The sequence below is a fragment of the Taudactylus pleione genome, unplaced genomic scaffold (assembly GCF_031769625.1).
Source record: "Taudactylus pleione unplaced genomic scaffold, aTauple2 ptg000481l, whole genome shotgun sequence".
Lineage (NCBI taxonomy): Eukaryota > Metazoa > Chordata > Amphibia > Anura > Myobatrachidae > Taudactylus > Taudactylus pleione.
The window spans coordinates 2357178-2418125 of NW_028284883.1; the positions used below are offsets into that span (position 1 = coordinate 2357178).

The 60948-nt window shown below is 41.4% G+C and overlaps 1 protein-coding gene across 1 annotated transcript; it reads left to right on the forward strand.

Annotated features, from left to right (window-relative positions):
* Positions 1-15007: 15007 nt before the first annotated feature.
* LOC148502845 (cytochrome P450 2G1-like) lies at positions 15008-58986 on the forward strand. Its single transcript, XM_088449288.1, has 9 exons — positions 15008-15187; positions 19873-20035; positions 22263-22412; positions 27520-27680; positions 34750-34926; positions 48302-48443; positions 50450-50637; positions 50949-51090; positions 58141-58986. The coding sequence occupies exons 1-9, from the start codon at positions 15008-15010 to the stop codon at positions 58320-58322; spliced, it is 1485 nt and encodes a 494-aa protein (XP_088305414.1). The 3' UTR covers positions 58323-58986.
* The last annotated feature ends 1962 nt before the right edge of the window (positions 58987-60948 follow it).

Sequence of the window (60948 nt, forward strand, 5' to 3'; positions counted from 1 at the left end):
AAATTTCACGATCTTCGCCTGAAAACTGTGGATTTGTATAGAAAGACAGAAGGACAAATTTTCGCTTTTATATAGTAGAGAAGATAGAAAAGAAAAAATAGTAGATAAGCTAAATCTTTTACAAATTCCAGACCTGACCTGTAGAGGGCAAATGCTTTGCAAAAATTGTGGTTTATAAATAATTAAAAATTAACAGTAATTCATTTTGAATTCAAATTTTTGTAGTTGCTTCGGCCATGTTTTAATACGCTCGTATATTAATTACACGATCTTGGCTTGTAAATTGTGGATTTGTATAGAAGGACAAATTTGCACTTTTATATAGTGGATGGTAACCTAAACAGTGTAATTCATATGTAGTGATGTGTGCAGGAAATTGTTATTACATGGGCCAGATGTCTTCATACATTATTTTATTATTGCCTATTTCTGGTTTTATACAGTTGCAGCTTTCAATGTAGTCACTTTCAACTAATTTGAAATATTTTTATATTTCTTAACAACATTTTTCTCTTTGAGATTCACACTATGCACCCTCAAATAGGCCTCAATAATTGTAGGCATTACTGTTCTCGCCTTTTTATATCTGTTCTTGTAAGTGGCAAAGAGCCAGCTAGTGAGCAGGATACAAAGAACTCCAATTATGGCCATTTGGCTCAAGTCCATGTAAACACATAGGCTGCAGTTTGATCAAATACAACCTAGAGTCCCGACACTAATTAACATGTAGCCACTCGGATGTGGGCCAGTTTTTCTCACCACTCTCCTTTCCCTTATAATATTTTATTTTATGATCACCGGCTTCCCAACTGTATAATCCCGGCAAGGTACAAATGACAGGCGTCAAATTCCTGACGCCTGTCATTAGACCTACCCCAGGAGCCCGGCACCTGACAGACCGATCGAAGGTAAGCCGTTTGCCAGGCGCAGACAGCTGAAAAGGGGGGAGGGTTAGGTTACGAGCTCCTGGGGGGGATTTATGGTTAGGAACCCCCCCGGGAAGGTTAGGGTTAGGCTAGGGGAATGGGGGGGTTAGGGTTAGGCACTCCCCAGGGAGAGGATAGGATTAGGCACCCCCCAGGGAGATTTAGGGTTAGGCTGCGAGGAAGGGGTGGATAGGTTTAGGCACTTGGGGGAGAGGTTAGGGTTAGGCACCCCTAAGGGAGGGTTAGGCAGTAAATCATACCGATTCCATGTACAAGACCACAAAAGCATGTCTTAAGAAATAAGGCAAAACTGAGAAACACCTGTGACACAACACTTTCAAAGCTCTTCATACTTTCTCTTAATGTTCCATTCCTGGAAAAGAGTGAAGTAGTGACCAGCTACACATACTTATGTAATAGGTTATGAACTGCAGTTGCAGAGGGAACTCCTGCAAGTCTTCCCGTATATTTAAAGTGGCAATCATTTTAAAGGGAATGTCAAGCTGGTTTTGCCTTTAAAATGATTGCTGCTTTAAAAATATGGGAAGACTGACAGGAGTTCCCCCAGACGCTGCAGTTCACAACCTATTACATAAGTTACACAGACTTGTGAATAAAGGTTTTCAGAAAGAAAGTGTCTGATTGCACAGGCCATGTGGATTTCCTTGTAACTTTAAGGTTTGTATCATGTATTATAGGGAAAAATGGTATACATGAAATTTTTGTAGATTAAAAAAAAAGGGAGTAATGTTTTGTGAGGCACATGAGCCCTCCAGAGACAGACGGAAGAGCATTTACATGAAATACAAAACTTAATTTTTATTGGTATTCATTTAAACACAGGACTAATAGGTTGCAAAATATTTTTAACAATAAAGATTGTAAAAAGAAAGAAGTGATTTAAATTATTTTTTTTCCAGAGGGAAACATTTTTGTTTCTGTATTTAATGAATTATAATAGTGTCATTAAATCATTTTTCTATTCTTATTTAGGGGAAACAAATTATATAAATGACTATACACTAATGAGAGACTGGCAGTTATTATTCTTCCTGCACAAAAAGTGTATATTTATTTGTGTGTAGCTTGTCTGTATTTGCTACAACATTAAACTTTACAGATACTTTTAATCACTTGCTCAGTATGTTGCAAAGTAGTCATTATCCAATATCTGCAGATCTTTATTGTGTTAGGAATTAGAACCTCATGTATTCCCTTCACTTTAAATTCTGTGAATCGAGATCTCATGAATTGGTAAAGGGTTTTCTTTTCGATAGGACTGGCCAGGGGGTATATTTACTATGGTTCGATTTTTGTTTGTTTGTTTAATTTTGGTTAGATTTTTTTTTTATGAAGGGATTTACTAAAGGCCAAATTGAATGTCAAATCAAACAGAAAAAGGAATTTCAAATGAAATCGAATTTCTGAAAAACATCAATGTTTTCCCATAGAAGACTATAGGATCCATTCATTTACTAAAATTCGATTTGCAATTTGAATGAAAAACAAACTCTAATTCGAACTGGAAATCCCCAAATGAATAGAAGAACTTCATGCTTTAATTTTCAGCATGAGCAGTTCGATTTCACACAGATACATGCATACATCAGTGAGATACATACATGTATCTTACTGAAAAAAGCTTGTAAAGAGTTAATGTTTAAAAAAAATGATGTAGGGTCCCCCTTAAACACAGAACTAGCCCCGGACTTTTCATAGCCAGTCCTGGTTGTGTAAGTACAGGGGAAAAATTGTGTAGGGTTCCCCTGTACTTAGCGCAACCAGCACCAGGTTCTGATCCGGTCCTGGTTCTAGGATTACATGGGAAAAAATGCATAGGGTTCCCCTGTAATTTCCACAACCAGCATCGGACTCTTTCTAGCAGGGGGGGGGGGTAATGTCACAATCAGAGAAATCCTATCACTGGGTTCCCCAGCAGAAATATTACTCCTGACAGCTAGTCAGCCCATGGGTGGGGATCCCTGTGCAGTTGGGGACACCCCCAAAGAAAGGGTCCCGCTCTCCTGGGCACCCCAAAGCCTAGGCTGATAGCTCTGGGCTATTCACGGCACCCTTGGAGCGGTGGGTGCCGGGTTGATAGTGTAAAAAAGTGTAGAGTGAAAATATCAGTGGAAACATTGTCTTTACGAGTAGAACTGCAGGTCCCAGAAAGCCTCACCTTTATGCTGGCACTTGGAGATCCACAGGTACCAGCATGCGGGGCATTAAGGTCCCTCTGGTACCTGTAGTTCACCTGTAAAGAAAATAAAGACAATAAACAAACACCGTGACAGTATATGTTTAATACATACATATACACTCACTCACACATACTCACCTATATAAGCTGGACCGGTCCTCTTCTGCCTTTAGGCATCCATTGTCTACGTAAAATAAAAAAATGAAAAAACCAGCCCATGAACTAGGTACCAAACATGATGGCTGGTACCTCCTTATTGAAGAGCTCAGATGCTGCTTTTCCCTTTGTAGTGCTGTGTCTGAGCATTCATTGGCAGAGAGAGGTCAGCCCCCACCTCTCTCAGCTAATGAACGGCTCCCACCATTGACGTCAATGGTGAGAGCTGCAAGGTTACTGAAGGTGATTTGTAGTGGATGTGTTTGGCTGGCCGGATCACTGCTCATCTTGAATGTCTGTCCTGGCGTTGTCAAAGGTAGTGCACCATAAACAAACCTGTTTATGTGGCATCATCACCGTACACCTCAACAAGTTGGCAATAAGTTTCAGCTGCTGATGTGCCCTTTAAATGCAGAAATATGATCACACTATGCACTTTTATGTTTGACCATTTTTCCCCATGTCCCACCATCTTACATCTGATGTTGGGACAGTATGACTGACATGAAGTGCAATCTAATAGCCATGAGGGGAAGAAGTGGTCTAGCTGCTCTGGCCTGGTGGGAACTTAGAATGAAATAGAGAACATTACACATGTGAGAGGTCTTGATACCTTACTTATTCAAACATTCTCATATAATGAACAGAATCCTGTTAATTAAACCATGTAAGATTTTCATTAACACAAGCTGCTGTACAGTAGAACCCAGTAAAATACCCAATTACTCTTGTAGAGTCAGGTTAGCTGAGGAATTACATTGTAGAATCTTAGGTCCATCCTGGGTCTCTGTGGGGTTGGGTGGTGACATTCGGATCTACCCAGTATAATTTGCTTTCTGATAGTTGCTGGTGATAATTCATATGTGAGCTTCATGCTCACACCTCTCCATTGGAGACAACTTGATGCTTTGGCTGCTTGCTGCCTGGTTACAGTGCCTGGCACTTATTGTAGGGACCTGATTGGTTGCTGGAAACCCAAGAACTTGTTCAGGGTTTTTTCACCTCCAGTCATGTTGGCTCATTCTTTTCCCTTCCCTGTCTGGCTTAATTGATGTGGTCCTCAGTTAACCTAGTTGTAGTTCTCGGGGCATTTTGTTATTACAGTGGGTCAGATTCAGAGGTGTATGCAAACCACATGCAATGCCGATGTTCACATAGTTGAGTGATTATTTGGTTCTTCCTATGCACAAAATATTATGAAATCCACCATGATGCATACATTACATAGAGTGTACCCAGAAAAAAGCTGGTTTCAGAAATTGAGAGGTAAATTGATGGGCATTCCTGGACGGTGACTGGGAAGAAACCTCAAGTGAACGTAAAAATATGTTTTATAGGATGGTTATGAGAGTATTGCAAGCATGTCCATGATAGCAGCTGCTTTTTCTGATGCACAGCCACAGCCATAGGAGGCCATGTTCTGATAGAGAAATTGCACCTGCCATAGGACTGGTGCATGTGTCAATGGTACTGGTGAATATGAGCCGATAGTGCCATGTCCCTGATCATTGGCAGTATTACAAAGAGCAGAGACACTGAAAGTGGGCATCTCAGTGCTAGCTCATTCGGTCGATGGCTACTACACCTGGGGAGGCTGAAACTAGCATTTGCACGTTATTGCAGCTGCAATTTGCAGTTGTGACTGTGTGCACCTCTGAATCAGGTCCAGGATGTAATTACTATAATTAGCCAATTGGCTTGAACATCCACATTAGTTAATCATCCCTTGCCATAAGCTGTAACAAGAACTGGGTGCTGTGTTGTTTCTGAGTATTTTGATGGTCTTTATGATATTCTGGGCTAAAATTGTCCCTAGACACCTTTGGCGCTGCTGTCATATGGAGGCCAGCTATTGCATAAGATGAAAAGGTTCTCTGCTGCTGTTTCCAGATTTGTTCTTGGCCGAGGGGCTCTGGCATTGATACATCCCCACTTCATGGTGCCTGCCTTTATTGGCCTGATGGGTGTACACCGTAATGAGTTTGGACTATATCTTAGACATGTTCCATATTCTGTTTTAGCACTTCTTATTTTATATTCTTGTATGTTTATTTATACATGATGTTAAACACATGTGGGTTCTAAAATATATCACCAGTCATAGTTCAAACAATGAAGAGTTTAGAATACAAGCATTGCTCTCTCCAGTCTTACCACATTCCAATATACAATGACACTGTCTGCTATCAGATTGGCAGCATGACTGGCTGTGTTTTAATACCATATACCATATATAATGGACCTGAGAGTGGGAAGGAAATTAAGCATCATGTATATTGCTCCCAAACTGCATGCATAGAAAACAATGTATGTATTTGTCCAGATGCAGTGTCATATGTAGTTTGCGATGCATCTGCCCCTTATACTGTATGTTCACTTGACTTACTACTAGTCACCATTATCAGTGCCAGTTGTACCTGCCCTATACTAAAGTAGGTGCAAAACATACGCCTGGTGTGTTTCTATTGCCTTTAGTACTGTAATAACATAATTGAACAGCAATGAACTTCGCCTACATAAGAATGCCACATTACAATGCAGTTACCGCTCTTCAGTCATACCTGTAGTTGCAATAAAAATTGGCAGTGCTCTATATCATCCGTTCTTACATGCAGGTCTGTTGAAAGGTTTCTTGGCACCCTAAACAAAATTCAGCCTACTGCCCCATCACCTCCAATTCCCACTTCCCAACTCCTTTGGTAGGTGGAGTCTTAAAGGTTCTACAGCTGCCAACTGCATTAAGTACAACTGTGACTCAGTGGCGCCCCCAGATCCTGGCACCCTAGGCCGCTGCCTAATTGTAGAGCTGGCCCTGCTTATGTGCGTAGACCTACAGCACAGTGAAAAACTGATACACTCTGCAATCAGGGCAACACAGCATCAGCCCCAATGTGTCTAAACTCATAAATGTGTATGTAAATTAAGGTATTTGTGAAGAAGTAGAATAATGGATTGTGCTGAGTTGCACACATACAATCATTTGGCAGACTGGCAGTGAACAGGATTGAACTTGTGCTTGAATACACATATAATTGTACCAGTTACATAAATGTTATGCAATAGCTTGTCCTCAGATCCCATCCACAAGCATATTACAAACTGAATATACTGTTATTCGTTATATTAAACACAAAACTATATTAATTACCTATTTACGGCAGTGCCCATGGCAGAGGTGAGGATGGGGAGGGAGTGTGGAGCAGATGTAGATTGACAACAAAGTAATTAACTGCACCTAATGCAGAGACAGGAGTTAGTGAGATGTTTTTCATTATTCAGCAACTGTCCAGATAATCACTGCCCTTACCAGGGGGCTGCTAATTATTCAAGTCACAAGTTGCCACGCTTGTGCCCATAATACGCCACACAAAACTTCCCTTGTGACTCTCACTGCTCACATTTTCTTATTACCACTTGGCACTTGATATGTAAACAGCAACAAATTGTATGGTAGTCCTTTATATATGTGACCACACACAAATAACCTAGCGCTAATAGGTTTGAGAAATCAAATAGCAATGCAGCAGTGAAAATAGGTTATTGTCAACCTCACTAGCAGAAACAGAAAAAATATAAACAATGCGCTCTGATATTTATGTTAGGACATAAGCAATGATATATAAGGTTAAAAATTGGAAATTTATTTAACCATAAACAATGACACATATTAATCTCATAAACAGGTCTAAATTAAGACATATTTTTTAAAGCACACATATATAATATGGCAAACTGGCTGCAGAAATAGGAGTTAATCAGGCTCCTGATCTGCAGAATGGTAACAGTGTGGCGAAATATGTTTTGCAACAAATAGTTTGGCAATTATAAATATAATCCTAAAGTCAAGGCTATTAGATGATAATAAAAGAATACTCTGTATAGTATTGCATATGTAGAAACCAATGCCTAAACTTATTTATATTATCCCAGTGGATGTAACATGTTCCTGAGAGGTATTAAAGTTTGTTGTGGAGTGTTATTAAGTGTGTTATAGACCCATAATCCACCATCAAAAGTAGCCAGTCAAAAGTTCCGGTATGAACACCTGTAGGTGTATAGATGTAGTCCCGTATATATAACACTTTAATAAGTGAGATGTCAATATACCCGTGGACACGTTCAACATAGCACTGGAGGATATCTGGAACACAACAGTGGGTTACCACGAGAGAGACTCCTGTCTCTACTCCAACCGGGGAGGTGAACAAGTGCAATGAACAATCAGGTGGTCAGACTGCATGTAGCGGCGGCTCCACGAGTGGGCTAATCTCCGTCCTTGTGGTAAGTCTGATGGAGCAGCTGGAGGGTGATGAACGGCAGGTGGCTCCCATCTCTGACTGGTTGGTGGGGCAAAGCACAATCAGGTGGTGACCAGCAGTCATTACAACCACGTGTGCTTGATCTGTAGTCGGGCCTGCCTCTGTCTCAGCAATAGCCTTACAAGCGAAATCTCACGCCAGTGGAACACAGCGGTCAATGGCTTCTCACAGGGGAAGTTACTCACTTGCAGCATGCTGAGTTGGTTCTAGCAGTAAACTTGAGGAGTGTTATGACACATTGGATTTAGACACACCCGACCAGTGGATCTAAAAGTTAAGTGTACTTATTCATCACATGCTCTACTAGCCGAGTATTGCATTTTGGATTTTCTGGTTAACATTAGGACTGTAGACTCAGTCACATGATGATATACCCTTGATGAAGTCCCATCAAAGGGACGAAACACGTTGGGTTTCATCTGTTTCTGTGATTTTACAAATTGATGTAAGCTACTCCATATGGAATTCTTCATTTTTATAGAATAAATATTTTTATGTTTAATACTGTTGTGGCAGATTTTATCTATTGCTGATAGTGGCCTATTGGCCCTTTTGTTGGGTGTATTTTTGGTGTGAGGGTATCTTACAGCACCATCTGAAGGAAAGAACGTATATCCTGGATAACTGAGTTTTTCATCATATCTAAAGATCAACAGAATTTTATACTCCAAAACATCTTTAAAAAGGAGAGGATATCCACAGTCTTTGTTTGTATCTAATAACTGATCATTGGAGCAAAACGATTGCTATTTCCTGTTTACATTAATTTTTTGTTATTATGTGATTTTGTGTATATATATATATATATATATATATATATATATATATATATAAATAAAAGAACACAGCGCCAAAAGATAATATGCACCCTTACTCAATTAAATAGAGAGAATTCCTTCTCTTTAAAACCTGTACCGTCAAACAGTCATATTTAATTTGTATATACCTTTTTAAGTGTAGAAAGCATTTATATATAGCACTCCCCTATAGTGTGGGTGTCAGCTCCAACAGAAGAGATACAACAGTGATGATCTGCTGTTATTAAACTTGTGGAAAAATGTAATCTGTTTAAAAGCGCCTACGTGCTAAACAAAGTGCTATGCATATATAAATATTATTGATAAACTGATAAAAGTTTGTATGATTATTTGTGGTACTCAAACCAAAAAGTGCATAGTGCAATTGTGGAAGAAATCCCTTAATATCAGATAAAAATCAATATTACCACCTAATAAAGTGCAAGTGAGAATAAAATTGTACTCTGACTAAAATATATACATAAAATACACAGAGTTTATTTTAAAGCAATGAAAATAAAATATAAATAAATAAATGATACTGTGCAAGAATGGACGTGCTATGCACAACAGTCACATATCTGTTATAGACCAGTATATTTGAGCATGCACAAATGAATAAACACTATAAAAAAGACATAACAAACAGTATAATTTAAAAAAGGATTCTGCGGCTTATCTGATAAAATAGTAGTGAGTTCATGAAAGGTAAGAGGAGCATCCAACGCGTTTCATCTGTCAATCAGACTTCTTCAAGGAATGAAAGCTCCTGTGGGGTGTCTGGTTTATAAACCCCCTTAATAGGGACAAACTAGCCTCAATTTAGAATCGATTAGGTCACTTCCGGTTTCTGGATAATAATTAATTCAGTAACCAAAATTCAAAGAACCAAATAAATAGATTAATATTGATGTGGCAAAAATAAAGAGTGATATCCAGCTATTAGTTCAACAAAAAATTGACTTTTTAGTCCTGTGAGGTCTACAATGAGCCCAGCGCGTTATAGCACTTCCGCCAATCTTGAGACCTCTCAGAGCGACACTTCCGCCCTTCTCCTCGGATCAGTTTAGGAAACGTCATTACTGGCTGGTTCCGACATCCGCCCTTAAGGTACGTCACTTCCGCTCATGCATTAATCCTGGTGGCGGCCATCTTGGTCCTCACTTAGGAACATCGCGGCCATCTTTATCCACCCGATTACGCGAGAGAGAAAAAAAGCCCATAAAGGAAAAGGTATAACAGATAATGGAGAGTTCGTGAGGATCGTGCGTGGATAGAATAGGGTAAGGGATGAGGGATGGGTCATGGCCGATCCATTGACCAGATGGTACATATGGAGCGACGACGGCCCATCGCGCATCCCAAACCATAAATCTATTCATAAAAATCCAATGCCTCATTTAACCCATCTGGAGACAGTGATTGGTGTCGAAAAATCCACTTGGATTCAGCCTCACATAACTTTTTAAACCTTTCGCCACCCCGTGACATTTTCTTAATGGTCTCTAGCCCCACAATTTTAAGGCAATCTGGATTACTTTGATGAATCTCAGAAAAGTGTCTGGAGACACTATGGGGGTCATTCAGACCCGGTCGTTAGCGGTGATGCGCTCGGACCGGGTCGATGGCCCCCCACAGAGCATGCGCATGACAGTGCTGTCGGTCGTAGCGGGTCTCGATCCAAAGGGGGCGAGCTGTCGATGTTGATTGGCAGCTCGCCCCATTTGGAAGGCGGGCCGGGGGGGTGGCAGCCCAAACGGAGGCGTGGGAATGCCTACCATTTGAGGGAGGCCCCACTGACATCACTAGTGATGTCAGTGGAGAGCTTCCGGCTCAGACAGAGCCAGAAGCTCTCCGTGGCTTACAACAAGGGAGACCCTACCCTTGGGTCTCGTCGTAAGTCACGATGGTCTCTGACCATCGCGACCATCACCGGAGCGGTCGTTAGAGCTGTGGGTGTTAACCCACAGCCTAACGACCGCAACAGAGGTGGGCGGTCAGGATGCAAGCGGCCACCCAGTTTCTAAGCGACCGCTTGCATCCTCCGACCGCCTCTGAATGAGGCCCTATGTCTCTCCAAGCCTTTTAGAACATTTAACCTATGTTCACGAAAACATTCCTTCAGAGTGCGTGTTGTATGGCCTACATATTGTAAGGGACAGCCGCAACTAAATACATATATAACATAGGAGGATTCACAATTGATAAAAGTATTAACATCAAAAGTGTTACCTGATATAACTGATGTTATCTGTTTGCTTTTATTAACAATATGTCTACATGTATAGCATCTTGTATGATTACAGTTGTAGCAACCTAATTGTAGTCTCTAATATATTTGAATTGGTGCTAAAAGTACTGGGGGCTAGAAAGCTTTTCAGGTTCCTATTCTTTTTGAAAACTTTTGGTGCAATAATATTAGAAAATTTGGGATCACATTGCAGGATTTTATAATTCTTGTTAATAGCGCTAACCCATCTAGATTCATTATTAAATTGAGAAACAAACAACAAGGATATATCCTTATTGCCTGTTTTCAATTCTTCAGAATCGTTTGTGGGGTTAGTTATTTTTCTCGTCTCCCCAGAAAAGTTTGATTCTTTATCTGGTTTACTAATACTTACATTAGTACACGGGTCCTTACTCTGTCCAAGTTTAGATTTGTGTGTTGTTTCAGCATGAATTTTTGCATCCTCCAACAATCCTAAAGGATAGCCTCTATCCAAGAAGTTATCTCTCAATTTATTGGCATGTATATCAAAGTCAGCATCTCGGGTATTGTTACGCCTGATCCTACCCATTTGACTTCTTTGAATATTTTGGACCCAAGGGTGGTGGTGTCCACTGGTATAATGCAAAAAGGAACTACAATCTACCCTTTTAGTATAGAGGGTAGAGATAATTTTATCATCAGCAATGGATAGTGTAACATCTAAAAAATTAATTGAATCATGACTAAATTGTGAAGTCAATTTTAAATTCATAGTATTAGTGTTCAAAAATGCATTGAAGTGAGTAGCTGACAAAATATCCCCATCCCAAACGAAAAGTAAATCATTTTTGACTGGCTACTTTTGATTGTGGATTATGTGTCTATAACACACTTGATATCACTCCACGACAAACTTTAATACCTATCAGGAACATGTTACATCCACAATAAGCACAGATGGTGTAATGGTTAGCATTACTGCCTCACAGCACTGAGGTCATGGGTTCGATTCACACCATTCCCATCTGTGCGGAGTTTGTATATTCTCCCTGTGCTTGCGTGGCTTTCCTCCGTGTACTCTGGTTTCCTCCCACACTCCAAAAATATACTGGTAGGTTAATTGGCTCCCAACAAAAATTAACCCTAGTGTGTATGTGTGTGAGCATGTGATTGGGAAAATAGGGCCTGATTCTGACCAGCTCACGAGCGCTGTACGCACGCAAGCGGGTCGATGGTGCCAAAGTGCGCATGCGCACGACGGAGGGAGCTCTGTCGTGCGCATGCGTTAGACCCGGAGAGCAACGAGGAAGCTGTCGCTCCGGGTCTTGCACCAAAGGGGGCATGCTGTCTGCGCCCAGCCCCACTGACATCAGTAGTGATGTCAGTGAGAGTGATTTTGGCTCTGATAGTGCCAAAATCACTCCAGGGCTTGCGGTAGCGAGACCCTACCGCAGGGTCTTGTCGCAAGCTCGATGGTCGCGGTGGTCTTGACCATCGCGACCATCATCATGGACGCTCGCTATAGCTGTGGGTGGTAACCCACAGCTATGCGAGCGTCCATGAGGCCGCTCCATTTTTAGGGAGGAGGGCTCTGATTCAGAGCGAGCGCTCTGGTCAGAGCGTTCGGCTCTGAATCAGGCCCATAGAGTGTAAGCTCCACTGGGGCAGGGACTGATGTGAGTGGCCAAATATTCTTTGCAAAGCGCTGCAGAATATATGTGCGCTATATAAATAACTGATAATAATAATATAAATCTTTATAGGCATTGGTTTCTACATATGCAATGCTATACAGAGTATCCTTTTATTATCATCTAATAGCCTTGACCTTAGGATTATATTTATAATTGCCAAACTATTTGTTGTAAAACATATTTCGCCACAGTGTTACCATGCCGCAGATCAGGATCCTGATCAATTCCTATTTCTGCAGCTAGTTTGCCATATTATATATGTGTTTTAAAATATATGTCTTAATTATTTTAGACCTGTTTATGAGAGTAATATGTGTCATTGTTTATGGTGAAATAAATTACCAATTTTTAACCTTATATATCATTGCTTATGTCCCAACATAAATATCAGAGCGCAGTGTTTATATTTTTTCCCGGCATTGCCCGGTTTGAAGACTGGACCCTGAACTACACCTGTAGCCTTTATTTGTTTACATTGTTCCCACCTATAGCCCCATTCCATTGATCCTGAAAAGGACCTTACTGTTTGCTAACATGCATGCAAACACTGGCATAACTAGTGTCGGTGTAAGGACAGCTGCTATAGTGCCTGAGCGGCCTCTAAGGCCCACCACTCCCCTTGCACCCAGTTATGCACGTAAGGTGGGCTGGTTCCGTCAGGACCATTGAGGGATCCAGGTTTTCAGCAGTGTGAATTTGGTGCTGGCCCACCAGCTGATTACAAATGTGAGACAGACATGGAGAGAAAGTGCCACCAGTCGCAAGGCAATCAGAGCTGGCGGACTGGCAGCCAATCAGCAATGGTGGCTCCTGATTGAAATTGCGCCGGCGCTGTCTGTCCATGTCTGCCACTGCCTGCTGATGCATCAGCTTTAATTAGTTGGCAGCTTGGCACCAAATCTATACTTCCTGGCTGCTGATGACACACAGGGGGAGGTGAGAGGCTCCTGGAGGGACACAGGGAGGTGAGTAGCTGGGGAGGCATAATGTGTAATGGGCATTACTGTGTGGCATAATGTTATATGGTGCATTACTGTGTGGCATAAAGTTTAAGGAGTACTACTATTGTGTAGAATAATGTGAGACACTACTACTATGTGGCATAATCTGTAAAGGGCATTACTGTGTAGTTTAAGGGGCATTACTGTGTGGCATAATGTATTATGGGCACTACTACTGCATGGTATAATGTGTATAAGTGGTACTACTGTGTGGTGTAACCAGAATGGGCTCTGTGTGCAATAACATGAATGGGCTTTGTGCAGGGGCACATATATTAATGGATTTAATATGAAGTTCAAATCTAGGCAAAAACCAATTCCTGGTCAAACTACACCACCATGCTAAATTTGGTGGAGCTAGATCCAAAACTCTGGCCATGCATAAAGGACAGACAGACACACTTTCTCACATATTATATAGACAACTAGCTGGAGTACACAACATTGCCCAGGATTTTAAGAATGTTTGTTAGCACATCATCCTCCAACAAACCTCTCCTTAGGCAGGCCTCACGAATAGTGTGACAAACTTCCCCATCAACAGTCCTAAGGTCTTCAAAGGAAGTAGGATCTGTAATGGTGAACAGCAAACTTCGGAGATAAAAGCATTAAAAATATGTCAGATGTACAGTGTAAACACGGCCAAGAGCTTCTGTTGCTCTGATACCAGGATGACCATCTACAGCGACTCCCTGTTTTCTGTGCATAAAAACTTTTCGAGAAGCATTCCATGTGTAATATTTTGGCAGCTCAAAGTACAGCAGGGTCCTTGCAAAGTCATCATTTTGACACATTAAGATCATAACAAAACATGACAACACAAAACGCTTGCTCCGAGGCCCTACCCATATGCCGTGAGGCCCCACAATGAGCGTACAGCAAAAATTTTGTTTTCTAATTAATTAAAAATTAACAGTAATTAATTTCAATTTTTATTTTTTTTAGTTGCCTCTGCCATGTTTTAATACGCTCGTATGTAAAATGTTACGATCTTCGCTTGTAAACTGTGGAGTTGTTTAGAAATACAGAAGGACAAATTTTTGCTTTTATATAGTAGAGAAGATAGAAAAGAAAAAATAGTAGATAAGCTAAATCCTTTTCTAATTCTGGACTTGACCTGTAGAGGGCAAAATGCTATGCAAAAATTGTGTTTTTTTAATTAACTAAAAATTAACATTAATTAATTTCGATTTAAAATTTGTTTAGTTGCCTCTGCCGTGTTTTAATATGCCTGTATGTAAAATGTCATGATCTTCACTTGTAAACTGTGGATTTATATAGTAGACGGTAACTAAAATAGTGTAATTCATATGTAGTGATGTGTGCAGGAAATTGTTATTACATGGGCCAGGTGTCTCCATACATTATTTGATTATTGCCTATTTCTGGATTTATACAGTTGCAGCTTTCAATGTAGTCGCTTTCAACTACTTTTAAATATTTTTTATATTTCTTAACAACATTTTTCTCAATGTGAAATATCAATACTTTGTGATTCACACTGTGCACCCTCAAATAGGCTTCAACAATTGTAGGCATTACACTGTTCTCGCCTTTTTATATCTGTTCTTGTAAGTGGCAAAGAGCCAGCTAGTGAGCAGGATACAAAGAATTCCATATTATGGCCATTTGGCTCAAGTCCATGTAAACACAGAGGCTGCAGTGTGATCAAATGCAACCTAGAATCCTGACACTAATAAACATGGAGCCACTCGGATGTGGGACAGTTTTTCTCACCGCTCTCCTTTCCCTTATAATATTTTATTTTATTTGGAATAATCTCTATAGGAGACCAAAGCTTCCCCCTGGTCCAACCCCACTTCCTCTGATTGGGAATCTGATGCAGGTCAGGAATGGAGAGATGGCAAAAACCCTGATGGAGGTCAGTCTGCTTTATTCATTTGTCGGCTTCTCGTCTGTTCACCGTACTGTTCAGTTTAGTTTTTAACTGTTTTCATCCCATGAATGTCAGATTGCAGGAAGTTTACACATATTGGGTATAGTTGGGCACAAGACCATTTTTTTTTTAGAAAATATGCACTTCATTATTCCATGTGCACACAAAAAAATGTGTAAGTAGTAGTCCCTATGTAAAGTCAGCTACATCTTAGACTTAAGCTGGGTACACATGTAAAGATTTTCTGTCCAACCATCCAACTAGTTGATTGGTTGGAATGAAAATCTGGTAACGTATTGGAGTAACTGATGATCAGCAATTTGCTCCTAAATGCCAGAAAACAGATGAAAATGGTCGTCAGACAAGTTTGTTAAATGTGTAATCTAACCAATTTGTTCAAACAACAGTTTTTGTCCATTTTCCGGCGTTTGGGAGCAAATTGCTGATTGTCATTTGCTTTCGTCCCTTACCAGATTTTCATTCCAACCAATCAACTAGTTGGATAGAAAATCTTTACGTGTGTACAGTATGCACCTAAACTTCTCAAAAAAATCTGCTACAGTACCAACACAAGGTTATAACAGACTGGCTTATTGACCTGCAGCTTGGGGTCCCCTTGTCTTAATATGATGCAGCTCTAGGCTGTTCTACAGGAGGAGTTGGGAGTGATATGACAGCAGTAATGATGTCAACATGTATCATGTTGTTATGAGAATGTTGATATGGTCATAATGCTCATGTTTATGGAATGGGTGTTTTGTGCTTACATGCTAGAGACCAGTCAATCCTGTGGCGGAAGCTGCTTTAGATTTGTGAGGTACAGTAACCTTCCTCACTATGGAATTAGTACACTGTAATATAGTAAAATCAAGCACTATACCTTTGTATTGATGTAAATAACACAATTGATGCATATATAAAAAATGAAATGCTTTTATTGCTAAACTTATAGCACTATGGAAACTCACATTAGCAGAAGGTCTGGAATCGTAAGTCTGAAATCCATTGCTTCCAGCGAAATACAGCCACTCAATCAGCTGCAAGGTTATCAGAACCATTTATTAAAAATCACCCCCCCCCACACACCCTTATTCACCATTTTATTGTCCACTAAAATCATGGGGAGACCGTCTTCTTTTTTCCAGCTTTGCAATTTTTGATGAAAATATAAATAAAATCCTATTATCCTATTGGTGATGCTTTGTGCTCCACCAGGAGATTATTGTCAATATCAGGACCTACTGCTTGTCATTAAGTAATCGTAGAATGAAACCCTTAAATAATATTATATACTTATTTAATTTACTTGTCTTCAGAATTTATTTTTCGGATAGACATTTAGGGGTATATTTACTAAAGTGCGGGTTTTTACGTGTGGAGATGTTGCCCATAGCAACAAATCAGATACTATTTATCATTTATCTAGCACCTTCTAGAAGATAGTAACCAGAATCTGATTGGTTTCTATGGGCAACACCTCCACTTCTATAAACTGCACTGTAGTAAATATACCCCTAAAGATACATACACACACAATGGCCCTCATTCAGAGCCGTACGCTCTGAGCAGAGCGCACGCTCTGAATGAGGGCAGCCCTCCATAAAAATGGAGCGTCCTCCTGGACGCGCGTATAGCTGTGGGTCACCACCCACAGCCTATACGAGCGTGCAGTTTGATGGCCGCGATGGTCGTGACCATCGCAACCATCGAAACTGCGAGCCGGAGCCTGCGGTTGAGGTTTTCAACCGCAAGCTCCGGAGTGATTTTGGCTCTATCAGAGCCAAAATCACTCCCAATGACATCACTAGTGATGTCAGTGGGCCGGCTTCTGACGGGAGGCGTTCCCATGGGAACGCCCCCGTCAGGGAGGCACGCCCCCGGCACGCCCACCAAAGGGGGCTTGCTGTCAATCAACATCGACAGCACGCCCCCTTTGATCAGACACAACGAGCGAAGGACTTTCCTTCGCTCGTCGCGTCTGGCGCATGCGCACGACGGAGCTCCCTCCGTCGTGCGCATGCTCAGTGCAGGACATCGACCCACTTGCGAGCGGACAGCCGCTCGCGAGTGGGTCTGAATCAGGGCCAATGATTTTTTTGAACGATTATCGTTGAACAATATCGTTTAACGATAATCGTTTAAAAAAATCGTTCACTTTCGTAGTCAAATGATGAACGCTTATCGTTCATGCGCGTTCACGTTTATAGTTTGTAGTTCAGTCAGACTTGTCAACTGAACGATTTTCATTAAGGGAATATGCAAAAATCGTTTGTAGTTCATAAAATCGTTCATAAAATCGTTGGTAACAAAATCGTTGTGTGTGTATGCAGCTTTATACTTTGGTAGACAATTATAATATGGTACACAACTGTATGTTATAAAAAAAAACACTAAAGCTGCATACACACACAACAATTTTGTTACCAACGATTTTATGAACGATTTCTATGAACGATTTTCTGTCAGATTATCTGTCAGATTTTTTAAAGTGTAATGAACGATTTTTATGAACTACAAACGATTTTTGCATATTCCCTTAATGAAAATCGTTCAGTTGACAAGTCTGACTGAACTACAAACGTGAACGAGCATGAACAATAATCGTTCATCATTTGACTCAGAAAGTGAACGATTTTTTCAAATGATTATCGTTAAATGATATCGTTTAACAATAATCGTTTAAAAAAATCGTTGTGTGTGTATGCAGCTTAAGATTGTAGTGTTTTCCAATGTGATTCTCTTCTATATTTAATAGTACAGGTATATGGGGGAATATGTAATAGGGTGCGAGCTGCAGCCGCTGCGGAAACTCCTGTGAGTCTTTCTGTATTTTTAAAGTGGCAATCATTTAAAGGCAATAGCAAACATTATTATCTGTTTTTAATACAAGTATTTTTATTGTACTGGCCTGATTTGTGCTGATACTGTGATTGTTTCTATTTGGTTATTATTGAAATCACTACTTTTATACTATCATTGGTGCAGTATTTGGAGATGTTGTTCATACAGCTTCGGTAGCCTAGCTCAGTTCTAATTATTCAGGCTGGAGGTGCTCCCAAGAATCAATGAAAATATTCAGTATGTTTTGTATTTTTTGGCCAAAGCCATAAAAATAAATAAATAAGATTATTTTTGTGGGGCACACTTTTTTAAATAATGTAACATAGAATAATGAATATATATTAAAATATAACCTTTATTTGTTTCTTCTCATAAAATAATGGGGTACCCTACCTAGAGTGTATAGAGACAAATGATTCTAGCAAACCCCTGGCGTGTCATCAGGATGTGAGAAAAATTCAATAATAGATTCAAGATATATCTAAATATTGACAATTAAGAATCAGGTAATAGGTGAATCCATACTAACTGGAGATTTGACCTATGTCAAAATATTAACAGTAAAGCATCAAGTAATGGGTCATATTTCTCTTGTGGTGAAAATATGAAACATAATAAAACTTTGAGATCCAACCAAATTTCCACTTATGTTTATCTTGGAATCAGGCCCAAAGGTGTCGATCGCTGGAGAGAGAAAAATCTTCACTAAGTAAATTTGTTCTCATTCTAAAAAAGTGAAAACCAGGGATTAAGTAGTGAAAACACTTAACTTTTGTTTTGTATTCTCTAAAAAACTCCAAAACATTTATAAAATGCTGTATAGACATATGTTTTATAATTGGGTGCATTTAAATTCAGATTGTTTGGGCTAAATGTAATAGCGTACACGTTATAAAAAAGTAAAAGTTTAGCATTAACTAACAATTTTGTACAACTCACACATGTAATTTGCTGCAAAAGCATGTAAACTGGCATATTTTTCAAATTTTCACTACTCGCATGGTGCAAATTTACATCCAGATGTTTTCCCATGGAATTGTAAAAATAAAGAAAAAAAATTACGTGCGGTCCCCCCTCCCAAAAGCAAAAGCAGCACCAGGCTCTGTGAGCCTGTCCTCATTGTGAAAATATGGGAGAAAAAAGTCATTTCTGTACCCTGTATTTTCATCAACCAGCACTAAGCTCTGTTAGCCGGTCCTGGTTGTGGAAATATGGGGAACAAAATAAGTAGGGGTCTCCCATATTATCCACAACCAGCATCAGGCTCTTACTAGAGAGGGTGTAATGCTGCAGCCGGGGGAGATGCTTTGCGGGGTCCCTTAGCAAAAGCATTCATCATCCCACACTAGTCAGCCAAGGCCAATGATTCCTCCGGAAGTGGGGGCCCCCCCAATAAAGGTCCTCCCTCCCAAGTATACAGTAATACATGGACCCCTGTATTTTCATAGCCATTACCGGCTCACAGAGTTCTAGTTATGCTTCTGGGCGGGACCCCATATAATGTTTTATTTTTATTTTAACACTTTCATTGCTTTTTAAACACAAAAGCCTTCACGGATCTCATTGATCTGTGAAGGCTTCGGTGAAACTCGCAACCTATAATGAAACTTGCATGTTTTCTCCAAGAAAAACTTGCACTCACTAGTATTTATTACACACTCACACCCTCCAACTCGCACTCTATTACATTGTGCTAGTTTCAGTACGTTTTGCTTCATACTTGCTGCGAGATGATGTTACTTCGTACTGGTCATTAACTCAGTTTGCTATGTAAAACTTTACCTGCATGTAATATTGCTTAACATTATAATCTCTTTTACATACTGTAGCTGGGTAAGCAGTATGGCTCAGTCTACACCTTTTACTTTGGGCCCCACCCTGTGGTTGTATTCTGTGGTTACGAATCTGTGAAAGAAGCTCTGGTAGATCACGGAGATGACTTTATAGGGCGTGGAAGACAGCCCACAGTGGACAGAGTCTTCCAAGGATACGGTAAATGAAACTATGTTATTATTCCACATTTTCTTAGACACACAAAAAACTCCTTTTTTAATTACATGTACTGTACTAGAAATATATTATGATCATGTGGATGGGTCATGTTAAGAGAAGAGGTGCAGTGTCCTATATCTGTATAGCGTGTAGTAGAACTGTATGCGTCTGGCATGCACATGCGCGAGCCTCACCGAGTGACTGCAGTTCAGTCACTATGGGGCTCGCTACAAGATGGGGTGGCTGTCGATGGTGAGTGACAGCTTGCCCCGTTTTGTATGCAGGTAGGGGGGGTGGCTGCACAAACATAGGTGTTCCCTTAGGAACGCCTGCCGTTTGTGGGAGGACCTACCGACATCACTACTGATGTCAGTAGTGGACTTCCTGCTCTATTACAGCAGGAAGTCCACTCGGCCTTGCGGTAGCAAAGACCCTACCACAGGGTCTTGTCGCAAGGCCGATGGTCGCGATAATCACGACAGTCTCCAGGCAGTTCGCACAAGCTGTGGGAGGTCTCCCACAGCTTTGCGAGCAGCAAAAGAAAAAAAAAATGCCCACAGACCCAGCGAGCTGCCAGCGGCAGCGAGCGGGTCTGAATCGGGCCATAGTGTCCTATGTCTGTATACAGTGTAATATAACTGTATTATGGTATTTACCAGTGGTCTGGTCATGTTGGGAGTTGTGGTGTTCTATGTCTGTATAGAGTTTAATAGAATTGTACTGTATTTTGATCATAGCCAGTGATCAGGTCATGTTTGGGAGTATAGTGCCCAATGCGTGTATAGAGGTAAGGACAACTTGTTTGATTGTAAGTAGTTGCAATACTGTGTGCGACATACTATTTCCTTTTTTAGGATATAGCAGCATTTTAGCTATATACCATTGTATAAATTGTTATATTATTATACAGTACATGACATTTTTACAAAAAAAAGTGTGATAAAATTGCATTATGTTCACATCAAAATATATCAGAGTCTAGTATTTTAGAAATGTCTTATCAAATGGCATACTTTAATGTGCCTGCACCAGTAAATATAAATAGCAAGTAGCTGGTGACCTGATTTTAATCTAAACGTCAACTCTGGGTCGTATTCAATTGCCGGCGAAAAGTCAGAATCTGCAAAAAAGTATCACCGATTGCGACTTTTCACCAGGCGGAAAAGTATCACAGTATTCAATTGCAAACACTTTTGCGTATTCGAAAACGTAATGCAATGTAATAGGCAAAAAAGATTCGCCAATGAATAGGTGTCGGAAAAGAGTGCAAAATCACTATTTTGGGGTGCAAAGGAGGGGAAACCACTCAGCACCCTTGGGACAGCCCCTAAAGGATAACTGCGTAAAAAAAAAAAAAAAAAAAATAGAGGAGACCCCAAAAAACTAGTTAGAAAAAGGGGGCAAAAACGTGCAAAGTGGGGGTAGAAACTTAAATACTAGCGAAATAGACTTTAGGGGGGTCTGCAAGTAGAGGGTGAGGAGTTTTTTTGATTGCAGAAGGTGCGTTTTTTTAATTTTTTTAATCTTTATTTCAGCAACTTTAAACCATGTTTGCACCCATTTTCAAGTTCCCCAAATTTGACAGGACTACTTATTCTCCAAAAAAACATTGTTTAATACTATTCTTCAAAACTTGTGCAAATACGTTAATTAGAGGCAATTGACAGGACTTAAGTACCCCAAATAGCTTCAGTAGGGCTATTCGGGGACATCTATATTGATTCCCAATGTTAGTGCATCATTTGGGGGGTGTCAGACTGATTTCCCCATTTCTGACAGCACTTTTGTGTTTTGTCAGGACAGTTTTCTAAAACGTGCGAAGTTAGTGAAAAGTGCGACATGGGAAAAAGTACAGCGGGTGCAAAACTAATTGAATACGGCCCTCTGTGTGACCTAGTGCAAGTTTGTCTTCAGGTGCTACAGACAGCTACAGTTAAGTAAGTTAAGTATAAGCTTTATTGTTCAGGAAAACTGCCCCTAAATATTATGCACAACATAACACATTATATTACATATATAACACACAAAGCAAAATCCTGCAACATGGGTCATTGTCGCACACTTTGAAAGATTGCACTTCCCATGTGTCCATATATTAAACCACTTGTTCTCCTTTATCTCCAAATTGATATTTATGCTTTAACTATACAATTGCCAACATTAAGGTTATTCTGTACTGGAAGAGGAACAGTGACAAACTTAATAACAAACTAATTATGTTTTCCAGGGTTAATGGCCAGTGAGGGAAATCGCTGGAAACAGCTTAGACGCTTTTCTCTCTCAACACTGAGACACTTTGGTTTAGGAAAGAGGAGCATCCACGAGAGGATCAAGGAAGAGTGTAGCTCTCTGGTGCAGGAGCTCCGAGCTTATAATGGTAAGTTAGTCTATGAACTGTACTGTAAATGTAGCTGTATACTCACCTTGGGGTCTATTCACTAAGCCTTGGAGAGAGATAAAGTGGAGAAAGAGAAGTCCCAGCCAATCAGTTCCTAACTGTCACTTTCAGGCTGTGTTTGAAAAATGACAGTTAGGAGCTGATTGGCTGGGACTTATCTTTCTCCACTTTATCTCTTTCCAAGGCTTAGAAGAATAGACCCCAATGTGCTATGTGCCAACCCCTTTTTGCTGCAATTAGCCAAAGAGGGGAAGATTCATGCTAGAGTTAAACTGGCCATACACGCTACAACTTTAGGGGCGATCCACCAGATAACCACAGATCGCCCCGATAATTGTAGCGTGTGTGCGGCCGACAGAGGGTTAAATATTGCTTGGTCGGGCATGCCAGATAGTCCAGCATGCCCGTCCGATGCGATGTTTATGGGGTAACATGTCGGCCGCATCGGGAAGTGTATGCCCAGCCGCGGCCGACATACCAACATTTCCTGTGTTCCTTTCCATGGAAGGAACACAGGAAATGTCTCCTCACCCGGTGGCGGAGCGCGGATGTCGGACTGATACACTGTGAGAAATCTCACAGTGTATGCCATGGACATCTGCGGCTGGCAGGTTGCCAGATAAAATGTCTGTCGGTCTGACAGACATTTTATCTGGACGTGTATGCCCAGCTTTAGCGATATATGATCAGATGTGATACACAACAACCAATTATGTGATGTCTGCTCTGATTAATTCCAATCAGATGTCACTCTCTGATATTCTGAACCCTCCCTGATAGGGTAGTGGGTTCTACTGTATGTATTAAGCCTTGGAGAGAAATAAAATTAAACCACAGAAAAAAAAGGGATATTCCCTCCAGCACACTGCAGCAATATATTTATTTATAGAAAGATACAATTGTGAGAGATAAAGCACCAACCAACCAGCTCCTAACTGTAATTAGCCTGTAAAGTGACATTTATGAGATGATTCGTTGATGCTTTATCTCTCACAGTTTTATCTCTCTCCAAGCTTTATTAAATCTCCCCCAAAGTACCAAGCAATCAGCTACTAACTATCCCTTAACAGGCTGTGTTTGAAAAATGACAGTTAGGAGCTGATCTGTTGGTACTTTATCTCCATACCCTTTAGCTCTCTCCAAGGCTTAATACATAGACCCCATAGTCATCATGTGGGGGAAAGCTGAGGCGGGAACAAACAATAGTTGTTTTCTGGCATACAGTACATCAGCTTAACGAAAATAACATTTTCAATGCTGTAAAGATCAACGGTTGGGCTCTGCACTTTGTCTCCCAGTATGATTCTTACTGGCTTATGGGCCCTAATTGTGAGTGACACACAATTCTGATAATGAGCGATTCATTGGCAACTACCAACGTCTCCTATGGCACATGTATTACACAGAAAGCACAGATGTGATTGAGACACAGGGTATCAGAAATATTTTGGAAAAGTGCAGGGTGTTCCTGGGAGATGAATTGGAGGTTACTATTAATGAGCACAAAAAAAGGTCCATCTCATGGATACCTTATGGGAATGTCACAGGGTGAGTCAGTGAAAGCAGCTGCATGTACAGATGCACAGCCGCTGACATAGGAAGCCACACTCAGACAGAGGAAGTGCACCTAACATAGATCTGGTGCAAATTCAGATGGTGTGACTGATGGTGGCATGTAAAGATGCACCAACGATATTACAGCATCTATAGATGCTCAAAGTGGGCATCTCAGTCCTTGCACATTCATGCGCTCACATGAACACAAGGGAGGGGCTTTGTAGCAGCATTTGCATAATGTCGCAGACGCATGGCCGCCAAAAGATGCAGCTACATCTGACTCAACATCAGACACTAAAAGTCTGTAGGGAGTTGGTAAGATTGAGGAGGATGAGGAAGAATGAAGGTGGAAAGAAGGAGGTGAGTAATTGTGGAAGGTAGAAACAAAGCAATTGGTTGGATAGGACATAGAGGAAGATAAGAGAAAGAGATAGGACATAGAGGAAGATAAGAGCAAGGGAGACAGGGGAGACAAACAGCAGCAGAGAGGATAGGATAGCTTAGGAAACATAATTAGGAAGGCTAAAGGAAAGGGATCTTGATGAACTGGGTTTTCTCTCCTACCTATTATTACACAACCTATAGATTCTTGTCTAGATCCTGGAATGCTGGGGTGTATTTTAAATATGTATATATACATTAAATATGGAAAGCCAAGCAATAATGGAACACAGGGTCTCATTCAGACCCGCTCGAAAGTGCTTGAGTGCGCGCAAGTGGATCGATGTTGGGCAAGCCCCGGAGTGAGAGAGAAATTCTCTACAAAAGGGGCGGCTGTTGATGGTGATCGACAGCTAGCCCCGTTTTGTAGGTGGGGCGGGGGGGGCTACACAAATAGAGGCATTCCTGATGGAACGCCTGCTGTTTAGGGGCAGCCCCACTGACATCACAAGTGATGTCAGTGGTGAGCTTCCGGCTCTATTAGAGCCGTAAGCTCACTGGGGCTTGCAGCAGACGAGACCCTACCACAATGGTCTCGTCGCAAGCAACGATGGTCGCGATGGTCTTGACCATTGTGACCATCATCCTGGCCGCTCGTTAAAGCTGTGGGTGGTAACCCACAGCCTAGCGAGCGACCAGGAGGCCGGATCATTTTTTAGATACGGCCGCCTTCATTCAGAGCGAGCGCTCGCATTTTGCGAGCGCCTCTGAATGAGGTCCACAGTACATAACAGAAATCATGTAGTGTACTGTAGTGTATAATATATACTTTCAATGGACTTTCAAAAGGGCAGCCCAAACCCTTTCATTTTGAAAAAGAAAATAGCAGCTCAATAATGCCCACATTACAGTACAGTACTCTTCCCAAAATATCCCTTACTGTCTCCGATATATCACTGCATACAGTAATACTCAAACTCTCGCATGCTTCAAAAAAGCCCAAAAGTCTTCAGAACCCCACTAGCCACAATATGTAGTAACCTGCACTCCAACTCTCACAGAATGTATCTATATTCATTCAGATTCCCACAAGCCCCCAGATCCCTAATGTACTCCAAAATAACCCAAATGCCACTTAGACTTCCACACATACCAACTACACAACTACAGATGCCCCTTACATGCCCATCAAACCTCCCAAGCTTTGCCATCAGACCTCTCCTCGTACCCTTTTCATGCCATAAGACCTCTCCACATGCCACTAAAATTTCTTTGCAGGATATTTCCTTTGAAAATGTGATTAATTTTACCAGTTTTAAAAAAAAAAGAGTCTTTAAAAATTATTGTTTTGGCTCCATAAACAGTGGGTAATTTAATTTTCATTTACATTCCAATCACATAAACATTTGTCAGCTTCATGGCTACCTCCTGGGCCATCTCGGTGACCTACTCTCACTCCTGTCTCTTTGCCTTTTTCACCATATTAGATCTCTCCCAGTTGCCACACCGCATACTGTATGTTTTATAACATATCCCCCTCCTTATGCCACTTCACCTGAGCTGTTATAAGCTTTTAATGCAAGTGCAGTATTCAACATTGCTATTATTATGGCTTGTTAGTCTCATCTGAGCAATATTCATGTAGTCAGAAATAAATGGCACATTCACATAACATCATAGGAGATTTGCCTTTGCTAATAGTGATAACTAAAGCAAAAATATATTTTTGATTACCTAGATATAAGTGAAAAATTTTATCGATATTCATAATTTGTCACATTTTGTTATGGGGACCCAACTTATTTCATAGATTGAAATGCAGTAAATTAGACCACTATATACACAAATGTGTCCTGTTTCATCTTTGCTGTGTACACATCAAATTGTGCCACTTGTGGCACGAGGAGTGCGACCACGAGCGGATACGTGCACTGCTTTCGCACCAGCGCTTCCTTAGCAATGCATGGTGCGATCGCAGTGCACACCATAGCATACCGTAGTGTATGCTGCTGCGGGTAATCACGTGGCGCGTTGCGTGAGCACGTTTGTAGCGTGATCGCCAAAGGTGTAGCAAGTGTAGAATAACTGTTACCATTGCAGTGTGGTACTGACCAATTAGTTGTCTGAAGCATTATGAGAAAACAGCAAACTAAGGGCCTGATTCAGAGACGCTCGTAAGCAGCCGCTTCTTCGTTCCGACTGATGTTAACCCAACTGCACATGCGTACGGATCGTTATACGCATGCGTGAACCAGTCAGTGCGGTCGAAATTCATGTGCTCGCAAAATAGCGAATGCCTGATAATTTGAGTGACAGGAGTAGGCGTATGTGGGTGGTAACAGGGGAAGGTGCTTGAAAATGGGGAGTGGAGATCCATACGCAGGTGTGCTTAAAGGTCAAAAAGGGCGTTTTATGGGTGTGCATAATTAAAACAGCAGCGTCATTGGCCACGTCACTGGGTTATTTTATAGCCAGAACTGCTCGCAAGATTGTGGTAGCAAAAACCAACCCCAAGAATAGCGAGCAGTTCATACCCTGGTCGATGTACTCGATTAATCTAATAAATAGCGGACATGACGTAGAATGCGAGCGGCCAGGGGGCGTATTTTTTAAAAAAACGACCGCAAGTTTTGACCGCTCGTTCAGACCTAGAGGCGTGAACAGACCGCAAAGAGCGAACGGTTGATTTGAATAGCCACCCCTAATTGCGTCCGGCTCTGAATCAGGCCCTAACTCAATAGTAACTAAGGCAGAAGTAGAGGTTACCACAGTATTTGTTGAGAAGGGCCATTATTCCTGGCCAGGGCAACTATGAGATCTCTAAGGGCATGGTAATGGGGGCATGGTCAAGTGTGTGGCATGGACACATCTAATTGGCAATACCAGGCTCTTTTAAGATCCAGGGTTAAGATCATTGGTGGTCAGAAGGCCCCCTTGTCAGTTCCGGCACAAATCATCAGCAGCCCTCATACTCCCCTGATGACAGCCCTGCTCTGGATAATGTAGCCTACCACTTCTCTAGGGAATAATGACATATCTGTTGACTGATTTATATCTTTATTATTATGGACGTTCTTATTAGGTCCTTATATTTTACTAGCATTTATTTAATAATGATCTTCCACTAACTGTTTATTTTATGTTGCAGAGATGGAGTTTGACCCAGCCATTCTCATTACTAAGGCTGTTTCCAATGTAATCTGCTCTGTTGTATTTGGGAGCCGCTTCCAGTATGATGATGCCAAGTTTCACAGAATGCTGAATATTTTTTATGAAACATTTGAGCTCATGAGTTCCACCTGGGGCCAGGTAAAGTAAAAAGAAATGATCAAACATATAACAGTTATTTAGAAAGCTTTCAATTAAATAACTTACCTTACAAATTAATATACAAAAAACTCTATCCTTATCTTTTCCAAAAAATCATAAATCCTTCATTCCCATTCCAGTACATACTATGGGTGGGATGTACTATGAGCAAAATGAGGACAAACCCCCGAAAATGCAGGTTTGACCACATTTTTCATATGTACAAGCTCCAGAATGCAATACATTCAAGAGCTTGGACCCGGTGGGTAATGCCACCTTTAGATGGCGTTACCCAATAGAAGCCGTTCCACATTCCTAACTGAGAGGAATCCAATCACATCCCTCCCTGCACCCCCGGCAGCATGCATCATTCTGCACATGTGCAAAAGGGTGTCGGAGGAACTTCTGGGTCATAAACTGGATGCAAAGCTTTAGTACATCCCGCCCTTTAAAATTCTCAGAAAGCAGCAATCATAGAAATACTAACTGGAGTTAAGATAACTTGGCTTGGTACTATGAGCCTCAAATAGAGCCATGTGATTGGGAATATAGATTGTAAGCTCCACTGGGCAGGGACAGATGTACATGAAAAAATATTTGGGGCAGCACAATAGTGCAATTATTAGCTTTCTTCCTCACAGCACAGAGATCTTGGGTATGATTAACACCAAGGTCCTATATGTGTGGAGTTGGAAGGTTCTCTCTGCGGGTTTCCTCCGGGTGTGCCGGTTTCTTCCCACAATCCAAAAACATATAAGAAGGTTAATTGTACTCTGGCAAAAAATTAACCCTAGTGTGTATATATGTGTGTGTATATGTGTCCATGTGATAGGGAATATAGGGTCAGATTCAGAGGTGGAAACTACTCATGCGTGGACAATTTGTTACAAATTTCACATTTGCAAAAATATGCAAATGCCAATTTAGGCATTCTCCTTGTGCAGTACCGTGCAATGGACTGAGTTAACCCTTTGATGCCCACTCTGCATAGCTGAGCAATGCTCAAGTCAGCTGGTGGATCCTACCACTTGAACATTGATGCAACATCAGCCAGAACATAATAACCTCAAGCAACCCCTATGTAGCGCAGAGACTTCCTTTGAACTTTTTTAAAATATGTCCACTGCGGTTGTATTGCTGAGAAGAGAACAGAGACATATGCTAAATAACACCCATGACACTCCAATAAAACACCCATAAGATGCCGTCTCTCATCCACTTTAGGTCACCTCCCAGTCTCCACCCTGAAATACCTATAAATTGCAAATGTAATCATAGCAATCCATACGCAACTGCATACGCCATCGCACACCTAAGTTAGCACGTGCACAATAAGGGGCATATTCAATTGGGTGCGAGTTTTAGCAAGGAAAAATCCTTGCGCCCAATTTGAATAACCACGGGTATGTGCACTCCCGATACCCGCAGTATCCAATTTAAAAAAAAGTGGTTGCAGGTTTTCAGAGCGTAAAATTTTAAAAAAAAAATTCTGCACTTACCTGACCCGGGGGTCTCTGGTGGACTCCTCGGCTCCCGGTGGCCTCCCCTCTATCTTCTCACTGGAGAGCTGGCTGCTGGGAGGCTCCAGGGGCTGGTGGGAGGGGAAAGGGCTGCTGGGAGATGTAGTTTTCCCAGCGCCAATTCCGGGGGGGCACACTTAACTTGGGGGGTACACATATACCGGGGGTCACACACACTCATGCACACACACACTCACTCATACACACTCACACACACTACATACTCACCTCTGCTGCAGGTGACTGTGTCCCGACACTGGATGCACAAGACAGCAGTTCAGAAGGTGAGTATTACTGACTAATTAAGCAAATTGGAAACTGACATGGAATTGAAGAACTACTTTTTCGTAAGTTGGAAGAACAGTACCATCAAACTCCTGAGGAGTACCGATAATAGAACAGTTAGCAGGTGGGGGAGTTGTTTTTTTTCTAGTGGAATCTGCCAGAGCCTTAACCGAATTCATCCTAATAATGGAACTCTTTGGAGGCTGTCTCTGGGAATCAGCCAGCCTCAGTGATACCTCCCCTCTCTAGGTTGCTGCTAGGCAACCAGACATATTCCTTGCTCTGATTGGTGGTTCTGCTATATTCTGCTACTTGGCAACAAACAGTACAAAAAAAAGTGCTGCCAGAGAACTTTACTGAGGTGTTCTGCGAGCATGCCTATAGGGCTAGGACTAAGATATTATACGATTTTGAAAAACTAAGCGGAAATCATCTCGAGTGATGCCACAATTTTTTTTCGATACTCGAAATCGATGCGGAAACTTTTTTTTTTTTTTTCAACTCACCCTAGTGAATGCACTGATGATGTTGGATGTAGTAGAGCAGTTTTTTTCTGCTACTACACATTTGTCTACTTTGCACCCTGTATGCATCCTGATTGTATCTGTACAGAGAATCTGATTCAGAGAGGGACATAGTAGAGCTGACATTTATGCAGTTGAGTGTTTTGCTCCTGTGCATGCGTGAAAAGCCCAGAAAACCCTTATTGCAAATGTGTGAAGCAATGTGAGTAATGCTGTTTGCAATTCCTTATGGTACCGCTAACACTTGAGAAGAGGCTTGTGATCCCTGCGTGTTTAGGCTAGAGACTGGAAAGTTCCCTAACGTGATCGCAAAAGGGGCCGTTTCATGGGCGTGTCAGAGGAGTGTCACGGGTGTGTCTGAGAATGCTGTTACATTTCCAATCACAAATCAAATGTATCAGAGGCCATGTTTAGTTAGATTAGAGGAGAATAGCTAGAGAACACCCAAGGCTACCACAAATGTCTATGGCGTGACCAATGTTGCTACGAGGTTGGAGTGTTTACAAATACACAGACCACACAACCTGAAAATGGGCATCTCACCTCTTGCACACTCCATTGTACCATTCTGCACAAAAGGAAGGCTGAGATTAGCATTTGGATATACCCGCAAGCAACCCCTATTGTGAAAGTAGCTGCATTACCAACCATCCCTGAATTGGGCCCAGAGCCACAGTTACAATTTTAGAAGCACACAGGGAGAAGTGTATTGGAAATGTAGTGGGCATTCCTGGGCACCGATTGGAAGTGCATGTATGGTGAAGGTCTGACTTATGGGAGTGTCACAGGCGTGTCAGTGAAAGTGGTTGCATTCACAGATGCTCAACCACTCACAAAGGAGGTCATATTCAGAAGTAGAAATTCCACCTATCATAAGAATGGTGTAAGTTTTGATGGTGCGACCGATGTTTATGTCCTTATGTTCTCTCCTTAGTAAACTTAGCCAGAGACTCTGTTTTAGTGCTTGATATGGTAATTAGTAATAATGCTGCTGCTCTGGGTACTAAGAATAACCATACAATATAACCATATCATAGCATAGCGAAGGTCTATCTCTCTTTTTTTACTTTCGTTTTTAAAAATAATATTTTTTCAAGCTGACTCCAATATTGATTTGCATTTATTAGTTTAAAATGCGAAGAAAATTCATGAGCAAATATTCTAGCACTTAAAGTGTCTGGTATCTGTGGTAGACCTAGGTGACCAATCTTATCTCCACAGGCTCCTGCAGCCTGTCAGTACCCACACTTCGATGGACAGCTCCAGCACTCCCTCCGTTAATGGCAGGGAGAATAGCAGCCTGTTTCTGTTGATAGGCTGCTTTGAATGTCATTCATGCCTAGGGTAATGACCCATTTAACAGATCTCCCTTCATACTCAGGCCCAAACCTCCAATGTAAGGAACAACCACGCCATGCTGACCTCTCTTCTTCAGATATTAGAGATGAATGGTTTGGTTTTCCCAGACAAAAAACACCCAAACTTAGGGATCCAAGTGTATAAGTATATTATTTTGGGGGTGGTCAGGGCACAGGTATCGAACACGCTACATATGTGTGGTATATATGTATTAACCGGTGATAGGTTTACTTATTTAGGTGAAGACTTCAACAATACCAATGTCTTTTTTTACCAGTGGAGCTCTCCTAGAGTCAGTATATCAAGTAGCTAGGGATAAGGATATTATTTTATAAAACTTAACTTTTATTATGATCTATCTTGGATCGAGCACAACTACTTACATACACATAACATGGGTATAGGCTGGGAGAACAAAATTGTCGAACCCTGCCTACCCAGACAAACATGAAAAAACAAACAAATAACGTTTAATATAAAATAATAAAATCTTCCAATTCAAACAACCTAAGATATATGTTGTCCAAATGTTTGGACACTCTTGTCTTATCACTATTCAGAGTCTGTCAATAACATACGGGTTCAACCACTCAGGTAAAATACCTCTATTGTAGTTAAGACTGACGAGTAGAGATAGACCTGTGTGTGTGATCACAAATAAGCTCCTCACAACAGTCATATGCGTCATCAAGAGACATAAACCACGATCACACTGTCACCTGGATTCAACAGTAATTGATCTATAAATTAGATTTATGATACTTGAGGTAACAACCTCTGTAGTAAAGTAATAGATCTGAAAAGCACCTGTGTGTACATGAACTGTTGATCTGCTTTTAATCACATGCCCGTCAGCAGAGGTGGTTAATGAGAGTCACCTACTTCAATACAGGTGTTATATAAGTTTCCCTGCATCTGCTGTCAGCCCCTGGAGATTGAGGCTGATGAGAGTACAGAAAGAAAAGTACATAAAAGAAAGATGAACAGGTTTAAGACAGGTGCCCTTGTTCACAGGTGCCCTTGTTCTCAGTTCCTAGGTTGTTATAATATGGGTGAAAATATTTAAATAATTACAAAATTATATACATATATATTTAGGCAATTTCTTCAATAAATAATCTGTTGCTCGCTGTATATGTAAACATGTTAAATTTAAACAGTTGCTGCAGCTGTTCTGTTTAAACCGATATAATCCTTATTACTCACCTTCGGCAGTAGATAGGTAACAAAATAAAGACAATTCCTTTGAGAGAGAGATACTATTAAATATGGTTACAATTGTTCAGTCTTAAGTGTCATCATACATAGGGCCTGTTTCAGACCCGCTCGCGAGCGCTGAGCGCTCGCAAGTGGGTCGATGTTGCCCAAGTGAGCATGCACACGAGGGAGCCGGCTCCGTCGTGCGCATGCGCGAGACCCGAATAACGACGGCCTAGCCGTCATTATGGGTCTCGCACCAAAGGGGGGCGTGCTGTCGAGGGTCTCGTCGCAAGCCCGATGGTCGCGATGGTCTTGACCATCGCGACCATCATTTTGGCCGCTCACTATAGCTGTGGGTGGTCACCCACAGCTATGCAAGCTGCCAGGAGGCCGCTCCAAAAAGGAGAAGGGACGGCCTTGATTCAGAGCAAGCACTCTGTCAGAGCGTCCGGCTCTGAATCAGGGCCATAGTTCTCTCTAATTTATACATACAGTGAAGAGGAAATAAGAAAGCCTCTGTTCTATGCAATCCAGTAAAGTTTCTGATGCATGTGTAACCCTCAGATTGTAGCACTCTTATGCAGATATGGGGGAATGATTCCCTTGGTGAAGATAATCTTCACTATCTGCTGAATGCTGCAGGGAAATTAGAATTACAGTTACCAGTTATAATGAGTATATAATCTGCCTGGAGATCGGTTTGGCTGCTGCTTCTCATTGTGGAATGTAGGCCCCATTACCCACAGCTTCTAAGCAGATGCAGAGTAGTATCATCAAATCATATACTATAATTAATAATTCCTTATCGACTTCAACTAGGCTGCTATGCTGTCTTGAATCCTGAGGCCTGTGATTTGCTTTACACTTTAAAAATCTCATTTGAATTTTGAATGCTTGTTTTTGAATAGTGTTTTTCATGTCTCATATTTGTTTTTTTTATTTTAGTACTGTAATCAATCAAACAAATACTCAATCAAACAATCAATCCTTTTCCTGGCTTTCACTAATTACTCCACCTTCAATTACATGTGCTGGCCACAGGCCTCTGATCTAGTTTTTGATTAATGAAAACATTATATAGCATCATATAGTTTAAATTAAACTACCACCCTGTCTGCCACTGCAGTTCCACTATGTTTCATAAATGTGGCATTTTTTTTTTTTTTAAACTGTCAATACTGTGAGGTGGTCAAAATTGACTGGAAATTAATATTCTCAATGCTAATAATACTGTAGGAACAAAAACAGGTCCAACTTACATGATTTTAGCTGTTTTAATCAATTTTAAAGTAAGATACAACAAGCCAACACAGAAAAGAACCAAAACATTTGAGGATGGTTTTGCCAAAACAAAAACATGTGGTGTCCACGCACATCTCTACATTTAACACACCTGTGAACCAGCTAGCTGATCTGGCAATCATGGTTTGTTAGGGTTTCATAATGACCAGATTTGAGAAACACTGGCATAGTGTATCAGATAGTACATATATGCGGCTATAAAAGCCTGGATGCATTTTGTATGTATTAAACTTTACAATCATAGAGGCAGCATGGGGAAGGGACATTCTTTCCTACGCAAGGTCAATAAGGGAAATGTTACAGTTTGGAAAATTTTAGCTATCGTCTCCACTGTTATTTGCCATTGTATCTATTCATATCCCCTAGTAACAGTAAAGAAAAATAAGAGAAAATATTTTTCAGCATGATGGCTCAGAATTAAGTCAACTTTGACTGTTTGTTGTTTAATTGTTTATTTAACAATACATGAACTAATTAAAAGCTGCATTGCTGTCCTGATGAAGAGCTATGTGCATGCATGGAGGGCTGCCCAACATGAGCATTTTACTGTGTATTAACCTGCTGCCAGAATATAGGAGAACACACTGCCGATAAGTGAGACACCACTAATCCTTACCGAACAGGTTAGTAATAGTAAATACTGGCGATGTAATAGTAACTATCACTACAAGATGCAGTGACACCAAACAAAAATGTATTGCTGCCAATTATCTTTCTTAATGTTAAATAGAGCACTAATAAACTGACTTAGAAATGTAATCATAGTGTATGTATTATGTATAAAATAAAAAAGGCTAATTTAGGAAATACGATGGGACATGGAAGCTTTGACATTGAAATAAGTTCTTAAGCACCTTTCCTTCATGTAATTAATTACAGATACAAGATATGATCCCAATAATAATGAACCACATTCCTGGACCTCACCAGAAAATCACCACGTTACTGGAGGAACTGAATGATTTTGTAGCAGAGCGAGTGAAGATGAACATGGAGACATTGGATAAGAGTGACCCCAGAGATTACATAGACTGCTTCCTTATCAAAATGCAGGAGGTACCCACAAAATGAAAGTTAATTTAGTGCATTATTATCAGAGGGATCAAATCTTGCATATACAGTATATCTAATATCCAAGGTAAAACCAGGGAGAATGAAAATATTTTTTTTAAGTTTCACAGTTACAGTATTAGTAAATAAAGAATGGTTATCCACTGGATATATACCGGATTATTTTTTCTGTTATTGTACTGTATTGTAATTTTACATACAGTTCCATTTTCATGTCAATACTGACACTGGGTAGCTGTTCATTGTTGTATATGGGAAATATTGCACATTGAAAAGTAAAAAATGCTCAAACTTAGGGGCATATATATTCATTATCATAATTGGCCTTGATAATAATAATTTCTTTCATATTATAAGCATTTTTGGGGGCTATCCCTCAAGTTTTTTTTATTTTTTATAAATATGCCCCTTACTTAGATTGTGATGACCAGTTATAATGTTTCAAACCCATTTTGCTACAAGTTGCGCCAGGAGTTGGCACAACATGATATTTTATTCCAAACCCCAGCTCTATAGAGATGTAATTTGAATCTGTCAGATAATGTGGTTGGATGATGACCTCGATCTGACCATGTATGTATGTATGTATGTAGTCATTGTACAGTAGCCTAAAGATCCAACTGTTTGTGTCTAATAGCCAAATATCCAGATCTGTCTGATTTGCATCTACTGTAGCTAAAATGGAAATATCTGTGTACAGTGTAAATAGTTTAAAATCTCTCTAAATCAGGCTAATATTAAAAGCAGATCCATTGTGATGTTATAGTGTACATCACATGTAGAACTGCAAGTCACAGCATGCTATCAAGTGTTGGTCTGATCTAGTAGTAAGAGAAACGTCTAATTTAGGTCTATTTATTAAGCAGTGAGAACTGCGGGAAGTGAACCAGTGGAGAAGTTGCCCATACCAACCAATCAGCTTTCAAGTAGCATTTATCAAGTACAGTCTATAAAATAATAGGTAGGAGCTGATTTATTGCTATGAACAACTTCTTCACTGGTCCACTTCTCCACACTTTTCACTGCTTGATAAATAGACTCCTTAAGCGATACCTAATTGGCTCAAATGAGTGGAGACAAATCCTTTGCGACTCCAAAATGTTATTGAAATCCCTTTCAACAAACACAGGTCCATATACTGTAAATTTCATCATGATTCCAAACCTCCAACAAGGTTATATTTCGATCACACAATTCTGTACATTCTATGGGGCATATACAATTGGGCGCAAGGTTTAGCAAGGAAAAAACCTTGCGACCCTTGTGCCCAATTTAGGAATACTGCAGGTATGTGCGCTCCCGATACCTGCGGTATCCAATTTAAAAAATAGTGGTCGCAGGATTTTCAGCTCTGAAACCATGCGCTATGTAAAAAAAAAAATCTTCACCTACCTGCCTGGGGGTCTTCAATGGTCTCCGCTACTCCCGGTGGCCTCCCCTCTATCTTCTTACTGGAAAGGGGGCTGCTGGGAGTTCAGGGGCCCTACTGGGAGGCTCCATGGGCTGGTGGGAGGAGCAAGGGCTGCTGGGAGATTGTAGTTCTCCCAGTGCCCATTCTGGGGGCCACACGGACACTAGGCGGGCACACTGGCAGTGAGGGTCACACACACACACACTCACTCATACACACTTACACACACCACACACACTGACATACTCACCCTGCTGTAGAAGAGCTGGCTCCCAATGCTGGATGAAGAAGACAGCGCTGCCAAAGGTAAGTAATTATGGACTAATTAAGCTAATTGGAAACTTCCAATTGCTTAATTAGTCCTAAGGGGGGTGCCGCCGGGGTGTCAGAGCAAGTCCTGGTGATTTTTCCTAAAATTAACGATTTTAGGAAAAATCATGCTTGCTCTGGAGGTGCGTGAAAGAAAACCTACCGGGGCACACAAAAAAAAAACCACACCTAATTGAATAGCAAAAAACCCGCACCTGCAGGAAATACCTCGCAGATGTGGGTTTTTTGCTATTCTCACACCCAATTGAATATGCCCCTACAGTATGTAGAGGTAAGCTTATAATCTCATTGCAATTGTAAATCTCCTTCAAAATTATAACTTTGATTACATGATTTTATACATTCTGCCTAATTTTATAAATTGTTCCTATGTTTTAATGGCACAATGCAGGAAATATCTAGCAAAGTGCAAATTACCACTTTAAATCGTGAACACGTATATAGGGGCACGATCTGACCACTATTTACTAAACTCCAAAAAGTGAAGCTTTTCAGAGCTCAGCCCCAGTAGTTTACACCATCTTCAGATGGTGTAAACTACTGTTTGCCTATGGAGGCTCCAGGTGCAGGAGAGAGATCTTTCGATCTCTCTTTCACAGCCCTCGGCCGGCTCCAGAAGCTGACACTGTGTCAGCTTGCCGTGGAGAATTCTTTCACTTCTGTGAAAGACTTCTACAATTTGCCAGGGATGTAACCTGCAGGAACAGCAGTTACCACAACTGCTGTTCCCTGCAAGCTCTTCTTTGTACATACTGTAGCGGTGTATTTTCATTAATAGTGAATTTATTCCCAGCGATATTGATAGATAATAATCACAGCTGGTCCGCGATTATTAGTACATAGACCCCATAGACTTAAAAAGGGCTCATAGCATAGAGAACAACTTATGACATTCAGAACAATTCTTGCATTAAGACTTAGGAGTCTATGTATTAATAATCGCGGACCAGCCCATATCACTGTTGGATATTTTCAATTTTAATTTAATTTGAATTAAACTATCCCCGCTATGTACAAAGATGAGCTCGCAGGGACAGCGGTTGCAGTAAATATGCTATTAGTTAAAAATGTTTAGGCACCGCTAAATATAAAAGCAATAAATGTGCTACAAATAAGATTTTAAAATAACACAAGAATAGAATGAACTGTACATATATATTTCTCATAATGTTGTAATTTGTGAAAAATGTAGAATTGACAAAAGTATATAGGGGTTGTAGTCAGCATCCCGGCTGATGGGATACCAACGGTCTAAATACCAGTGCAGCAGTCAGGATCCCGGCTTTAGAACACCGACTGCCGTAAGTTTCGGGGGTTAGGGGGAGGGTTAAGGTTAGGGTGCTGGGTTAGGGTTAGGCACTAGGGGGAGGGTTAGGGTTAGGCACTAAGTGGGAAGGGTTAGGCTTAGGGTGCGGGGAGGGGGGGTTTGGTGCCTAACCCTTACCTTCCCCCCTAGTGGCTGAACCTAACCCCTCCTCCCCGCAACCCTAAGCCTAATCCTTACCTCCCCCCTATTGCCTGAACCTAAGAGGGAGGGTTAGGGAAGGGAGAGGGTGAGGGTTAGCAAACTGATCAACAAGTTGGTAAGCTAACCCAGCCGAGATGCCAGCGTCAGGGTTCTGACCGCTGGGATCCCGCCTTCCGGCATCCAATACCCAAGCCATCTATAGTCCACATTTGCTTTCTTTAACATGGATACAGGGATATAGGCCCTCATTCAGACCCACTCGCAAGTGGGCGTACGCACGTTCGCCGTACGTAAAAAAATATTTAAATTCAAGCACTCGCTCGTTTTTTCCTACGCAGCTAAAAATCCGCCCCAAACACAGGCGACCCCTCCTCTGACTAACGAGCTTGCCAAATAGCGAGCGTACATCCCCGAAATGGCTTGAAGGGAACGCACGCACAAGTACAATCCGGAAGTGGGACTGTCAGATTCCGATTACCTGCTAGTTTTTTCGGCCTACCTCCCTCAATCGTATCATGCCAATCAATGTATCAATTAGCTTAATTGTTTTTTTTTTTTCAACACAATGCAATAAACTTTAATCTTGTCCGTGTTTGTATTTGCTCGCAGAATACGTACGGCTGAAACCTTCGCTTTTATTGTTCCAAAGACATGTTAGCCCCAATTAAACAATTGTTCTATTTGTTTGTCTCCCCACAATTTTTCTGTGGTTCATTTCTTTATTTAAATTTGCTTACGCATGTCACTGCATCAAGCCAATCATAACTCTCCAGAGATTTGTGGCCCTGTCGAACACATGACTCATACAATAACCAATAGAATTTGTCCTGTTAATTTCCCAAATACATTAGCCAATCAAATTTTTTTGTGGTGCTTTATTAAAAATATTTTGTAAAAAAAACACCATTGCCATCATGAGATCCGCCGCATTCACCAGGCGCGAACTGCTGGTGCTGACGGAGGTGATGGACAGGAGGATCACCAGTCAGCCTCCACCCATCTCCAACAGGCGCAAGCGTTCCGCATATGCGGAGGTACGTCGACGCCTGCGCTCCTTCGGCTCACGCCGACATATTGGCCAGCTGGAGCGCAGGTGGTCGGACCTGCACCGGCGGACGCCCCGCTTGCTGGCATGCTTTCGCATGCAGATTGCGGAAAGTAAGTGTTCTGGACTGTGGTTTTCAAGTTTATCTTGTGGGCCAGTCATTGTAGTCATATCTGCATGTGCATGTTTTCATGTCTGTCCTATTGAGTCATTGTAGTCATATCTACATGTGCATGTTTTCATGTCTGTCCTATTGAGTCATTGTAGTCATATCTGCATGTGCATGTTTTCATGTCTGTCCTATTGAGTCATTGTAGTCATATCTGCATGTGCATGTTTTCATGTCTGTCCTATTGAGTCATTGTAGTCATATCTGCATGTGCATGTTTTCATGTCTGTCCTATTGAGTCATTGTAGTCATATCTGCATGTGCATGTTTTCATGTCTGTCCTATTGAGTCATTGTAGTCATATCTGCATGTGCATGTTTTCATGTCTGTCCTATTGAGTCATTGTAGTCATATCTGCATGTGCATGTTTTCATGTCTGTCCTATTGAGTCATTGTAGTCATATAGTCATATCTGCATGTGCATGTTTTCATGTCTGTCCTATATTTTTTTTTTTTGGTTTCCTGTTGAAACTAACAACAATTTTTTGGTCAATTTTTAGGGGCACAGCAAACACTACGGCGGCATCGCCACACAAGACGCCGGTCCCGGCCCCTCTCTCCAACCCCCAATTCCTCTATTCCCCCCTCCTCCCCAGACCCTGTGGCCGAAATTTCTGCCCTACTTCCCCTCCAGCCCAATTCCCCCTCTCCTCCATCCGTCCCTCCTCCAAATACCCCCTCCCAGGATGGCGAAAACACCATGCCCCTCGGGTTGGGGAATGTAGCCACCTCCGAGGTGGTCCAGGGAGTGGCTTCTGGCTCTCTCGTTTTGGAGAACGGTATGTTTTTAAAGTTTATTTTGGACACCACAAACTGTTTGTATGTAATCATGTGTCGTCCCCATTTTTTTTATTTTTTTTTCGCCTTAGGGTATTTTTGGGGGTTGTCTTTACCTGTTCCTGCTGATGTCACCATACACATATCACACCTGTGTGCCTTTTTTGAGGGCCCTTGTATTTTTGGCATACGACATTTTGGGCTTCTGGGTTTTATCCGTGTAATGTATTTTTGGCCCACAAGCTTGTAAGTTTGTGTTTGCTTGTTTTTTGTTTTTTGACAATGTTGCTTCATTATCGATTTATTAATCCCCAAACTTTTGTCACCCACAGAGGAACAGAGGCGTCGGGAACAGATTGAGAATTGTGTGGGCCGTATGCGGGAGCAGGTCACCGGGCTAATGCAGGCCCTTGACCATCTGTTGGTCCTCCTTCGGAATTAATTTATTTTTTTTATTTTTTTTTAAATTGTTTCTTAATAAATATGTTTAAAATCAAGCTCTGTCTCATGCGTTTGGAGTAAATCCAAGATTCTTTACACTGACATAAGTAGACTCTTCAAGCAAGGTTTGCCCCAGAAACTCACTACAGATTGTGTGTTGTATTTTGAATGCAAACAGGCACAAGAAACACCTCCCAGTACCAATGTCATTTTCCTTTTTTGTGGTGGTCAACATGATAGTTTACACCATTTTTCAGGTTCCTATTTGGTGGCCAAACTGCTTAGGACAATCTTACGAAGGCAACTGATTGTACACGATTCCTTGTTGTGTAGGTTAGTACCCCGAAAACATATTACATTTTAGCTCCACTTGCTTCATTACTGGGTTACCCCTTAGGTAAAATTAACGTTTGGGATTTTGTTTACACTTGCTTCTAACGTGCCCAAAAAGGAAACAAATTACACTCTCCAAATATTTATTCACAACAGAAATCAAAATACAAAGTGGTCACTCACAAACAAAACACACAGTGATAATCAGAAAAACTCCACATACCAAAAACAATAAACAAACACAGAACAAATCAAGAACTGGTTGACGTAGGTCCATGCCCACATGATTTCACAAATATGGCGTTGCAATATTGGTGTCAGAATATATTCCCGAAGTTTCCACAGAAAGGTTTTTGAAGGGTAGCAGGAAGTAGTCATCGTGGGAGTGCCAAAGATTATGCAAACAAACAGAAGATGGTGCAAGAATTAATATAAAAAAAGATGAACGTTAAAAAACCGTAACACATTGGGTATACACACTGTTGTTTGATCAATAATTACCTAAAATATCGGGCCACCACATCATTGCGTATGGCCCCCCCACATACTGACCTCCGACCAACCTCGGGGGGGCCATCCTCAGGTAAGGCATCCTCTGGCTGCATTGGAACACCACTCCTTATGGCGATGTTGTGAAAGATCCCACACAGGACCACAATTTTCGAAACCATATCCGGCAAATACATGAGCTCGCCACCAGAACGGTGGAGGCATCTGAATCGGCCTTTTAAGAGGCCGATACAGCGCTCCACCACTTGCCTGGTGGCTGTAAGTGCGGTATTAAACTCACTTTGTGGACCTGGTGTGGGAGCCAAGTAAGGAGTGAGCAGCCAGGGCATGCAAGGGTATCCACTGTCTCCTGTGAAAAAGAATAGACAACATCAGGATCACTGTGTATCAAGCTTAACATTGTTATGTACTAAAGGTCTCCACTTACCCAGAAGCCACGCATCACCAGCTTGTAGGTTGTTTAATTTGTGCCATATCCCTGATTGCCGGATGACGAAGGAGTCATGTGCACTTCCTGGTAATTTTGCATTCAGGGACAGGATCTGGAGGGAGGCATCACATACCACCATTACATTCAGGGAGTGATAGTGTTTCCTGTTTCGAAATATGGCCTCCAGCCGTGCTGGAGGCTGAAGTGGTATGTGAGTACCATCCACAACCCCTATGATGTGTGGGAAGCCAGCTATTTGGTAAAAATTGGCCTTGGCCACACTAAGGGCACCCATATCCAAAGGCATTTGAATAAAATGATGGAGGTGCTTGAAAAGTGCCTCCATCACTGCCCTCAGGATCCGGGAAAAGGAGGATTGTGAGATGCCTGCCACTATTCCCACCGTTGTTTGAAACGATCCTGAGGCACAGAAATGTAACACCGCCATAAATTGCGTAAGTGGTGGTATTGCTGTAGGACTGTTAATTTGCCGCTCCAGATCACTCTCTATTAATGAGAGAGTGTCTATGATGATTTTGGGAGGAAGACGGTAGCGTCTTAAAACCTCATCATCGGGCATTCCAAAAAGGGTGACACATGTTCGAAATATCTGGGGCCTTGCACGCCTACGATGCCTACGCCTGGGACGAGATTGAGGTTGGTCGGCTTCCGGGAGCATGGCCAGAACAATCCACCCTAGATCAACCTGAAATGGCAAGATTGTAATGTAAGGCTTTGGACCCACCCCAAAAGAAAATTCAAAACAACTTAGCTTGATGATACCATCCATTGCTGCTTACATGCCGGGGTATTGTCATGATACGTCCAAACTGAAATTAAACACAAAAATTTTTTGCATTTTTGTTTCTAAATTTTGTGATAGACCAAACTTAAAATATGCGAAACACACATTTGGCAAAAGAGCAAAACGACATTGCACACAGTACATCAAAATGGGTTGAAATGTTTGCCCAAAAAGCGAAAGGGCAACCTCAAAAAAAAAAAAATTATTAATAAGCATTTAAAAATGCGCAAATTAGTTCGCAAATACAAGTCACAATAGTAAGTATTCAAAATGCGCTAATTAGTTCGCAAATACATGTCACAATAGTAAGTATTAAAAATGCGCTAATTAGTTCGCAAATACAAGTCACAATAGTAAGTATTAAAAATGCGCTAATTAGTTCGCAAATACAAGTCACAATAGTAAGTATTCAAAATGCGCTAATTAGTTCGCAAATACATGTCACAATAGTAAGTATTAAAAATGCGCTAATTAGTTCGCAAATACAAGTCACAATAGTAAGTATTAAAAATGCGCTAATTAGTTCGCAAATACAAGTCACAATAGTAAGTATTCAAAATGCGCTAATTAGTTCGCAAATACAAGTCACAATAGTAAGTAGTAAATATGCGCTAATTAGTTCGCAAATACAAGTCACAATAGTAAGTAGTAAAAATGTGCTAATTAGTTCGCAAATACAAGTCACAATAGTAAGTAGTAAAAATGCGCAAATTAGTTCGCAAATACAAGTCACAATAGTAAGTATTCAAAATGCGCTAATTAGTTCGCAAATACAAGTCACAATAGTAAGTATTAAAAATGCGCAAATTAGTTCGCAAATACAAGTCACAATAGTAAGTATTCAAAATGCGCTAATTAGTTCGCAAATACAAGTCACAATAGTAAGTATTAAAAATGCGCAAATTAGTTCGCAAATACAAGTCACAATAGTAAGTAGTAAAAATGCGCTAATTTGTTCGCAAATACAAGTCACAATAGTAAGTAGTAAAAATGCGCTAATAGTTCGCAAATACAAGTCACTATACAAACTGTGAAAAATGCGCTAATTAGTTCACAAATACAAGATAAAAAATGGACTTACCAAGAGCAAATATATAAGAGTCCAAATCAAAAGGTCTTTGGGTCCGAAATTAATCAAAAGCTAAAATATATGAAATTATTGATCCAAAATTTACAAAAATGAAGAAACACAATGAAACAACAATTGATCAAAAGTTAGACTTCACAAAACTTACCAAATCAAGAAACGAGGTAAAAAAAATAAAAAACAAAAAAGAGAACGGAAAATAAAAACGCAAATCTACCAAACAAAATAATCTCCAACCGCCAACTCCTTTATACGCAAACAATAAACTCCAGCCAAGGTATCCTCCAACAATCCAAAAACGCAACCTCGACTCGAGACACACCAAGCCATAAATAGTGTTTCGTTTCCCGCACAAATTAAGGAGGGATCATAGGAACGCACAATCAATGATGCGGCCGCAAAATAAGGACGCATGTATAAATACGTCACGAAAACACATTAAAATTCTGGGGTATTTCTGGATTGGACCTCAGACATGGCGACAGACCAGGGAAACAATGCCCAAGAGTCAGGTGGTAAGTCTTTCATGCATTTTGTATCAATGAGTTATTTGAAACATAAGATTGGGCAAGTTGTGATTTTGAGAAATCTGAATATTTACACAAATAGGTGAGGAGGATGACATGGAAGAGGCTGCCGGGCCCAGTATTCCGGCCAAAGCTGCCAAAAAAAAAGGCAGCCACATTTCACAAGAAAGGAGATGGAGGTTTTGATACAGAAGTGTGTGGACATCCTGCCACAGGCAGACAGGAATATGAGTCTAAGCCAGAAGGGGAGAATGTGGGAAGAGGTAGCCGTTGCTGTCAATAGGGTGGGTGATTATGTCCGTCTAGCCCGGGATGTCAAACGGCGGTAAGTAAACACTTGCCCCCCCTAAAAACAAACACCATTTTAAACAAAAGGATAATGGCTTCCATTTTTTCCCACAGATGGGGCGACTTCAAATATCGCCTAAAGCAAAAAATCGCGGACAGGGCTAGGCATGCAAGGGGGACAGGTGGGGGTCCCACCCCTGTGTCATTGGAGTTGACCGATTTAGAAGAGCTGGCACAGGGGTGTGTGCAGCCTGTGGAGGTGTTTGGCGTGTCCAACATGGAATACGGACATGCCAGACTTTGCGGCTCCTCATGTTGTCCCAGGTAAATCTTTGGATGTTATCAACTATGAAATGTTATTGTGCCAATATGTAGATTCTAATGTGAGGCTTTTCTGTTTTTCCTAACAGAGACACAGGCGGATGAGTCTGTTCCAGAGGGGAGCCTTGGCCGCCGAATTTCTGCTGGCTCGGCAGGGGAGGAACCAGTACATCCGGCTGAGGACCCTGCAGAAGCCAGTCCAGGGCAATCCCCCTCGCAGGCAGTGTCCCTCCTCACAGAACTCAATTTCAAATCGGATTTCCATACGGAGATTCTGCAGAGGATGGACGCCAGTCTGCTACGGGTGGCTGAGGCCCTGGAGCAAAATGCTGCTGCCAACGTGACCATTGGTCAGGCCCTGGCGGAAAATACCAGGGCCAACATCCGCATCGCCAATGCCCTGGAGCAGCTCGTTCGCCAGCACATGGTGGAGCCGACCTCCCTTCCTGCTGGAACATCAGGATCCTCCACCTCTGGCACAACATCAGCCAATCCTCCAAATGTGCCTAGCCCTGTGCCTAGTCCAGAGGCCACAACATCTGCCTCTGGACAGGCCAGCCCGATGACATCCCGGACCCGGTCTGGCGCCCTCCCTCCCCCATCCAAACGGGTGAAAAAACGATGACAGCAATGGTGACTTTTCCCACAATCCTTCTGTGCTTGGCTCATATTCCTTTCTAGTCAAAACTTCCCTCTCCTTTCTTGTGAAATGTTTTTAAATTTTTTTTGTATGTTTATGTCAACAGTTATGTTGGGCCAATTTGTTTGATTTTGGGACATATCTTTGGCAAAAAAAGATGATCCCAAATTTTTAATTTTTTTTAATTTTGTTTGAGCAATAAATTGAAACAAAAAATCTGACATTGGATTGTGAAATTATTGTACAAATGGGTTAAATTGAATCCTGGACCAAAAGGCAAAAACTGGAAAAAAAAAAAAAAGGGCTCTTTAAGGAACGTTTAAAAAATCGTATAACGAGGCAAATTCAAGAGGCAAAAATAAAATGGTGCGAAAATTAAAACATGATGACATTATTGTTACAAAAGGCCCTAACCACCAAATTGAGGGCAAAATAAACCCTCACAAATGTACGCAAATTGATTGTGTCATCCTGACATTAGCAGCTCTGATTTCCACCTGCGTACGGTTTTGTGCTATCCCAAAAAACTGATTTCCAAACACATACCAAGCCGGTTTTCAATCCAACACTAATTGCTTTTCAGCCCTCCCGCGATTAATCGCAACAACATCGAGGAGTCCCGGGACGGAGGAGAAGGCCATCGCCAATGTGGTCGAGTAATCCAGACCCTAAGCTGTGCGAGCATTTTGAAGGGAAAGAGGATCATCCAGTGACGTATGAGTCGGTCCGAACACATTTTACGCTCGCATTTGCTAATGTATGTACGCCCCAAAAACGCCTCGCCACGCCTGCGTTTTTCCATCTCCACCCCCGTCAACACCCAAAAACGCCCTGTTCTGTCAATCACATTTGACAGGTCACTTCCTGTACGCTATTTGACGAACGAGACCAAAAAAGCTCGCAATCTGCCGTACGCACATGCGCACTGTTACACCGACGCATGCGCGGTTATTCAACATCGGAACGCAACGAGCGTACTGCTGTTTGCGAGTGGCTCTGAATGAGGGCCATAGTTTTCTTTTTTTTTTTATCAGGGTCCTACTGTGATGCATGGGGCTAGAGATTTATACAAAACTGCTATTATCACCAGGATGTGCTGTGCCTCCCATCATCATTGCAGAAAGTTTTTCAAGTATCCCTGAATGTCACAGCAAGTACCCCTTGTGGGAGCTATAACACAGGTTGAGAGCCACTGCTGTAAAATGTGTAAAAGTGGAAGATGACCACCTTACCAAAGACAAAAGCACCTTTCCAAGCTTAGAGACAGTGGACCTCATTCAGAGGCGGTCGCACGGAGCGATTGGACGTAGCGAGCGATGTTTTTTTCAACTGCGCATGCGTGTACCTGGCAGTGCGCGTGCGCAAGCCTGTCTTTCCGACTGCAATCCTCTTGCTCGCTAGTCACTGCGAGGTCGTAGCTGTGATTGACATTTCGTGCCGTTTGTGGGTGGTTACAGGGGAAGGTGCTTGTGGACGGGGGTGTGGTGGCGTGCACGCAGGCGTGGTTGACCTTAAAAAGGGCGTTTTAAGGGCATGCATATATTACTGAGAGAGTCATCACACACGTCATCTCGTTGCAATAACGATGCTACTACTCGCAGAGCTAAGTGTAGCCAAGGGTCTACCTTAAGCATTGCGAGTGCTGGCGATGGTTACTGCCTCAACCGATGTTTGTAGGCAATTAACAATGTAACAGGTGTTAATCGTGCTGATGTAGGTTGCCACCTGCGACCGACTCTGAATTAGGCCGTAGAGATAGGAGGTGTGCTTTCATTGTTTTGGGTGTTTCCACGCTTACGATGTGCTTTGCGACTGAGCGCTCGTTTTGCATATTCTCGGTCACTTTGGGTGCGACCGATCGCTTCCGAGCGACCACCTCTGAATGATGTCCTGTGTGTGAGAGCATATAGGCCCTGATTCAGAGCCGGACGCTCTGACCAGAGCGCTCGCTCTGAATCAGGGCCCACCTCCATAATTATGGAGCGTCCTCTTGGACGCTCGTATAGCTGTGGGTCACCACCCACAGCATATACGAGCGTGCAGGATGATGGTCGTGATGGTCAAGACCATCGCGACCATCGCCACTGCGAGCCAAAGCCTGCGGTTGAGTTTCTCAACCGCAAGGCCCAGAGTGATTTTGGCTCTATCAGAGCCAAAATCACTCCCACTGACATCACTAGTGATGTCAGTGGGAGCCGGCTTCTGACGGTAGGCGTTCCCTTGGGATTGCCCGCGTCTGGGAGGCACGCCCCAGGCACGCCCACCAAGGGGGGCGTGCTGTCAATCAACATCGACAGCACGCCCCCTTTGATCAGACACAACGAGCGAAGGAAAGTCCTTCGCTCGTCGCGTCTCGCGCATGCGCACGACGGAGCTCCCTCCTTCGAGCGCATGCGCAGTGCACACCATCGACCCACTTGCGAGCGGACAGCCGCTCGCAGTGGGTCTGAATCAGGCCCATAGTTCTATATGTCATTTATTTTATTTTGGAAAACTATGTCAGGTCCTCAAAGACTGCCCAGGGATTTGCCTGCCTATTGCCTAATAGTGGTTCAAGGACTTCCCCAAGATTGCAGAGGTGAGTGGGTGGTTCAAGAGATAAAGGCGCAGACACCTACTTAGCAAGAAACACTGAATTCAGGAGTCATAGTGTAGGTGATTATACCCAAATGTGCACTTTGCTATCAGTAGCTGATATCCGGATAATTACTATCTTTACTGTACAAAATGTAATGTGTAGGATAACTGTATTTGTTTGTGGCCTTCTTGTGCTTTCAGGAAAAGGATAACCCTGACTCGGAATTCACCATGAGGAACTTAATTCTGACTCTTAACAACCTGTTTTTTGCTGGTGGTGAAACTGTGGCCACTACGTTAAAGCACGGATTTCTATTACTACTGAAGTACCCGGATATACAAGGTATGAAATACAGTGCTGCATGGACCTCTGCAAGTTCTGCAAAATAAAGTGTAGTATTTTATATGGGGTTCTCTACACTGAGAGAACAATTGTTGCATGTACGTGTGTTCATTGAAGAGAAGGTGTTACAGGTTGAGTCTCCCATATCCAAAATGCTTGTGACCAGGGGTATTTTGGATAATGGAATTATCCGTATTTGGGAATATTTGCATACCATAATGAGATATCTTGAGAATGGACCCAAATATACACACAGAATGCATGTATGTATTATATACACCTTATACACACAGCCTGCAGGTAATTTTATACCATATATTCAATAATTTTGTGGCTCAAGCAAAGTTTGTGTACAAAAATGAAATTCATTTATGTTTCATATACACCTTATACACACAGCCTGATAGTAAGTTTATACAATATTTTTAATATTTTGTGCCTTAGACAAAGTTTGTGTGCATTGAACCATCAAAAATCAATGGTTTCATTATCTCAGTCATGCCAAAATAATTCCGTATTTCGGAATATATGGATATGAGAGACTTAACCTGTATTTATAAATGCCCCCAACGTCTGATGTCAGCCTATGCTTGTATGCAAGTATAATTACAACATAAATAACCAACTTATAATAAAATAATGACACAGAGACACACATTGGTGATCAAAATTGACAGTTGTATATATAATTATTAAAATGGTAAAAGGGAAAAGACAGATAACGTACTGTGGTTAGGAAAGAACGTCCCATTAAGCAATGTTGCCGTCTGCTCACCAACTCCACTCAGTCCTAGATAGCAGCCAACGACAGCTCATTACCACAAATCAAGGTACCCAACTCTGATCACAATGACACAGAAGGTCCGCCAGGACCAGTTTTTATGCTGACTCCAGTAGGGTACACTCAGCCTAAACAGTGTATTGGCAGGAAAGACCACCTCAAGACCTAAAAGTCAGATAGCAGCTGCTACCGTTCTTTCACGCCACAATAAAGCCAACAACATAAACTAAGAACAAGGGTGAGATGGCAGAAAAAGACCCTCTAACAAACTCTGGACATAACAAGAACACATCTCTAAGCTAGATAAACACCTACAACACCATTATACTCAGACCGAGACTAGGGGTTTTAAATTTCGCCATGCATATGAAATGCATTCTTTCTCCCTTCTAAGTTAGTGTTGTCTATTGGTTTCAAATAATCTATTTTTTTGTTAAATAGATGTAATTTACAAAATGGAAAACCTACTTCTTCAGAGTAAGTTTTTTTCAGAAACAACACTGCAAATACACCGTGAGCACTATGCTAGATTAGATTGCATAGAGTATCTTGTGTAAAATTACTTCTTGTAGTTTATATTCACATATTAATGGACGAGAGTACCTACAGTATTATTACCACCAGCTTTATACATTGTTGACATTTTTAGAGAATGCGAAGCCTTTTACTGAATTGGTAACACTTTCAAATATGCACAATCACCACATCTACTGTAATGATGTCTTATATTTTTGTATAAAACCAGGCTCAGTGTGTCCGCCTTTTGGAATAAAATTACAATCACCCAACATCCATAGTCATATTTTATTGTTATTAGTGTGCAACTCTGTAAATACATAACTAATAGGCATATTACACCATAAAGTAGCTCTGCATTGTACCCATGATTTATTTGTTAACAGTCTAAAGAAAAATATTTTTAATGGGACTTCACGCATCTTAATGGGCCTTTCACTTATATATAATAAAGCTCTCAATACTGAATAATGCAACACTATCCTATATAAAAAGAATCATAATAGTAATTTTATTAGTTTATTTGTATCCAAAGAATTAAAATATGAATGTTATATTCATGTTAATTAAAAGAAAAACTTCTGCCCTGATATGATTTACTTAATGCATTTTAGGTGAAGTTAAATCAATGCGCTATTGATGTGTAATGTTTGTATTTGCCTTTAATTAAACTAAGGTATGCTATGCATTTCTTTCTGTTATAATTTAGCTAAGATCCATGAGGAGATAGATCGTGTGATAGGACGTGACTGCCATCCAAATATAGAGGACCGGAGCAAGATGCCGTACACGGATGCTGTAATCCATGAGATTCAAAGGTTCAGCAATGTGATCCCAATGAATGCACCGCATTCCGCAACCAAAGACACAGAGTTTAGAGGATACCTTATTCCCAAGGTGAGAGAATATAGGATTATGGTATGCTGACTGTAGAGTAAGTTTGTGGATATATAATACAATGAATGAAGACAAGAGATGGAATATGTACAGTATACTGTTGTGTGCACTCCTGCTTTGTGCAGTATGTAAATGCAGGCCTATTATTATGGACAGGGACATAGGTCAGAACTCCTGGGCATTTCAGATACTGATCATGTAGTAATCATGGTGGATATAAAACTGGAGTGCATATAATGTTTATATAGTACAGTATATAGTTTAAATAAAGTTTATAGGATAATAATAACTATAAATATGTTAATGTTTAGGGTACTGGAGTATGCGCCTTGCTGTGCTCTGTCCTTGAAGACCCCACTCACTTTGCTACCCCTCACAAGTTTAATCCCGGCCACTTCTTGGACTCTGAGGGCAAGTTCCAGAGAAAAGACGCCTTCCTACCATTTTCTATAGGTATGATCTTTAACCTGCCTTTTACTTGTTTTCCAATACTATGTCCTGAAATTGATTTGAGTTGTACCTTTAAATGTAGATCTGAAAAATCTGTCTATAATGGTAAAGTGGAAATCTGTTTTGCTTCTTTTCTGTATGATTCCTCTTGCCACTTTGCCTGTGGCATATACAAGTTTGCTGATGGGTGGGGCAGACCTCGCTGCTGAAGAAACCTATGACATTCTGAAACATGCACATGCTTGGCATGCTGCAGGCAGTAATGCACAAACATGAGGGAGACCTAGAGCCAGATCAGATACCTCTTTATACATCATTGCCTACTGATCTGCAATTAATTCCATTGGAATGCTTCTGTAAAAACTTGCTTGGACACCTCTGTAATAATCAGCCGTCCCAGTAATATCATCACTTCTATGGTGGCCGTCGGACTGCACTTGCACTGTTGGCCACTGTCTTAAACTGGGTACACACTGACAGATACATTGGCTGATCAATTGATCGGCCAATATATCTGCTGCCCATCGGGCAGTGTGTACCCGCGACATGTCGGTGAACGTCGGCGTTCACTGACATATCTCATTGGCTGTGCTGCACAACCGATGGACAGATATACAGTCAGGTGCATAAATATTGGGACATTGACAGAATTTTCATATTTTGACCTCTATTCACCACCACAATGGCTTTGAAATGAAACAAACAAGATGTGCTTTAACTGCAGACTTTCCGATTTATTTTGAGGGTAATTACATCCAAATCAGGTGAACGGTGTAGGAATCACAACGGTTTCTATATGTGCCTCCCACTTTTTAAGGGGCCAAAAGTAATGGGACTATCAACTCAAAAGCTATTTCATGGACAGGTGTGGGCTATTCCCTCGTTATTTCATTATCAATTAAGCAGGTAAAAGGTCTGGAGTTGATTCTAGGTGTGACATTTGCATTTGGAATCAGTTGCTGTCGACTCTCAATATGAGATCCAAAGAGCTGTCACTATCAGTGAAGCAAGCCATCATTAGGCTAAAAAATCTAAACAAACCCATCAGAGAGATAGCAAAAACATTAGGTGTGGCCAAATCAACTGTTTGGAATATTCTTAAAAAGAAAGAATGCACCGGAGAGCTCAGCAACACCAAAAGAGCCGGAAGACCACGGAAAACAAGTGTGGTGGATGACAGAAGAATTATTTCCCTGGTGAAGAAAATCCCCTTCACAACAGTTGGCCAAATCAAGAACACTCTCCAGGAGGTAGGTATATGTGTGTCAAAGTCAACAATCAAGAGAAGACTTCACAAGAGTGAATATAGAGGGTTCACCACAAGATGTAAACCATTGGTGAGCCACAAAAACAGAAAGACCAGATTAGAGTTTGCCAAACAACATCTAAAAAAGCCATTACAGTTCTGGAACAACATCCTATGGACAGATGAGACAAAGATCAACTTGTACCAGAGTGATGGGAAGAGAATAGTATGGAGAAGGAAAGGAACTGCTCATGATCCAAAACATACCACCTCATCAGTGAAGCATGGTGGTGGTAGTGTCATGGTGTGGGCTTGTATGGCTGCCCATGGAACTGGTTCCCTTGTATTTATTGATGATGTAACTGCTGACAAAAGCAGCAGAATGAATTCTGAAGTGTTTTGGGCAATATTATATGCTCATATTCAGTCAAATGCTTCAGAACTCATTGGACGGCGCTTCACAGTGCAGATGGACAATGACCCAAAGCATACTGCAAAAGCAACCAAAGAGTTTTTTAAGGCTAAAATGTGGAATGTTATGCAATGGCCAAGTCAATCACCCTGACCTGAATCCGATTGAGCATGCATTTCACTTGATGAAGACAAAACTGAAGGGAAAATGCCCCAAAAACAAGCAGGAACTCAAGACATTTGCAGTAGAGGCCTGGCAGAGCATCACCAGGGATGAAACCAAGTGTCTGGTGATGTCTATGCATTCCAGACTTCAGGCTGTAATTGCCTGCAAAGGATTTGCAACAAAGTATTAAAAAGTGAAAGTTAGATTTAGGATTGTTTAGTTTTGTCCCATTACTTTTGGCCCCTTAAAAAGTGGGAGGCATATATAGAAACCGTTGTAATTCCAACACCGTTCACCTGATTTGGATATAATTACCCTCAAATTAAATCTGAAAGTCTACAGTTAAAGCACATCTTGTTTGTTTCATTTCAAAGCCATTTGTGGTGGTGAATAGAGGCCAAAATATGAAAATTCTGTCAATGTCCCAATATTTATGCACCGGACTATATCTGCAGCCCCACCACCGGGACCTGCCCCCTGGTCGCCGGGACCTGCGGGCAGCCACAGATGATGGTTGTTCAGTGTGTACAAACAACCATCATCTGCAGATATATCTGTATAGTGTGTACCCACTGTGATAGGATCACTGGTAAAGTGGTCTGTGGCAGGTACATTTGTCCCAGATTCCTGTCTTTTGTGTTTTAAACCCCCAGGAGAAAGTCTGCAGTGTAGCAGGCTTGAGTTTCGGCTTTTTGAAAAGCCGGTTTGGGACCTGGGGGTTGTGGGTGAGAGGAGAGGGAGGGCTCCACCCACGGCCACTCCAGGTTTTGGTTCTCGCAGCCTGGTAACAGGCTTGTTAGGGTTTCCACCTGAGAGTGGCCAATATAAGCCTAGTGTGTTTAGGGCTGAGTGTCTCACCTGGGAGAGCAGACAGGGAGTTTGCTCAGAGACACTGGAAAACCTAACTGTGAGTGTTGTGCTGTGCCTTTGTTGCTGGTGAGGGCATTAGGCCCTGCCAGGTTCTGGTAGTGAGGGAACCACCTGTGAAGTTAGTGCCCCGACAGGGCTAGGATTTATGTTTATGTTTTCTTTATGTTATTTCTGACATTTGTACAATAAAGACTGGCGCCGACCAGCTTGTACTCGCATCCAGACTGGTGTGCTGCTTCCCTGCTGCTGTGTGTGTGTGTAAGGAAGGAGTCCCCTACCCAGGAGAGGGACCTCCTAATCTGACTGTGTCACACCACCTTAAGATATTCTTTGGATCCCTCTATGGGCATATTTTGTGAAATTGTAGCCCATGGGGTAAATTTACTAAAGTGAGAGTTTTTAGAAGTGAGTTTTAGAAGAGATGTTGCCCATAGCAACCAATCAGATTCTACTTAACATTTAACTAGCAACTTCTAGAAGATAATAGCTAGAATCTGATTGGTTGCTATGGGCAACATCTCTTCTAAAACTCACTTCTAAAAACTCTCACTTTAGTAAATTACCCCCATATCTCCAAAATCTGCTGCGGATCCTGAGCTTACATTTTGGGGAACCAAAAGTGATACGGAAAACCTTTGAAAACAACATATTTTAGTTTGGTGCATCCGGTGTACATGAACCCAACAATGTTTATATTATTTGCATTTATTTTATATTTTTTTAATGTTTTTGACTGTGTTTATAATTTTTTTTTTTACACTAGTTTCCTGTCAAACTCGGCATACAGTAAAATACTACATATGTTCGGGTCTGGTTCTCAGAGAACCAAGAACAACTCAATTTAGGGGTTCCAAGTCAAACTGAGGGCCTGATTCTGACCTGTTTGCAAGGCTGTGTTTGTACGGTGCCTGCTAATGTTTGCAATCTGCTCATGCGTACAAGACGCAGTGCGCATGCGCGAGTCAGTCACTGCTACTGGGAAGTGTTCGCTGCCACTACACAGATGCTGCGCAAGCATGAGTGACAGGACGTGCCATTTGTTGGTGGTGACCGGGGGTGGACAATGGTAACAGAGGTGTGGTGGTGCGAAGGCAGGCGTATCTGTGCATTGGAATGCCATTACAGAGAGGTACATCATTTAGACGCATCGTCAGCGTACACGTCACATGGCTGAAATACACACAGCAGCACTTGCAGTGCTTGCGGTAGGGTATGGTCAGCCACAAGTGGTGCGTATGGGTCAGATGTCAGCCGATGTTACAGATTGTTTCATACACTTCCTTGAGATGACGTATGTTACTAAGGGAAAGTGGGCGTCATGTGTCAGGCTGGTGGGCATCTAATTTTGTATTGCAATTGCATGGCAAAACAAAGTGGGCGTGCTAATGTCTTACTAGTGATCGTGGGATTTGCATACTTTGGCTGTGGACAGCTGCGTGCGAATGCATCCTAGCAAGCGGGTCTGAATCAGGCCCTGAGTCCAAGTTCGGAATCCCAGTTTGGATCTTACCATGATTCGGAAACTTTTAGATTAAGAAACAAACTTGGGCTTTGGATTGCATGTTAAGAGGTCAAAATTATGTCATTTTAGCTATTTATTTATTTTTTTTTAAATATAGATCCGAAAATAGAAAAAGACAGGACATGTGAGGGTGCTTTTGCAAAACCAAAACACTAAGATTAATCCAGATCCAAAACCAAAGCACAGTGGTTGGAGTATATTTCTTAAAAATACTATACTCACAACTTGACCCTATGGGGCCCTAGATACTTGTTTGGGGGCCACCTATGTATATAATATGAGGGAAAGAAGACAACACTACAGGATATGATAGTGGGACTGCACCACCAAAATTAGGATAGTTGCACAGGGTGCTGCTCTCTCCTGTCCTTCCAGTTCTTCTACCTAATGATGCTGCTTGCTGCTCACTCAGGGTCGGGGCTTCCATTAGGCAGCTTTAGGCAGCTACCTAAGGGCGCCGGGACCTGTGGGGCGGCCTGCTCACAATGAAGAAAAATGATGGATGTCTGAAAGAGACATTCTTCTTTCAGACTAACCTAGCGACGGCCGCAGGTGTAACCAGCAACGTCTGCCGCTATACCTGTTTTTTTTTTTTATCGTGACTGTTTCGTGTTGGGAGAGATACCGCCACCACAGACCAGCCAGAGCAGCCCGCCCCTCTAGTGGCGGAGGTGTCCTGCTTGGGACACATACATCTCTTCTCCGTGCTGGCTTGACCAAGCATCAGGACCAGCGCCAGGGCAGATGCAGCTGCATTTTAACTTGACACTGACTGGGGACTAGCGGCCAATCAAATAGTAGCATTGGAGGCCTTTCAAATTTGGAGCTGACCGCTAGCCAATCATGGTTTGCGGACTGACAGCCAATCAGAAGCAGTCAAAGGCTGCTTCTGATTGGCTGCCTGTCTGCACCGTGATTGGTACACGGCGGGCGCAAAATTTAAACAGCTGCTGCTGCTGCTGTATCTGCGCTAATGCTCTAGTTCAGAGAGTCCCTTCGCTGGAGAGCCCACTGCCAGCCGGAGGATGGGGAGGAGTAGAAGCTGCTAGCCTCTGCCAGCAGGAACAACTGATATGGACTGAAAGATGGAGTCGAGACTCGATAGGAAAGCAGATAAGTGTGAGCATTGAGAAGTGCAGGAATAAGAGAGGAAAGTAGTGTGAGATGCAGGGAGTGGGAGAGGGAAGCAGGTAGATTGAAGTGCAGGGGGTGGGAGACGGAAATAGGCAGTGTGAGGTGCAGCAGGTTGAGATAGAAGCAGAGGATGAGGGGAGAGTTCAACTAAAATATTTATACCCCCACTATAAAATTCCCACTTGGAGCACTGCTACAGACATTGGTGGGTGAGACCCCCGAAGACGACGAGTAGGAGTAGGAGCAGGTGGCTGGATTCTGGGGATGCCTGACAGTGCTGTCAGTTGAGCAAAACTATATGGATATGAAGAGGGGGAGTGGGTGGGGGGAAGAAATCATTAAATGTATAAAGCTGGGAGTAATGGGGGAATCATTTTAAATATATGAGCTGGGGATAAGGGGGGGGTCACAAAATATACAGCATAAGGGCTGGCCAGGGGTAAGAGGGATCACTAAATGTATAAGGGCTGTAGGTGAGGGGGGATCATTTACTATATAAGGGATTGGAGTGAGGAAGGAGATCATTAAATACATCATATAAGGGGTAAATATATTATATATGTGGTGGGACTGATGAGTTGTTGAAAGGGGAAAAGAGACAAAATTATATATATATATATATATATATATATATGTATGTGAAGGAGTAGGAGTAGACATTTACTACACATAATAGAATGGTTTATATATATATATATATATATATATGTCGACATTGGAACTGTTACCACATGAATGTCGACATATCTAAAGCTGGCCACACAGCTAAATATTATCTGTCCAACCAGCCAACTAGTTGATTGGTTGGAATGAAAATCTGGTAAGGAATACAATCAGCAATTTGCTCCCAAACGCTGGAAAATGGACCAAAACTGTTGTTTGAACAAATAGTTTAGATCAAACATTTAACAAACTTGTCTAAACGACCATTTTCATCTGTTTTCTGGCATTTAGGAGCAAATTGCTTATCATCATTTACTCCTATTCCTTATCAGATTTTCATTCCAACCAATCAACAAGTTGGCTGGTTGGATGTAAGTTGGTTGAGTGTGTGGCCAGCTTTAGGTTATGGATGGGGGGGGAGTAGGCTGAGTTTTTGTCTAGGGTGCTGAGAAACCTTGCACCGGCCCTGTGCTCACTTGCAGCTTGACTGGATCCTGGAAGGTGTGCGATGGCATATGCATCTGTGTAGAACATCGCTTTTACTTGAGACAACATCTGGGATCCATGGGAGTTTCAGGGGGGAGACTGGAAGGTGATCTAAAGTGATTGGAAAAAGAGGAGTTGTCTCTAATCATAGTGGTGTCATAAGCAACTACATACGCCATCGCACATCTAGGTTGGCATGTGCGCAGTAAGGGTTTCCTAGACTTTTTGCACTTGCGCAGTATCTTAAAATTGCTCAACTGCATAAACATTGGCACTGTGTCCACCTCTACCCTATATTTTTTTCCCTGATATGAGACAGAGGGTTCTTTACCTATGCTGTTCTACAAAGATAAAGCCATAAATTATTAAGGGGTCTATTCATTATCCCTTCATTTCTACAATAGTAGGTGAAAATTTACTTTTTTTTTTGCTTATTATTGGCTTTTACAAAAATCCAATTTCAAATGTTGTAGACATGATATGATACTATAATTTAAAAAAAAAGTTGGTGCAGAAAATGTTTAATGGTAATAAATCTTTATTATCTCCAAATAGGGAAGAGGATGTGTCTCGGGGAAGGTTTGGCTCGCACAGAACTCTTCCTGTTCCTCACCTCCATTCTACAGAATTTTGTGTTGACATCACAGACACAATTCACTGAGTCTGATATCTACCCCCGAATGACTGGCTTTGCCAATGTACCGATCCCTTACCAGATGACATTTGTGCCACGCTAACGGTCTTTTAAAGTTGTTCTGTCTCCTACGCACAGTGGAGTGATAAGTAACAGTACTGCTTTACATTCAGTGGACACAATTGCTGTACATTTCAATAATTTTGTTTACTTTTACTGTATGTACCATTTTAATTTAATACTACAGTTAATTATGTTGTCATAAATAGTAATTAATGCCACAAAGCACTAATACTTGTTTGTTATATTCTTCCTTATGTGTGAAAATCCCTCCTTGTCCAAGGTCTTAAAAATTATAGACAAATTATTGTGACCAGTTGTGTGCTCTTTTGGTACATATTAGATGCTTGTAGGCAACTACAGTAAGAACATCTGATTTTGTGCATACTGTAGCTTCTACAGCTAAGGGGTCTATTTACTAAGCAGTGTTAGGAGACAGAGTGAAAAGTCACAGCCTGTGAGATGGCAGGTGGTAACTAATTGGCTGGCACCTTATCACAGACTTATCACTTTTCACTCTGTCTCATAACACTGCTTAGTAACTAGACTCCCATATGTTACAGAGAGTATACACACGGCTTCATCCAAATAGCTGCATTGCCCACTGTTTTTTTTTGTATGCAGCCACAACCATCATCATTAGGAAATTACATCTACCCCATGCTGGGTGCAAAAGATCCATCCAAAGCTGGGTACACACATAAAGATTTTCTGTCCAACCATCCAACTAGTTGATGGCTTGGAATGAAAATCTGGTAAGGTATGAAAGCAAATGACAATCAGCAATTTGCTCCCAGACACAGGAAAATGGACAAAAACTATTGTCTGAAAAATTTGTTTAGATCAAACATTTAACAAACTTGTCTGACGACCATTTTCATCTGTTTTCTGGCATGTATGAGCAAATTGCTGATCATCAGTTACTCCCATACGTTACCAGATTTTCATTCCAACCAATCAACTAGTTGGATGGTTGGACAGAAAATCTTTACGTGTGTACCCAGCCTACTACAGGTGTCTCAGATTACCATGGAACTCTGGCTACACAATGCTCCCACTTAACGTCTATGAAAATGGTTCTCTTGCTTGCATCAGCAAAGCAGCCACCCAGTTAAAACCCAGACATTCAAATTTCATGGACAGAGAGATATGGCTGAGATCTATCCGACTCTATCAATTGTTTTTAAATAAAATTTCAAATCAGTCAAACGTCAATATTTTGTTTCTGGGGCTAAGGGTTTTATGTACTATGCCTTAGAGATAAAGTGGACAGAGATAAAGTACCAACCACATAGCTCCTAACTCACATTACAGGCTATGTTTGAAAAATGACAGTTAGGAGCTGATTGGTTGGTACTTTATCTCCGTCCACTTTATCACTCTCCAAGACTTAGTACATAGTCCCTCCAAATCACACATTTACTAACTGACTTTTTTTTTAGAAAACATAAATGTGTTAGCAAATGTGTGATTTAACCCCAGAAACACAACATCGATGATGATTAATTTGAAATCAGCTAAAATCAATTGAAATTTACGCCTCAGAATTGCATGAACATATTTATAAGTTGCAAATATTTGCTACAGAGCGTGTGCTGTTTGCTAATATTCACTGTGAGTGATTTAGAATCTGGTCCCATCAGGTTTAATGTCTTAGAAGTTAGGCCAAAAACCAAACCAGATTACCTTCCAAAACACATAAGATGTGTATGTATGTTTTTATTGCTGAATACAGAACAGTAACACATTTCACATGTTCACTACATCTGTTTTTATTTTATATTTTATCATACATATTACCGTTAATTAAATAATTAATAATTATAATAATTATAATTAAATTGTATACTACTGCGGCACTATAGTTGTGTCTGTGTATATGATATTGACTACATGTTCCTTACGCACTTTGGGCCTGATTCAGCACGGCTTGCAAGGCTGCATCCGCATGCACCCTGCCGCTGCAAAATTATGCAAATGAATGCAATCGCAATGCGATCGCAGCACTATACAAAGCCGCTTACATCCACAATACCTTTGCAAGTGTGTGAAACTATCGGTAACATCGGACCCATACACACAGTTGTGGTTGACCGGACCTCACCCACAAATTGCTAAACTTCCTGTCAGTATCTACAGCTCAGCTTAATCATGCACACCCCTGTAACGGCATCCAAACACACAGTCACACCTGCGTTTGACTGACCACAGCCCTGTCACACCCCCGAACGGTCACTTCTTGTCAATCACTGAACGATGAGACTGCGTGCTCACTGCAATCGCATCTCGATTGCAGTGACCAGTTCGCACACATACAATGAGATGCATACGCCTGCGCAGAACACAAACATCGATCAGTTGTAAAGTGTGCGTCCGCAGCCTTGCGATCTGTGCTGATTCAGGCCCTTAATCCACTGGGATGAGTTTTCTATATACCCATCAACAGAGTTTGTGTTTGTGATTCAATATACTGTATGTACAGTATGCTTTCACTTCATATAATTTATAGCAATGTAAATCTGTAATAACAATATATAATATATGTATCTGTCATATATCAGGATATTGGTGGTCAAAAGGCCTTCTCTTATTAATAATTTGACAGTGAAACAGCTTTAGGGCTTTAATAAAATGATCAAGAAGAGTTATATTGTATGCATAAGAAAGAA

Excerpts from the sequence above, each read along its gene's own strand:
- LOC148502845 (XM_088449288.1), top strand. The coding sequence starts at position 15,008 with ATGGAGCCACTCGGATGTGGGACAGTTTTTCTCACCGCTCTCCTTTCC. Across the intron at positions 15,188-19,872 it reads TGGCAAAAACCCTGATGGAG|CTGGGTAAGCAGTATGGCTC; the intron begins GTCAGTCTGCTT and ends TACATACTGTAG. Across the intron at positions 22,413-27,519 it reads GGAGCTCCGAGCTTATAATG|AGATGGAGTTTGACCCAGCC; the intron begins GTAAGTTAGTCT and ends TTTATGTTGCAG.